General features: G+C 43.8%; 2 protein-coding genes across 5 annotated transcripts in view; both read right to left on the bottom strand.

Moving 5' to 3' along the window:
- VPS54 (VPS54 subunit of GARP complex) overlaps positions 1 to 132 on the bottom strand; it is a 48,830-nt gene extending 48,698 nt beyond the window's left edge. The window contains exon 1 of the mRNA XM_039719040.1: positions 1 to 132. This exon is cut by the window's left edge and continues 47 nt beyond it. The gene's annotated coding sequence lies outside the window, so the exon portion shown is untranslated.
- Positions 133 to 14,051: 13,919 nt separating this feature from the next.
- On the bottom strand, positions 14,052 to 57,369 carry PELI1 (pellino E3 ubiquitin protein ligase 1). Of its 4 annotated transcripts, XM_039718977.1 has the most exons (8): positions 57,083 to 57,369; positions 45,016 to 45,180; positions 22,268 to 22,409; positions 21,896 to 22,025; positions 20,206 to 20,307; positions 18,018 to 18,215; positions 17,717 to 17,905; positions 14,052 to 16,772 (listed from the first exon to the last, which is right to left on the bottom strand). In XM_039718977.1, exons 2-8 carry the CDS (start codon positions 45,068 to 45,070, stop codon positions 16,206 to 16,208), a joined length of 1,383 nt encoding a protein of 460 aa, XP_039574911.1. In that variant the 5' UTR covers positions 45,071 to 45,180; positions 57,083 to 57,369; the 3' UTR covers positions 14,052 to 16,205. The 4 variants fall into 4 exon arrangements, with proteins under 4 accessions (XP_039574911.1, XP_039574912.1, XP_039574913.1 ...); XM_039718978.1 differs by lacking the exon at positions 45,016 to 45,180; XM_039718979.1 differs by lacking the exon at positions 45,016 to 45,180 and having other exon boundaries at positions 57,224 to 57,341.
- Between the last annotated feature and the right edge of the window lie 14,720 nt (positions 57,370 to 72,089).

Here is a 72,089-nt window from a genome sequence, read left to right on the forward strand (position 1 = left end):
CTCTCCCCGTGGCATGGTCGGGAATGCTGCCGGGTATCTGCGGGACAGTGACCGCATGAGGGAGGCCCGGCCTCACGCCGACACCTCCGCTCCCTCCCCGCGCCTCCCGCCGGGCACCGCCCGCTGCCCACCGGGGGTTACCATGGAAATTCGGAACGGGGATTTGCAGGGAAGCAGGGAGAGCGGGCCGCGGGCAGCCCCCCACCGCCCACCTCCCCTCGCGTCCCTCCGCTCCGCTCCGCCGCCCGGCCCAGGCCGCCCGCGCCGCCCACACAAAGGGCACCCGGGGAAATTAAACTTTCCCGGCCGCTCCCCGGGGGAGCCCCGGCGGCGGATGGGGGCGGGAGGCGGCGGGGGCGCTGCCGCCCCCCTGCCCGCCCGCCGGCCGTGCCGGTGCTGGCCCCGCGGGGCCGGCGTTTGGAGCCCTCGTCACCGAACCGCCCCGCGGCCGGTTTGGCTCGGGTTTGTATTCGAGGCTGCAGTTCTCCGCCAGGCCACAGGAGCTGCTGAAACAGAGGGGCGCGTTAGGGCCCACTGAAGCAGTAGCAGCAGTAACAGCAGCAACAGCAGCCTGGTGCCTGATCGTGCCTTAAACAGGCTTAAATTCTCGGCCGCAGCGCTGTGCCAGTCCACAAAACACAGGGAAACTCTGATGAATTAACAGCAGCGATTCCGGCTGTATTTAATAACACTGGCATGTGGCTACGGGCTCGAGTGTGGAAATCCATGGGTTACACGGGTTCATGGCTGGGCTTGCAGCTCACTGACGCGTGTTTGTGTCTGCTGCTGGCCCCAGACAGGCTGGGCTGAAGATGTTGTTCTGCTCCTTGGTGGTCAAGGTTGGCAGGGGTTTGTTCCGTACAATTTGTTCTGCAGACTCAGCCAATAAATCCCAAATGAATATCACCAGGATCAGGGACTCCTTGATGACTTCCTTGAGATATGTGTCTGACCTGACCAGTGCTCACCCTTTAAAAAGTTGAGTTTAAAGAGCAAAAAACATGACACTGCCAGAAAGAAAGACTAGTTTAATATTACTATTACTTCATAACTGTGGGCTTCAGTGTCAGTGGCCATCCATTATACCTTTCATAAACATGCTTTAGAAAATAAAGATCTGCCTTCTCACACTTCAGAATTCCATCCTTGGCTTTCTGGAGTTAATATTAGCACAGCTCAAACAGACTTCGTTGGAAGCTAGAGCAGCAAAATCAGTCAAAAAACACAACTATGTTAAATATTAAATGCTTGTTAGGAAGCCAGTGGGGATTTCCCTCCAGCAACCTGTAAATGTCACTCACAATATTTTCACAGCATATTTTCCCCTACCCAGCAAAGAAATCTCTTTGTGCCTTACAACATCCGCTGTGCTCAGACACTCCTCATGGGCAAAACATGGTGGCTTGGGGTTTTTCTGGGTTTTTTTCCCCTTGGGGATCACATTAGTTGGAGTCTGCCTGACTCCTAATCCCTACAATATGACACAGCAGCAATAAAGTGAGCAAAGAGATCATGAACATAATGTAAAACTGATTGCTGTGTATTGATCCAGACTGCAGAAGGACTGAGTTTGCAGAATTTAGTCACATGGATAAAGGTAAGGAAATTGGAGAGGCTGTAGTAGGGAGGTGGTGTCAGCCCTGTCCTCCCTGGGGTTCTGCTTTATAGTACTTGCTGTTGAGCCATACAAAAGTCCTCGGCTGTGTGGTTTGAGGAGGACATTCCTGCCTCAGCATTGCTGCCAGCTGGCTGGGGGTGTCTCCATGGCTCCTGCAACCACTCACAACTGAGTTGGAAAGTTTGGGTTTGCCCAGAGTTCACAGTTTGCTTTCAGTAGTCTGACCTTCTGGAATTGGACCTGAGAGTATCTGTATAACCTCTTTCCACTAGCAAAGAAACAGATGGGAGGGGATGGGAAGAGAGTGGAAGGCAAAAGGAAAGGGAATCCCCAGCAGAGAAGCAGCTGCATGTGATTATTAACTACAGACACTGGTTTTGAGGGGAAAGCCCTTCCTACAGGCTTAGTGGTAAACCAATTTTCCCCTCTTTACCCCTGTGGGTCAGCCTGAGGTTGAAGGTGAGTCCTGCAGCATGGATACAATTTTCCATGCCTCTCTTGTATGAATCATGGGTTGATCCACTCACTGCTGAAATGTGTCCAGTCCTGGTCAGCAAACTGAGCCAGAGCCAAGCCCAGCTGTGCAGGACTGACCTCAGTGCTCATCTGCTGAGGTTCACAACACAGTTCTTGCAGCATGTTCACTGAGTCAGGAGCTATCCCACTGGATTCATCTCAGTGAATTGGTCAGAGCAGCTTTAAAAAGAAATTTTGCATCAGTTGCTTAGCATGAAATGACCTTTACGTAGAGCTGGCTTACCCCTCAGTTGACATTTGCCCAGGAAGCCCTGATCTAGCTGAAAAGCTCGGGTCTGTGTTTCTCGTGCACCAGAGAGGTACTTTCAAAGCCAGTAATTAATTGTGTCAGAGATGCAGGGGAAAGCCATATCCTCAAAGTGACATTTGAGCCATGTACCCTCCCATGGCTTTAATGTTTTCCAGTTGCAATGATAAGAGTCGTGTTATCTGCTCATGCAGGGAACATAACAAACTGTTTGATTTTCTACCTTATGTTTCATTGACATTATCTCTGAACTAAACGTTGTTAATGTTCTGCTGCATTTTGTATTAACAGCAAAGCCCTCTGTTCCCCTTGGGAAAAATAAGCTAGAGCTGCATCATCTTTGTGGATCAGAAGGAAAGGATGACAGCCATGAGGTTGCTTCCTGCTGCTTTCTTTTCTGACTGTCACCTTTCTGCTAAACCCCGTGGTGGCAGTGACAACACCAGTCCAGCCTGAGAAACCTCCTCTCCTCCAGACCATAGGAGACTCAGTGGGTGATTTCTGGAGACTCAGAGAAGAAAGGCTGCTTTAAAGCAGCCCAAGCTCCCCAAGGCGCGTGGCGTGGCTGGGCTTGTGAACTGTGGTGTTCGCAGCCTGAATCGCTCTGCGGGTAAGAACAGCCGTCGCTTCACCAGCAGAGCAGGTGAGGGGAGGAAATTGTGAATCAGCCAACCATAGTTCACTTGATCTGTTGTCAGTCTACCTCCTCACGTACAGCTTAAGTCCACAAAGTCTGCTTTTATGGGAGCATTTCAGTTTATCTGTGCTTCCTACTGATTGCCAAGGGCCACGTCAGCTCTGCAGGGCAGCGTGACTCAGCCCAACAAACACCCTTACCCTGGGCACACAGGACATAGTTCCACAAAGGCTCTCCCAGGGAAAAACTCCAACCCCAAGTAGCTTTAGCCAGGAAAATCTTTCTACTGCTGCTTTTTCATCTATGTGAGTTAAACTGGCATTCTTATAAAACAACAAAAATATGACAGGGTTTTTTCCTACACTCACGCCAGCTCAGGAGTCTTCGGTGGAGTCTTCCTGGAAAAGAAATGGGAAACAGTGAGTTTTGTGTTGTAGAAAATGAACAGTAAAAAGAACAAAGTAGCTCAATGTTTTCTCAGGTACAAGAGACATTAGAAAAATAAGGAAATGCTTATTACTGCTTAATGGCAGAACTAGCAGCCAACTATTGTAAAAGCTGGGTCATCTGTAGGAATACCTGACCTCCTTTCTGGAGACGTCATAATGTTTTAGAAGGTCTTTGCTTACAGGATCCTGGTACCATTAGCTTTCAGTTTTCCATAGAAAACCTTTGCTCAGCTTGCTAAAAAACTGAAGAAGGTACTGCAATCCATAGGGAATGCGAGGAAATATAGTGATTAAATGTAATTAGAGGGGCAGGTCCCCCAGGAACCCTGAGTGTAGTGGGTAATCTTGTCTCTAAAAGGGCAGCATTAAACAATGATAGGAACAACCAAACTTCGAGGAAAAGCTCTCCTTGGAGGAAGCAAGGGATATAAAAGAAATATGTAAAATAATGAACACTGCAGAGAAGGCAGATGGAGAGTTTCTGCTCTTCTTGTCTCAAGTGATGTGAAGGGATATTAAGACTGAATATTTCATGCCAGTAGCAGGGAACATATTTCCAGGCCTTGTTTAAGTGGAGCGTGGTGCTCAGTGCCACGAGAAACCTTTCAAGACATGAGCCTAGGAACATGCAGAATGGGATGCCAGTTTTATAGGGCACCTGGCTCTCAAAATTAACGCAGATGACAGTTTTGAAGATTATTTTTATCATGTTAACCAAATGCTAACTGGTGGAGCTCAGGTTCAGACCTCTGACTGGCCCACCTCAAGGGCCACCCATTCACATGGCTCTTTCTAGGACAGTTTCTTAATAGACTCCATCAAGACACTGTCATAACATAAGGACAACCCATAAAACTGGGATGCCAAGTCTCTCCTGTTGCTCCTGAATGCCCTGGCATGTATTCCTCCGTGTCTGCAAGGGTAGCAGAGCTCCTCTTGGCTCTAAGGCATTCCTCAGCACCTTAGATGTATCACAGATGTGGCTGCATTTCACACAGTTCTTTGTTCTCTCAGTCTACAGTAAAAAGGCCGTGTAAAATTAAAAGCTCTTTCTTCTGTTCTGGAGGGAGCCCATTTTATCAGATAGCAGTTTATTCTGATGGAATACATCAATACCTGAGTCATGAGGATCTCTGGCTTTCTTTATGTCAGCTTTCCAAGCTAGCTTGTTATGTGCACTGCTCCCTTTCAATCCAGCCATGGCCACTCCAACATTACAAAAGGAGGGATTCTAGCGGGATCTAGCAGGAAAGTGGCAAGGAAAACAGTCTGGTCCAAGCAGCACCTCGGGCAAGTGAAAAGCTCTTGTTGCTGAGATTAGTTATGAGTCAAAACATGCAGTTTCAAAGCAAGTGATGGTTGGAAAAAAAATAAATTAAAAAGTGCAGAAAAAATGGACCATGTTGGTACTGAGGGAGTAGGGCTGGCATCTTAGTGACTTTTAAAGAAGAATTTGATTCTAGATACCACAGGGTTCAGTACCTGCTTTATTTTAAAGATCAGAGATAAAGGCCCTGAGTTGTTGATGTTTTTAGACTTTGCTCCTGTCTAGGTGGCAAGACCTGTGGCTGGAGGGTACAGCCAAGTTCACTAGTAGCTAGTGTAGGTGTCACACACATACTGCTTAAGGTAAAACCATGCACCTTTCTGCATTTTAAAACTCTGCAAGTGAGACTGTGGAATGACAAGGGTGGCAGATTAAATTGAGGAAGCAGCACCCTCACTCACCCTCAAAGCAGCCAGCAGCTTTCTGAATAGTGCCTCAGTCCTGTCTTTGACCTGGCCTGGAAATCCCAGGGTTTAAAGCAGGTCCACAGGGAAGATTTTTTTCACTCTAAGGGCGTGCTAGGTAACAGCCATTATTAGGAGAGGGATCTGCGTGAAAAGCATTGTCAGGTCTTTAAGGGCACAGTTTGTCTTCGCTTGTTTTACTTTGCTCCTACTCTGAGTTCATCTCAGCTTCAACGCGACTGCTGGGATTTAAGTCAAATGTATTTCCAGCAACCGCTTTGCATTACAGCAGATGGCAGCCTTTCCCCAGACTTCCAGAAATGAGGAGTACCTGGATTTCAGACAGTCGTGTCTTTTCTTGTCCCCTGGTGTCTGCTAGTGGCAGCAAAAGCCTCTGTGGGAGCCAGCAACTGATTCAATGCAGCTAGAGATAGAAACAACACTGAAATCTCCTCCTTGCATTTGGAGAGCTTGGCTTCTCACCAGAGGGTGATCAGCTCTTTCACCACCTCTTTATTCATCTAGGATGATGTTTCCCCTCAAGCTGATATCAGAGTTCAACACTGAAGCAATTAAAAATCCATGCTAATTCATTTCTTCACCTTGACAACAATACATAACAGAAAACACATCATCCTTGGTGGGGAGTATGTCAAAATCAAAGTGATATTTCTCAGCACTTGACATGCTGTATTAAAAAGCACCTCTGTTAAGAGACCTACGCAGCTGGCTGAATAAACTGTGGTGTGGGTGAGGCCTCAAATTACTTCATCTGCTGGTGACTTTTCAAAAGAGACTCAGATATGCTCTGTGGATTCACCCAGCCCTGAAAAGTAAGGGGAAAAGTGATCAGCACTCTTCTGTCCTGCCCCTTTTTGTTCCAGAAGAGGAATGCTTACTGGGACAGGGGTTTTTGAGATGACCACAGCCAAGCTCTTTCTAATACCTCCTGGATCCTTGGAAGCATTTCTTATTGCCAAATAGCAGCTCCCTTGTCCAAACTGTGTTTTTATACCTACCTGACTGGGATTGGTCAGGCCTAGGGATCTGTTTCACAAGCATGAGAAAGATGCAAAGATATTTTCTTCTGGGAGGTTGCTCCTGATGGAAACACAAAAGAACACAGATTTACTTCTACATAGGCTCTGCTTTCAATTTCTACTTTTTACCCTGCTTCTGTTCTCACAAAACATGTTAATGGCATCCAGATGCTTATTAACACGCTTCATAGTAAGAACCAGAGACAGGAAATACAGGCCAGATGAGGAAGAGAAGAGCTTAAACAACAGCTAAGAGAGATGAGAGGAACCCAGACTCAGCAGGGCCAAGTAAAATTTACTCTGGAATCTTCAGGAAACAGATCAAATTGTTGTCAGTTGAATGACACTAATAAACTCCAGGGAACAGAAGAGGTCCCACAAGACAGAGAAGCTATTAGCAATAGTTAGGGGGACATCCAAATGCAGCATTAATTAATCTTAAAGACCTACATAAGCCTTAAAGCAACTGTTAGGGGCTTAAAAAAAACCAACCAGGCTGTGTCTAATCAGCTCCATTCCTCTCTTTGATAAGGCAGCTGGCCTGGCAACTGGGAAAGGGAAGTCACGGATGTGCTGCATCTCCCCTTGAATCACGCTGGGTAACGCAGCCACCAGAGGAAACGGTCCAGACAGCGCTGCTGTGAGCTGAACAGGCAGTGCAGTTGTTTATGCTCAAGGTGTAACATCCATCCCGTCCCCAGCTCTGTGTGTCACATCAGCCACTGCCATGGTGGCTGATCAGCTCCTGGAGAGCTAGGACTGGATTTCTGTGCAGATAATACCACGTGGGATGGGAGATCCAGGGAGACAGAGTTAACTTCACACAGGAAATCACCATCAGTGAGGAAATGACCCCAACTCCCCACACTGTACTCAAGGCATTGGAATTCAGGAGCATCTTTTCCTTACAGGACATGCATACTCACTCCCAGTTCCTCTTTCAATGAAAAAAACACTTAAAATACTCTTCCACCAATGTAGGCAGCCGGCAGAGCCTGCTGCAGACTGCTGCTTCCAGCTGTCCCTCACAGGAGCCCTCTCATCCTTTGAAAGCTGCCCTCTTCTTTCCCAGCTCTGTAGAGAAATCTGGCTAACGAGGAATGTCAAGGCCATTCCACTGCTGTTCTCCCATCTTCCTGGCTGCATTCATTATTAATAGTGCCTCATTAAATTTTAATAAAATGAATGTCAGAGGTTTACAGCTTCATAGGCACCTTTCCTCCTTTTATTTTTTTCCTTCCAGGTCTATTTGTTGGACAAGTTCATTTGGTGTCACACAGGGGAAGGTGCCGATCGATACGTTTTGCAGGAAGTTGCTTTTTTCCTTTATTTCCAAACTCTGTACAAGTGCTGGAGTATGAAAGCTTTTGCATTGAGTTGTTTCTTTTTCTTTAAGAAAGCAAACCCCAAACAGTAGGTAGATATTTGGTCCCAACTTGCTCTTCAGTTGACTTTAGTAGATACAAGTTTATGAGTTCTACAGTTTTAGATCTGAGCTTATGAGTGCTATAACTGAGCCATGGACCAGGCTGCCTGGAGGCATGGTGGAGTTTCCATTACTGCAGATTTTGAAAGAGTAAGCATGTTAAACACTTGGAAGAAGTATTTGGGTAGAACCACCCTGCCACAGGGCAGACGAATGAAGGAGAGGACATGGCATGGATCTGTGGGTACATGATGAACAACATATTTTTAAATCAGCTGGTGCAAATAAACTTGCATCTCAAACTTGCAAAAAACTTGCAAAAAACCTGGGCACTCTTATTGGTGGTGATGGTTTGTTTTGCTTTGTTTTTGTTTTTTTTTTCCTTTTAAATAGTAGAGGAACTACAGACACATTGACTTTTTTTTTGAGTATCAAGAGTATCAAAGTATTTTGAGTATTTTGAGTACCAAAGGTGGGTTAAATATGCCCCATCCTGGGTTCTCCTATAGCTGTTCTGCTCTTCCTTTGCTGTGCCCTGGGGAAGCCAACCTCAGATTACTACTTTTATCCTTCTATTCTGTGAATGAGCCCCTACATTACAGTCTGAAAGATTGTTTGGGGCCAGCAGATCCTAAACCTTTTGCATGATACGTGGTTTGTTTTGTGGGGGTTTTTTTGGTTTTTTTGGGTTTTTTTTTTTCTATCTTTTAAATAGTAGGGGAACTACAGACACACTGATTTTTTTTTGAGTATCAAGAGCAAAGGTGGGTTAAATATGCCCCATCCTGGGTTCTCCTATAGCTGTTCTGCTCTTCCTTTGCTGTGCCCTGGGGAAGCCAACCTCAGACTACCACTTTTATCCTTCTATTCTGTGAATGAGCCCCTACATTACAGTCTGAAAGATTGTTTGGGGCCAGCAGATCCTAAACCTTTTGCATGATACTATTCAACATATTTTTTGCTGCAGAAGCATAAATAGAGCCTGGCTTTATTAACCATTAGCCTAAGAAGTTAAAAGTGTAACAAAATGCAGCCACACATGGGCTATAAATATATTGATGTTGTTGTGAGAACAGTAATCCCAGGCCTCTACAGTATGAAAAACTCTCCACAGTATGAATAATGTGTATTTGGCAATATTGATGTAGGGCCTGAGGGGATGGGTTGTTGTTTGGGTTTTTTTGCTTTCGGGCTGGCACGGGCTCCAGGCAAACCCCACTTTTGATGTGTGGGCATTTAGCCTGCTCTGGTGACAGCTTTCCCTGGCAGTCAGCGGCCAGGAGCTGCCAAGGATTTTGCCATGAGCATGATTCACCATTGCCCAAAGGTGCCTGAACACACCTTCTGCTGCTCCTGCTCCAGAACAGGTGGAGTGAGATTTCCAAGTGATAACGAGTGACGCTGGCAAAAATCGCTGAGTAACACTGAAAGCCCCTGGAGCGATGGTGGAGCTGAGGTCATTGGCACTGCTGATCCTGCCTCCTCAGGAAAGCTGCTCTGGATCCATTTTTAATGTGAATAAGTGAAAAAGCATTAAACATCCATGCCCTGGGTGGTTAGGTGGTGTTTAAAGGCCTGCTGCTTGCTTTAGCTCCCCTTCAAAAGTGAAGCAAGCTACTTCAACAGCTTTGCTGTGCAGAGCCTGGGCCCAGCTGTGTCCTGGTGGCCACTGTGACCACAGGCTGTGGAAAAGCCCATATCCCTGTGACCCATCTCAGGCAATGGTCAAAGGTGACACCACAGCTCCATCCTGGGCTGGGATCCATGGACATGTCCCCGCTACAGAGCAACACTCCAGGGAAAGGCAAGCTGGGCAGGAGAGCTGCCTCAATCACGACCCCTCACTCCATGGCAGTTCAGAGCCTTCCAGCCCCTCTGAGGTGACATTCAGGGCATTGTCCAGGCAAGGCTAGAATGGGCACACCTGCACCACAGTCCTACGGAGACTTTGGAAACTGCCAGCTCCTGTGCCAATGTGAAGTACAGGACAGAAGGGAAAGGGGCCAATGAAGAAGCCAGGCTGCCTCTGTGTTGCTCAGGGCAAACTGAACAGATGATGGCATCGCTGGAAGCTGCATTTGCTTTTAATTGTCCTCATTCCACTGAATAACTAATTCTCTCTTCCTCCCACACAACAGAAAAAAAAAAGAAAAAAGCAAGCATGGGATTTTTGGAAAGGATGAGTTGACTCAATTCCTTTCATCAAGCACATGACAGCAAGCTGCAGTTTTTAGCTTTGCATCCAGGCAAGTTTAGAATATCGCTGCATGCATTTGTTTTGTTTCAAATCTTCTGGGATCAGCTAAAAATATTATTTTGGAAAGAAGTAGAAATGGAAGCACTGAAGGCTTCATGCTCATCCAGTTCCTAAACTGCAGCCAACCAAAGGGAATGATGGGTAGATCCCAACTGTAAGATGATATTAAAAAGTTATTTTACAAAGAACTGGGAAGTGGGAGGCACTTGGAATCTGAGCATGATTCAGGGAAAGAAGTGGATCCCTTCAGACTACGAGACAGGCTTTACACAAGACTCAACTTTTGTGAGCTGTTTCCCAAGAGCCTAGGAAAGCCATTGCTCTTCCCTCATCCTTGACCAGCTTGTTTTCCAGGACAGACTGAAGGGAAACCCAATCTAAGCTGAAAACTGGGTGACCAAAAAAACCCTCAAATTACATTTTGCAGGGCCTGGGTCCAGCCAACATGATTCAGTGTATTAAAATTCATATATTTTAATAGAATCACTTAAGGAAAGGCATGATCACAGCAAACATGATGTAGAAACTTTCAGATAAAATATTTGCAGAGAAAAGTGAATTTAATTTTTTTTCTTTGGGGGATGTTGAAGGAGAAACAAATATAAGGGTCAAGACAATTGTATAAATAAGCAGACAGTTAATCTTGGGAGCGAGCAGCAAAGAAAACAGACATAAAGAAGTTTTCCCACTGGTTTGACTGTATTTAACCACACTTAAATCTGACTGAACAACATGAACTATCATGTCCTCCTTTCTCTCTCTGTGCTGCTCATGTTCTGTGAATCCTCAGAAGTCCATGTGCCATGCCAGGGCTGGAAGAGGGGAAGCCTTTTCAGGAGACCTTTCTACTACAAAAAGGAAAAACAGACCATTCTGGCATGTGTTCAAACTCCAAAGAACTCCACTCCCAATGTTTTTCTGGAGGCAGCAGATCTCCAATGGCAATCTCAGCATAGAACTGGTACTACAGATGCAGACAAGGTAGAGGAAGGAAGTCAGAGCAGATTAATAATTTACTCCTGCCTCAGAGCTGTTTAGTGACCCTAAATCAAAATAAAAACATTACAGTATTGCAGGTATTGCCAAATTGCAGAGAAGTTGCCTTTGCAGCAGGAAAGTCCTTCTTTGAGTTGATCTTGAGGTCATTCATACTCCCATGAAATGTCTCGGCCCCCTGCACTGGAGCAATGGGCTCTCTGCAGGGCTGGCAGAAGCCAGGATTTGCTGGTGCTTCACTGCTGTCACAAACATGTCCTCACCAGCAGAGCCAGGCAAAGACCACAGCCTGCAAACAGCGATGTTGGTGCTGGTTCCCATCCCCTCCTGCCAGCCCTGCAAGAGGAGCAGTAGGACAAGGACTGGGAGCTGGACACAATAGCAGCATACCCAAGAGTGGCAGGGAGTGGGCAGGGAGCTCCTGACTGCCAGAGCTGGCACTTTGCCTCTGGTTACTCATCTTCCCTGGAGCTTAGCCTCGAGGAATGCAGCCCCAGGCAATGCATTCCTGATCCCACAAGGGTTGTGCTGGGCAAGGCAAACAGGACCTGCTTCTGTGGCACCTGCTCACTGTGACTGTGGAATGGGCTGTATTGCCAGGGCTGGGAGGCACAGGGAGGATGGGCAGCAGCACCTCAGGGGGATCCAAGGCAGGAGCATAAAGATTCAGGGCACTGGGGTTTACAGCTAATGCCATGCCCTAAGGCTGCACTGATCCCAGCCTCAGTGTGCCTGAGGCCACCGACCCTGCTGCAGCTCCCAGAGGCTGGGTTTGGCATGGCTGCTCCCACAGAGGCACCTGAGGCTTGAGGGAATAAAAGCCCATTTCTTCTGCTCTTTAAATCTGTCCCCTTTTGCTTTCAGAGATGGAACCAGACCAAGAACCAGCAGAGCTGAAGGAGCTGGCTGCTCCTGCTGCAGTAGCACCCATTGGTGTTTCCCCACTGGAATACAGGAGGAGGATACTGCCTCCCAACAGCACAGTGATGTAGAGCTGTTCTCCACGAGGAAACAGGAGCCTGAGCTCCTGCTGCTGCCCTGAAAGCAGCACCTGGGAAGGGGCAGGACTGCTGCTGCCCCTTCAGCGGCCACACTTGCCAAGGAGTGCCTGGTCCAAGTCACAGGAACCATCACAGCTCCTGCAGAGATGCCTTTCCAGATCTTCTTTACAGTAGGCACAACAGTGCGGGTACAAGTGATCTGCTACAGTCACAGAATGCCTTAGAAACTGCATTTCTAGGATGATCACAGCCCTTATGTTAAAGCCAAGTGTTACAATTAAAAATAGACAAGCTCTACCAGTGTTTTTACAGAAAGGGATGAGCCAAGACAAGAACCACAAAATCTGGTCTAATTCAACAGCAACCTGGCCTAATCCAGGCAGAAAGACAGCATGCATCAGGGCAGATTTATACTGCAAAACTGGAAATGTATTTTTAGAATTGAGCCTGGAAAGTGTCACTTCAGAAGCAGATCAAGCACGTCATGGCAGGATCATTATGGGATTTGCAGAGCACCTTCCATCACAGGAGTCTCCTGAGGTGACTTCATGTTAAACCTTCCAGAAGTCCAAGCTCATTCCTGCAGGTGAAACAAGTCCAGCACAGCTGGGATGGGAAGGCTCATCCCCAGCCTGCTCCACACTGCTCAGGGCCACACCAGGCACTCGTGGGGCTGCTCCAACCCAGTGGGCAAGTCAGCAAAGAAACCAGAGCACGCTGTTCTCCCCAGGAAAGCCACAGCAACCTCCCTGTCTATGCCCCTGCCAGCACCTTGTGCTGCCCCACTTCTGTTTTGGGGAAAAAACAAAACAAACAAACAACAAACAAAAAAACAAAAACAAAAAAAAACCACCCCCCAAAAAAACCCCCAAAAAACAAAAGGGCTTTATTAGCCAGCTGCTGCTTTCTGGCAGTGTTAAATCCATGCAATCTCCTACAGCTGAAAAGCAAATTAGTTCATTAAATCACCTGCTTTACACATTGCACTGCCCAGATCAGGGCAGCCACACACAAACCAGAACACTGGCTGCTCATTTCCAAAGGCACTTCTGCAGAGCTTCACTGAACTTTTAAGGCTAGAACAGTACCTACACTCAATGTCATTTTCCCATTCAGTCCCTTGTCAGTTCCTTATACCTGCAGTGGTATCCCAAGGAACAGTCCTGTCCCATCTGCTGCTTGCATCACCAAATGCTTCTTGCCAGTCCAGGAGATCTTTAAAAGCAGGTGAAGGCCACAGATCTCACCTGGGCTGGCCTTTGCAGCTGCAAGGGGCTGCTTTAGGCTGTCACAAGTGGAGCTGTGATTTTCTTAAAGCCAGCAAGGTGCCAACTCTTGCAGCATCAAAATTTGTTCAAAAGGATTTGCCTTAAAGTTCAGAGTGCTTCAGTAATCTGAGTACTTTTAATGTGAAATTCACTTTACCATTTACAGAGGACTATTGCAGTCGTTTATCAAAGACCAGAATTCTGGGGGAACTCAAACAGGGTACCAGAGTTAGAGATGCTGTTGTTGGTGATGGAACTTGCTCCTCAAACTACTCAACCACTGCTATGGGATTTCCCTGTGTCAAGTGTCTGAATGCCCATGTTTGACCCTTCTAAAAATGGGATTAAACAAGCCAAATCTGGGTGAAGAAAAGTACAAAAGAGGCAAAATGTGGGGCAGACTGAAGAGTGACCTTAGCCTAACACTCCCAAGAGACACAGCCAGCTCAGACACCTTGTGTTTTTGGTGAGGGTGAGGAGTGGGGTAGAGAAGTACAGTGTAAGCACAATTTATCATTTAAATTTAGGGGTAGGGCTTTAACAAGGGCTGCCTATGTTGGGCATGACCCTGTCTTCTTCCCCCCTCTGCAGTTAGGTGTGCATGTACCCAGCTGCACCCCTGGCTCTGCATCAGCCTCCAGCTGGGCCTCCACCACCACTTCCCATACTCCTCCTACCATCCCGTGCTCCATCTGTGCTCACAGTTCAGCTCTGTGTTACTCATACTGCTTTGTAGCTTTCATCATGTTCTTTTCTGGTTTTTCATGTTCCTGTAGTCAACAAGATCATGTCCAGAGACATGTCAATTAGATTTTGTGGAAGACAGAATCAAGAACTCTTGTCATTTTAAAATTTAGTTCAGTTTTTGCATTTCAGTATTCGTAACTTACTCATTTAACTGTGTCATTTAAACAGCAATCTCACCTTTAACACAGAGTTAAATATAAAACACATTGAGAGGACACATCTGAAAGGAGCCATTCCAAGCCATTACCAGGGAAAACGTCCAAAGTCTTTACAGCTGCTGCTTCTCTGTGCTCTTAATCCATATGTGCAGAACAGAGGCACTCCTGAGGTGTCCCAGAACAGAGGAGCCATCCACAGCCCTTTCCCATCTCTTGGAAACAAAGCCACAATCCCAGAATTTCTGTTTTTGAAAAGTGTTTACTCACGTAGTTTAAATAAATTAATTTGCAAATAAAAATTAAAACTACAGTATACTATAGTTTGAATAAGATGATTAGAACAACTACAATACAGGGATTTCTTGCTGCATAAGTTTCATTACTTAATGCATATAATCTGGAAAATGTCAAAATCAGTTATATTTCTATGGAAAGGGAGTAACAGCAGTTACTTGTACATGACAGCTAACTGAACTTATAGTACAGGTTTCCTGACACATGCATTTCCTGAGTGAACCAAACAATATATATAATTTCTTTTTAAAAATGGAGAAATAATTGACAGTCAAAGTAAGTAATTCATGACATCTAAGCAACACAGATCTCTTTAAACAAAGAAAATTTTAGAACAGCTTCAAAAGAAAAATGAAAGCTAAAGCTTTGCTATAAAGTACAGAAATTTTCTTACTGTCAATTATACAGTACATATTTTTTAAAAAAATGTACGAAGCTGGCCAAAAAAGCTCAAATCAATGGTAAAAAGGTCAGGTTGCCATGAAGCACAGTGGGCTGGCAGCAGAGCTGCATGTAGTACACTGGTGTTTTCTGGTGGATCCAGAGGGGAAGGAGGGGGAGGAAGAGGAGAGCAGAGACCAGAGTAAGCAGAGCCCACAGCAGCACCTCCACTGAGGGCCTGAGCCCAGCCCAGCCCCAGCTCTCCCAGCAGGCTGCCAGCTGTGCCCAGCTGCCCGAGGATGCAGGGACACGTCCCCCAGCTGCCAGGCTCCTCCTCTGTTCCACCTGCGGCCCGGATGAGCACCTGCACCTGGCAAAGGCCAGGCCTGAGGCCCCCACCAGTCAGCAGGTGGAAGGCTGAGCATCCAGCTGACAAACCCCTCTCAGGCTGGGGCTGTGGCCAAGGCACGAACTGCTCCCCACACACGTGCCCAGGCGCATCCACCTCTCCCCTTGTCCCCACCCCCAAACAGCAAGGAACAGAACAAGCCTCATCTTTCTGGTCTGTTCATGTTTAACATTGGAAAAACCCTCACAAATGTCACTAATGCTAAATAAAGAGAAGTGTTAGCGTGAAGGGAGAAAAAAATCCTTAATCTAGACTAAGTTGCATATTCGAAGAGTCTGGTAAATATTCTCCTCATAACCAGATCTTAAGTACAGTCCTACCAAACAGACAATTTAAGAAATCCTTCTCAGCTACCTTTCAACACGATTAAAGCACAACTTTATGCCATCATAATTTGCATTAGCTTTGTTTAAAAAGCATTTTAACTATTCTAAGAACTCAGTATTTTAGATTAAAAGATTTTTCTACCATTTTCATCCCACGATCTTCTCCATCCAGAACTACTCTACACATCCAATTGCTGGATGTAACACACTATGACCATGCTACTCTCTAAACATTCTAAATATTTTCAATAATAAAGATAAATAGAAAAGAGTTAATATACATGTTATATTTTACAATGTTTGCATCCAAGCTGTAAACTAATGTTCTTTGAACTATTTACCCTCCATATACAAAAAGAATGAAACACCTTTCAAACACTGTGGACATGTGATTCAAAAACCATTAAACTGAAGGCATTGAAGTTCACTCTACAACACTTCCTCCACCTCTTCAGAAGTAGTTATTAATCAAAAAAAAGCAGGAGGTCTCCCCCTTCTCCCCCCATTTCTTCTATTTCCAGACTTTTCTCAATAAAGAGGGATTTAGCTGTTGTAAAAAAAAAACCAAAGAATTCTTCATCTTAATGCAAACCAGCAAAGCCCAGAGAATACGAAAAACGGTTGGTTTAAAAATGAGAATCGCTTAGCTTATCAGTTTACTGCAGTCCTTGGGAACACCTGTGTTAGTCGAGAGGCCCTTGGAAAATGAGCCTGATGTAACCCTGCTCACCAGCCAGCTGGTGCGCACAGAAGGGACAGGCTGCGTGAAAAGTGTGAGTACCGTGAGGAAGAGGAATTTGGGACCAATATGCAGTTGTCTTTTCTGAGCACACGTGTCCACACGGGCTGAATGCATGAGTCGGAGGTCCGGCATCCACATAAAATCCCGCCTCACAGCCGAGCCACAGCGGCACGTAGGGGCCGACGGAGCGGCACATGGGGCACTCGCGGTCCTTGCCGTCCCTCTCCTCTTTGTTCCCCCAGTTGTGGTAGCCGTGCACGTGGCCGCAGTTCAGGTACACCCACGGCTGCTTTTCGTCTACAACATCTTTTCTCTTCATGCTGGGGAAGGCCAGGGTGTTGAAGCCCACGGGGCACTGGGGCCTGGCCGCGTTGATCTCCTGCCTCAGAGCCTCCAGGTGCTTGACGGTCGGCGTGCGCGCCAGCCCCTCGGCCGTGCGCCACAGCAGCGTCGCCCCGCACAGGTCGATCAGGGAGCCGTCCTGCAGCTGGTTCGTCTCGTTCTCAACCTTGACATGGACACAGACATGGAGAGCCGTCACCTAAGGGTCTCTGAAGAGTAACAACGTGCACTTCCACAATACTCATCTGCCTGGAAGATCCATCCAAGTTTCAAGCAGCTTCTGACTGTGTCCACAAGACACTCATAGAGAGCCCAGTATCAGCGTCTCTCTGCCCTCCTTTTTTTGGAAAAACCCCACCCCAACATCTTAAGAGATTAAAGTGTGCATTAAAATAGACCATGTTGAGTCAAGAAAAGCTCCTCTCCCATCTTAACAACTCTCTATTCCATCCCTACAGCATTCTGTTACTTGAAATGCCTCAAGGAGTATCACCAGACTGTTTTAGTCCTCCATCATATTTTAGACTTTTCTTAAAACTCCTCATTACACATGACTTTCCCCTCTTCCCATTAGCACTCCCAGCTAAATATGCTGCTTAAAATGTTCAGTGTAGCATTTCTTTCTGCTGAGACATCCCAAATCATATCAAACCCAAATATCTCCTGGAAAAGTCACCAGTGCTTTGGAAACAAGAGGAAGATGGCAAATGCAGAATGTGAACATGGAAATGAATATCCAATAAAATTATAACTATTCTTCATTATTCTATAAAAAAGGAAAAGTGGGAAAAGCATAAAGTCACAAGGGAGAATTGGGAAAATACTCGTAGAATGTGCAGGAGAGCTTGCAGAAATACTGAGTAGACTGGAAACTCCGTTTAGGAGAGCAGCCTAGATGTGTAATTAAGTTTGCAGATAAACTCAGTCAGTTATTCAGGTTGAGCAAGACACCTTTGTGCACACAGACAGACACACAAGAGGCAGTGTAACTAATTGTAGAGGTGACAACTACGTGGAATTCCAGCAGATTCCAGCTCTATGCCCAAACTCTACCCTTTATGGCTGCACCATTTTAAACAGGTTGCATACAACACTGGTCACTCCTCTCACCATTTTTCCCCTCTGTTGAGCTGATCTGGTTTCACGAAGGCTGAACACATTCCCACACACAGAAATCTCTCTCCACACCCCTGGCTTGGAGTCTTCTGTGAATCCATTACGAGGATGCATAACAAGAACTCCATTTGTTGTTAGTCCATCCATTTGCCCATCTGATGTCTTCCACTTTGCAGCTTTCTCCTAAAATAAATTGCATCAATGAGAACCTTTAATTTGGCTGGAGCTATGAATTAGTTTAAAAAATAAGCCTGCACCGAACTTTTAGTGGATAAAAGAAAAAGAATTCTCTTACCCCAAGAAAAATGTTTTTTGATGAGTCAAATCCTGCAGCATATATTCTTGCTGTAAAGGGAGGGTTACGTTCACATATGATTCTGCAAGCAAACCTTGATATTGTGCTCTGCACAGACTGTGTATCTGAATTACTCTGACTCCCAGGAACTGTATCTGTTACTACAAAGTCTATAGGACTCTCTGTTGACCGACCAATCTGGAAAAGCATTGAGGAAAAAAACACAAACAACTGGTCAGAAGTTTGTCTTTGGGTCTAGGACTATTCAAATTCAAAGCAATTAAAAGCAATGATAAGAAAATCATGACATTACAGTTTAATGCATTCCTGTCCACCAGTCTATCAATTTAGGTTTCTAAAGCCTCATCTGAATTGATGCATTTTTCTGTCTCCAAATGATCAAAGTTATTCTGAAAGCTGGGTACAGCCAAATGAAGGAAGGAGAAATAAAATGATGTAATTAAGTCAGTTCTGAGATGATTCCCTGTTGAAGGCCTTCTCATCAGAAAGGTTACACTCGGGTCAAGCAGACCAGCTGCAGAACACCAAAACAGCCAGGGAGGAGCAGTCAGAGGGAAGAACAGTGACATGCAGTCACTTTGTATGCCCAGAACATTCTGAACAGTGCCAGACTAAGTCAAGGTATAGATGTATCAGATTATGTGAGTTGTCTCTTCAGTTCTGGTGGGCACTGAGAAGCAGCAAACCTTTTGTGCAAGACCAGGGACCAGGTTGTTGTGGCAGAGAGGGGCTACATTTACACACTCAGAACACAAGAATGTAACATCTGTCTACCATCAGGTTTTGCTGGTAGCTGTGCCTCCTTTTCTGGCTGGAGGGAACTGTGAGTCTTGCAGTCCCACACAACTGTACTGAGTTTGATGAAACTGCATAGGTATCCCCTGCTTTTCCAGTCAACTCATCTTGTACTTTTCTTTGCAAAGAGAAAAAGTAATAACTCTTTCCCAAATATCCATATAGCTGGATTTAAAGCCCCCTTACACACTACTACTGACTCATTTCCAGAGCTCTCAGGCTCTTTGAAAATAGGTGATTACATTAAGGTGATTAACTGCTGAGCAAGAGACCCAAAAGCTTGAGGTGCTTTTTGGTGAGGACTGGAGAACTTTCATGAGACTAAAACTGCTTTGTCAGAATGTATTTTTCTACTGCTTCTTAGGCAGGATAACCCATGAGTACACAGGGACTGCCAGGGGCAATTTCAGGGCAGCACACATGCCAGAGCATGCCTGAAGAGAGAACACTCACACAAACAATAGCTTATGCTGCAGTGATTTCATTACAGTCCTTTTACTCTCTTGTATTTGCAGTTGCAAAGCAGCTTCCTCCACCACTTCCCAACACCTCCCACCTCCTTAGATCCTGAGTGGCGTCACAGCAAAATGCTGTGACAGCAAAACTCCTTGCCATAAACTAGTGGCAACAACAAGGGGGGAAAAAAAAAAAGCTATGCAAGATCACAGTGTGGGAATCAGAGAGAACAAAGCACACATTAAAAAGAACCCCAAAACAAACCCCTTCCTTTTGAGAAAAACAGGAAACAATTAAAAGATATGAGGGCACACCACAGCTGCAGATGTGTTTGTGGTCCCTTCTCATACACACAGGAACTGCAGCAAAGTTGTTTTGAACTGCCACCATCTGCACTGAAGGCTCCTCTCTTCACATCTCCCAGTGCTTTAGACATTTCTGGGTTTGCTTAAACAAGTTCAGAGTATTTTTTGTATTAGTTGTGCCAAAAGCTTTCCTGTGTTTCCATACTGTATTTCTTCTACCCTGTCTCCAACTGGCTGATCCCAAATCCATTTGTAAATGCCAGAAGCAAAGTTCTAAGTGCTTGAAGAGAAGGGTGCCCTTTATTCTTCATTTTGCAAGGAGGGACTAAGAGACAGATTATGTGACTTGCAGACCAGCAAAAGTAAAACCATAATCTTGTGCATTAGTCACAAAACCCCCCAACTTTCACCTTTGCCCAAGTCTAAAAGAGATGTACAAACACACAGCCTTGTTCACAGGATGGCCTTGGGAATGCACAGAATTACATTGCTCTGAATGGTGAGTGCAGAAACTGACACACAAACTTTTGGGTCTGAGAGAAAAAGCCTGCTGAGAGGATGCCTTGTTTGAAACTACCAAAAATGAGAACACACACATTTACTTCACGTACCTGGAACATATCTGTGTTGCTGTCATGAGTATATTCAACTACTACTGTTTGAGCCCGAGACAAAGTGTAAGATATGCTGTGTTGGTCCTTATTACTTATTGCCTGTGGAAAAATGCCAAATGTTATTGAACCAGTCCATAATAATTCTACAATATACAGCAGCAAAGCAGACAATATATATATATATATATATAACACCAGACTCTTCTGCTAATTAAGGCATTAAGGCAGATGGTTGTTAATGACACACCTGCAGTTAAACTTCACAAAACCCAGTCCTGGCCACTAAAAAAAAAGCTGCAGGATTGATTCAGCAACAGACCAAACTGGTCTCTTCACCACATGCTGCAACTAAATAAACATAACCAGGGCATATTATTAGTCATGTTTTGTGTTAAAGCAACACTGGCCTGAACACAAAAGGACAAAACAACCAAATGCAAAGGCTAAAATTGAATGTAACACCTTCATGGCCATCTCAGAGGGAACTTGGCCAACAGCAAAGTGAGGACAAAAACTTAGGAATTTCATTTGAAAAACAGGATTTGAGTTAACACCAAAATCAGTAATGACTGATTTAAGACACATAGATGGAAAAAGTGGTGGTAAATAGGGTAAAATGGAGAAACTCCACACAGGTTGCAGAAGTTGTAGCAAAGGTTTCAGTTTGTTAGTCTGGATGTTGATTCTGCAATTACATACTAGGAAAGTGACCAGCACTTCTAAAAGTACTGCTAAACAGCACTTCCCAGACCATAAAGAATTTGCAAAATTAAATGTTCTTTTCATAGATCAGCTATGAATGTAGCTCTACTACAAGAATTTTGGTAGAAAAATGCTTCTGATTTCTGAATACTTTATATACCATTCCCTGAATTTACGGTCAAGATCTTTAAGCATCAAGACATTCTGGGACTCAAACACTTAACAGTGTTTGTTTTACTGTGTTTGTGATCTTGTCACTGTCAAACACTTAACACTTAACAGTGTTTGTTTTACTGTGTTTGTGATCTTGTCACTGGCAGTTTCTAAACAACCACTAAGCATCCTCAAATTCCACTGTTTTAGTAGAAATGCTCCATTAGTTATTGAACACAATTGCACACACACTTGAATAACCACAATATTGCATGGTAATACCTTAGCTATGATGCATTAGTTTTGACATACACTGTTGAAATACAGTTCAACTGCAGGGCCTAAGCCCTTCCTTTTCTGCTTCCTAATGGGAGCTCTGATTACAAGCCCTATGAAACATACCCTGCAAACCCACCTGCCCTGATCCCTGGGGAACTCCTACCCACTGGATGGAGCACCAAGTGCACGTGGAGCTTTGGCAAGGATCATTTAAAAGTCAGCTGCACGTGAAGCAAAGTTAGTCCTAAAGCAGAGTGAGCTTTAGACTACAAAATCTAAAACAGATGACTAGCCTGTGCCCAGAACATTCATGTTTCAAAACTATTTTTTTTTCTGGCTATGGCAAGGACTACACACAGAATCTTCTTTGTTACATTGTTTCTTGCTAACCCTGACAGGTACTAGAAAACTTTGGATAAACACAAAATATTATTTTCACAGCCAGATATTTATGCTGTTTAAATAATTTCCTAGCAGCTCTTTATATGGAGAAAGGAGATTTCTCCTTTACAAGGAAAAATCAGACAGAGTTGAAGGGAGAAATGGAGCTTACCTTTGCTGCTTGAGGGGTACAGGCAATGTGCACAGTGCTGGGTTTCACCCCATTTGCCTTGGGCCTTTTAAATAAAGCAAACCTACTTTTCCTTCTCCCTCTATCTCCATTTGGGAGAGACCCATTGTACCTATCAAAAAGCACAGAAAAAGAACAAAGGCCATCATTCCTGTGTTATTTAGTCTCTCAAGAGATACGGACCCACAAGAACTTTCATTCTAAGCACCAAGGATTCTCAATTAGTATAGCGTTACTAATTACAGAGTTTCAATTAATCACATTTAAATCCAAGAATTGATTAACACAATATTGAAACATGTCTACAAAATCACAGCACAGAAAATCCTCAGACTCTTACACGCAAACACTTACCCCAATACAATCAATTCACCATATTTGACTGGTGCTTTTGATGGATGATTTTCTTGATCAGGAGAAAACATGAGCTTAGTTAATGACTTCTCAAACTTCAGGTCTCTGATCAAGAGTTGTGGCACACTTTTTTCATTATTTCCTGTAAAAATAAAACCAAAATTAAGTGTAAGAGAAAATATTCTAGTCCAATTACACAAACTTGCACACTAATCTGATACTGCAGGTACAACATTTTGTTTTTCCATGTTCTGATTTTGTCTGAAATAATTTTTTAAAACACATATATAAAACCACATAAATTAAGGTTGAATTGCCTTGAAGAAGTGCCAGATCACCAAAACAATGCATTTAGAAAATTCCACTATGGCCTTAAAACACCCACACTTGTTTTCCTCCATGCTAGTTTTTAGAGTAAATGATACATAGCTTCATTTATTATATTTCATTCAGTTGTTGAGAAATAGAGCCAGATAGGCATTAAATTTAAAGAAAAAACCAAACAAAAAAAACCAAAACAAAATAACAAAGCAAGACCAGCTAACACAATTAGCTAGGCAGGCAAAAGTTTTCATGTGAAGTGTCTAATTCAGAGCTTCCTAAGAAGTTTCTGGGTTTGCAGATGGAAGGAAGTTGTACGACAATTTGATATCAAGCCCACCATAAAAGTTTCGGGTGTGCAATGTGATGGCTCATGTTTAGCCAGAGACAGAAGTGATATAAACAGCTGTTTGAAGGAGGTTTCCTGAAAGAATTCCATGTAACTCCTAATGAAAACAGTCCTGAAGTGCATTTTTTACTCAGACTTCTACTTTGAGGAACAGTTCATGTTGTATTTTTTACAGCTTCTCATTAGTAGCATTTCCAGACACTTTTGACCTATGCAGCTCATCTCTGACCTTCCTCTAGAGAAAGCCTACCCAGCAGAGCACTTGCTTGATAAAGAATAAAGCTGATGAGAGCCTGTTTGAGGCTTTCTTTAATAGGAATAGGAACATTCCCTTGGTCCTTCCAGGTGAGTTTCCATACCAACTCAAAGAGCTGCTAATCTTTTTTAGTACTGATGGTTAACATTCTGCCTTCTGTGCAAATGCACTTTTTGACCCACACAGCATTTTCTGAATCCTGTCATCGACTTTGATCATAACTACAGTGCTGTATCTCCACTTTCTTCCACCTTGACTAGACCATGGTTATTAGTAGAAAATATCTCATCATGCAGATATTATCTATCCCCACATTATGTCGTAAGAACAGAGAAAAAGATGTGGCACTGCTTGCCAGCCTGCTCCCATTTGTTCAGGAGCTGATGCAAAGATCCCTTTACTGACTTTATCTCTCCCAGTCTTTGCTCCTTCACAGAGAAGTTTGGCCTTCAACACATTCTCAAATCTACAACTTCCTATCCAGCATGCATACACTGATTGCCAGCTGCAATCAGCTCACAGTGCTGTAAAAACTCAAGTTTGTTCCTTCACACTATTCCACATATTTGGGAGGGCTTCTCACTAACACAGGCAAAGACATCACTCTGTCTTAAAGCATTTGCTACAATGCCTGCAGAACACAACCAGGAGAGTAAACAGAAATCTTTAATTTCTCCTTTAATTTCTCATTATTTTCCAAATCTCTTTTTTTCTCCCCAGGTCTGGGTACTGTAGATTTCATAGTGCTTGAAACAAGTTAACTGCAGCCTGTCTTTGTGGCTAGCACACACAACATTATCACAACATAATGACCCACTGAGAGATGAGTGCATTGCCACAAACCTGATTTGCACAACACTGCTGTGAAGTGTCTGTGTCCCATCTCTAGAACAGTGACACCAGCACTGTCTGCTGCCTGGGAAGCAGTGAGCACTTTCACTCAGCAGCTGTCCTGGTCTGTGCCTTAGGGTACCCATCACTCAGCCGGTGCTGAAAGTGCATTTTACTGACCCAGCAGTCTCCCTCTGTCACACAGGAACAGTGGCAGTGGCACAGGAGACAGTCAAGGAATATAAGTTTGCCCAAAGCTCTTTTGGACTGCTGACCCAAATGTAGCAGTAACTCCCCTGGGATTGTGAGGCTACTCACTGTTGTAGGTTTTGCCTTTGGAATACTAAAATGAAGACCTTAAAGCAAACTTATCACAGGAAAACATGACCTTAAACGATGACAGTAGTCACAACACATTGAAGTGGAGATTGACACATTTGATAAAGAGAGCCCCACAACATTAACTGTGTTCACAATTTTCATGTCTTCCAGGGCCCTCCTTAACTCCTGGCATCTCACCAGGAGCACCACACTCAAACTATGTGCCTGTGAACACAGCTCAGGGCTGCTTTTCTGACATTAATACTGAATTATATAGATCCTAGTGTTTAAGAGTGCTCAATTCTTTAGACACATTTCCCTTCTGAAGTATTTCTACTTTTGAAATTAGTATAAATCTTCATGATCTAGCTGTACATAAAAATAAAAATATATTTTCTATGAAGAATTTTTACAATCAACTTCAGCATTTCTTGTTTTAAGACCTTCTTGCATTATACTTGCTTGTACAGGTGTCTTCTGAAAGAGCTCATCTTCTCATCTCCTCCCCATATGATTAACCTATTTTCTACTTGAATATTGATCTCCTCTCCCCTGCAATTCAGTCTTCTTCACACACAACTAATTTAATCTTGGCCAACAGCTGTCCTCTGCCTTCACATTTAACAACTCACAAGAAACAGTAGTAGTGTAGTTTCACTGCCATGAAACTACAGCAGTTACTCTAAGGAAACACCATGCCACAGTAACCAAAGATTTAAATACTATAACCCCATATTACAGTGTTAAAGAGCTAATCCTTTAACTTAGAGAAAGTGGGACGGCAAACATTTAAAATAACTTTAGCCATTAGTACAAGAACAGGTTTGGTACAGCTTCTCCTCTTCTTCTATTCATCCAAGGGAACATTTTAATGGAAAACTAAAAAAATACATGTCTCAGTCTGAGTCAACTTCAAAGCCTCACGAAAATAACACGTGAACAGTTAAAGGAGGCTCTAATGTGTTACCTGCACAAGCAACCAGAGAACTGTGCAGAAATGATAAAAGGGGTCAGCAGTTCCCAGGGACAGACTTCAGCAATACAAGGAGTCATACAGAAAATCTCAGTACAAGGAAAGATGTCCCCCCATCTATTGCTCAGTTACTCCTTAAAACATTTTTTTTGCTTTACATTTAAAGAAATCCACTCAAGTTTACTTTGCATGTGACAGAAATCCACTTCTTATTAAACTTAAGGAAGGTTTGAGCGTTAGGAATCTAGAGCCATCAGTAATAACACAGCTTGCTCATCCCCTTTCAAAAGTCTGGCTGAAATGTTTGAACTTCATTTTTTTTTCAAATACATCTTAGAACCTTTATGAGCTTCACACACCACTTTCACAACTACTACACCCCCAGATTACTTCAACTCAAGTACATACAAGATTCAGTACTCCTACAAAAATCATCAGTCCAACATACACACTACTTCTCATCCAGTGTGATTGGCCTGGTGCACTGTACCCAAAGGGAAAATATTTTTGTTCCCAGAAATAACAAAGACCAATTATATCCTTCCAGTGAGGTCCTGAAGATCAGTCCAAGGGAAATTTCATGTCTTTGAATAAAACTCAAGTGCTGCCTCACTGGAGATGAGTCTAATCTGCCATGGGATAACATCTCCACTCCTGAAATAGAGCAGGCTTATGAATCATTTAAAGCTGAGTGAAGAACTTACTTGAAGGAAAACTGTTGAGTAGAAGAAAAGTATCACCAAAAAATATATAATGGGCCTTCTCTTGTAGTACAACCTGACCAGTTTTTATTTCTAGAGTACTTACTTAAAAAGAAAAATTTGCTCTGAAGGGCCAGTACACAGCTAAGGAACCAACTGTTTGAACAAAATACAGGCAAATTACAGTTTTGCTTCTTCTTGCAGCAGCATTTCCAGACATCAGTGGAACATGCTTCATTGGAGAAAGCTCTGAACAACAGACTCTTCTAAACTCCTCCAAGAATATTCAACATTCATAAGGAGTAAGATGTCAATTACAAGATTCCATCTCATCCAATATTCTTCCAAAAAAATCATAGAACTGGCAGCAGCAAACATTTTATGTCAAGATCTCTGCTTCTGCCAAAGAGAAGAGACCAAAGCCTGAAAATGCTTACCTCTTTTCACTGTCCTGTATTATGATTTTGAAAAGATTTTGAGACTAAAGCAACTTGCATGGCTAAAGGCAAGCACAACTGTTTGCAGTTGCCCCAAACCACAATGGGTACCAGCTAAAATTCTTCAGTATCAGCAATAGGAAACTGGAACAGGAAGAACTCATGAACATTTTTATTCTCAACATCGGTTCTTCTGGGGGCAGCAGAAAGTTCAATGCTCAATACTATCACATGCAACTGTTTTGAAAGACTGGGAAGTGACAACAACTGAACTGAGAAAAGCATTTAAAATTTGTTTGAGTAATGTAAGTCTGGTTTCTGACAAGCCTTCCTGCTCTCTAGTACTCACTAAAGCCACAGAAAGCAAAGACTGCTATAGCTGAAAAAGCAAGTCACAGATTTCTGACTCCATTCCACTAGAAGGAAAAGTTGTATCATAGTCTCTCCTGTCTCATGCAAACACTGGTCCCTGCATCCAGGCTGTCCCCTGGAAGAGCTCCCAAAACCACTTCAGAGTAGGTGAGGTTAAGAGCTCACTTCCCTTGAGCACATCAGTTTCCACGGGGGACAAAGACAGATGAATTTTGGTTGGTTTGGAACTATTTCCAACCATTCAGCTGCCTTTCCTGGTCACAAGACTCACTCACAACTAGTCTTTAATTGCTTCAGCAAGTCTTCAGATCTTGTTTGCAGTAGGGCACAGCACCTTGTGAATTAAGTTTGCTATTTTGAAGACCAAGTACAGCTTCTGGAATTGCAGCAAGAATAGCAATAACTTAATGGTTAAAATGGGGTGGGGGAGGGGAGAACATAAATTCAATGAGCCCAGGCAGAGATTCATTAAACACTCGGCTGAAAGCTAAAAATACTAGAATAAAAGTCTCTTTGTAATAAATTACCGTCATTTTCTAAACACAGAGCCAGCATTATAGGCTGCTAGCAACTGTAGCTAGTGCCAGACTAGCCCTTTCTAAAATACTGCATAGAAAACCACTTACACAGTATAGAAAGAAGTCCTCTGTCAATGAATATATTAAAATAAAAATATGCTGATTCAGATAAAAAAAAAATGGGAATTTCCTCCTCCCTTTATATAACATTATATTTATATTCTATAGCTACATATTTTAAGGTTTGGATTTTTATTTTTATTTTTTTGCTTTTACAAATAAAGCACAAGACATTTTATCTATTGATGTTTTAATTTTTTTTACTGTTTGCAGTACTGCACTGACTACACTTGCAATTCTCAGATACAGCTCCTCCCTGAGAAATTCTGTGCTAAACCAGAGGGAATGGGGACAAAATGGAATCTAGTCCTTTTGACAGGGATGCAGTGGCAGAACAAGAGGCAACAAACAAGCTACAGAACAAACAGAAAATCCTGATTAACTATTATGGGAGGCAAAAACCCGCAATGCACAGAGCCTATGGGATCTCCATCCTTGGAGATCAGCTGCATGTGCCTCTGCACAGCCTGACCAAAGGCAGTCCAGTCCCATCTTGAGTCCAGAGACTGAACCAGACAACCTTCCAACCTAAATTATTCCAGGAATACAATTAATTTTAGGAAGTCCACACAATTCTATCAAGCAACTGGAATATGCACTTGAAGTGCACTTTTGACCAGCTAGACATAAACTGTAAGTAACTCCATTACCAATGAAACAAGATCTTGTCCTTATCCCTCAAGATTTACACATTAGAGTCCACAGCTTTATTTGGATTTAAAACCCCATACTGCAGACAAACAATTCACATTGAATAGAGTGACAATACCTGAGAATACACAAGTAGGACCCAAGTTTGCCAATACTCACTTACACATCTAAGCTCTTTATCACTCCAGTTTCCACTAGGCAAGTCTCCTGCGACTGCAAGATCAGAAACCAAAATCCTCTGAATACATGTACAGTATTTCAGCACTGCATATTCTCTTCTACAGTTACATCTCACCACTTCAAAGGAAAAAAATCTCGATTTCCAGATTTAAACAACCAGAATAAAGTTAAGTCGCTGAGAGACACAAACAAACTGTACAGAACACTAGTCTCTCAAGATGATGATATTTGCAAGCATGGAAAGAGAAGGCAATAAGCAATCAGAGAGAAGTTAAAAAAAAGAAACAACCAAAACCATCACCAACAAAAAAGCACCAAACCCCCAAAAAACCAAAAACCCCACCCACAGAAAAAAAAACCCCACCCAAACCCCAAACCCCACAGTAATTCCCAGCAGACTGACTGCTTGTTTGAGTGTGTGTTCCCACCAAGCCCAGCTTGCCAGGTTTCACAAACAGTATCAATAATGTTACTAATCTGCACTGGTACAAGCAACCAGGAATCAGGTCCTTGCATCACTGTGTTTCTGAAAGCTGAGACAAGGGTTGAGAAATCACTTTCTTCTATGGTGGGTGAAGTAATGTTCGCTACTGGAAAGTTATTCTCCTTTAACCGTTTTTCCTATAAATAGTTTTGCAAGCTTGTATTAAAATAGTTTTTACTGAAGTGATCACTGGGTAAAAAGAATATGTATGTTTCTGAAAGCTGAGACAAAGGTTGAGAAATCACTTTCTTCTACGTGATGGGTGAAGTAACTGTTTGCTACTGGAAAGTTATTCTCCTTTAACCGTTTTTCCTATAAATAGTTTTGCAAGCTTGTATTAAAATAGTTTTTACTGAAGTGATCACTGGGTAAAAAGAATATGTGTTTACTTACCAGTTTTAACACTTCTCCCAGTTTTCAGTTAAAAACAAGCTCACGTTTCCTTCCCACACACACCTGCAGTTTTACCATCAGGTTTTAGCCTCCACTTTTGAGATTAGCCACATTCTGTGTACAGCTTGCATCCTTCACTACAGATGCACAGGAAAGCACAGTGATGCATCTGTTAGTGCAATTTAAATGCCTATCACTTTAGATCAATAGCCATACACTATCTTTGTTAGGAAGGAAAATTAAATTTCTTATTTCTAGAAAAGGGAGTTTTTCAACAGCAAATTCCCCAAGAATAAGCCTTGGGAGTGTGGAGTATCAGTCCAGCCTTTTGCTTTAGTATGGCTTATTTCCTTAGTCTATACTGTACACCTTTTCTTTTGTAACTCAGAATAAGCTTAGTCATCCACTACAGGCACACAAGTGTTTTATGATATGAAAGCAAGACAAAAACAAGATATCAAAAACAAGACAACAAGGCCAAGCTCTGAAATGAGCAAGCAGCTGATCCTGCACAGGACATCAAGCATAAACCAATGCAACAGCTATCTACTACTATGCCTTGAGAACATCTGTAAAATCTCAATACAGGAGTTTTTCATTGTCACAAACAAAATGAAAGCATCTTTTTACCATGGACACCTGCCATTAGTGGGCTGGTCATCCTAGAAATAAGGCATGCAAGTCAGAGCACATATACACAAAAACCCATTGTCTGTGGACATTCTGAAAGAGGCATTAATTTGATAGACAAGAGAAAATCTACTGTTTTGCTCTAAGGCCACAGCTAATTTTGTCCAGTCTAAGAAACAGCAGTTTTGGTTGAACTGGCATCTAGCATTCTGCTTCAAGTTCTGTTCCAGCCTCAGAAGCAGGTCTGAGAAGCTCTCTGCAATTTCAGGAAAGACAGGAACAGCGCCTTGAGGACAAGCAACCTTGCTCAATGAACAAGGGAAGTGTTTTAGAATATGACTTTCATTAAAGGCACCTATATGAAAATCTGTACTTTATGATAGTACTCAAAAATAGCATTCTTCTTCAGAAGACTGAAAAAACCCATCTAAGCACAGGGGTCTGATTTGAGTCAGACCTCTGCTAACTTTAGTTCCCTTATTCTGAACTGCCGTTGATGACATGAGAATGTGGTTGGGTGTATTAAACCCGGAAGATTTATGTAATCAATAATGATCTACTTCAACAGACTGACAAAAATCAATTCTGAAAATATTCCCTTGGAAAAAGAAATAGTGCAGAATTTTTTTCAGTTATGAAAAGTAACAGCTGATCCTCCCCTGAGGAAACCACGATAACCTCCTACGGGTTATAAATGATGTAATTCAGACTGCGTGTGGGAAGCCAAAAACATTTGTCTTTTAGCACAAGGTGTCTATTTTAAAGCTGTCACTGCAACATTATCTGTATCCTTAATTAGCTGAGAAAGTTCTTCACCAGTGAAGCTGCTCCATTTACACGCAGCCTGAACCCCCCTGCCCCTTTTGGATGCAGCGGTGACAACGCGCGGAGCCTTGCACAGGGCTCGGACCCTCTGGCACAAGGGCCAAACACCACAGCTTGTCCCTGCTCCATCAGCTGAACTACCTGCCAGAGTTACTCACACAAGATGCTTCAGAAAATTAATTTGCAGCTTTCTCCGTGAAGTTCTGGCTGCACTTGCAATTTGCCTGTGAGTACAAACTACACTAAAAAAAATAGTTTTGATTTAATTTTCATTTCACTCAGATTGTCAAATGAAGTTTATAAATAATCTGTAACCCGTATGAAAAAGCCCTAAAATAATACTACATAGAGACATGCTTGGAGAATATCAGGTGCTCATTAGTCACAGCATACCTATTGGTATCTCCAGAGTGCCTTGCAAAAGCACAAACAGAAAAGAAAAACTTTGTACAATACTAGTACAGAAGTATAGTTCTGTTGCAGAGAACTCTACTGTTAGAAACCTTTAACATTATCCTTCTCAACTACTTCAGACTAATTACACAGTATTAAAAAAAAAAAAAAAGGCAGTCCCAACTTTCACTTAGTCAAGCCACAAGAGTAAAACTTCCTAAAAGTTTAGACCAAAGCAGAGGCATCTTATTCTTACACAAAGCAATAGAGCTTTTCAAGTCCAGGACAATCTACTGTCTGATGCACCTGTACTGGAATATATGGCTGAGGAGCCTGGGCTTGCAAAAAACCACAATGAGTTCTTGTTCTACACGCCCGTACATTACAGTTTTGCTTTTTATGAGCCTCTGACTTCCTGATAAGGCAGTTCATGTACCAAAATATCTGCTAAATAGCTGTTTGTATTACACTAAAGCCTTTTCACATAGCATTTATATCATCTTACAAAAATAGGCATTACAGTTACATTTAAAGCCTTTTTCTCAGTTTAGACAACAGAAATATTCAACAGCTCCATGAGAAATTGTCCTTGGTACGATTTTGTTAGGTAACGGTAGTTTTAAGGCACCTTGCTCTACACCCTAAAAATGAGAAGTGACTGACACTTGTTATGATCAAACAGCACTTACTATGCTGTGCACTTGGAATGTCTCTGCCTCTTTGAGGTGGAAGGGGAGCCTGCAGACACACTGCCTACTCTCAGATTTCCTTTCCACCGCATCACTGAAAACCACTGCCACTGAGGATACTTTCAGAAGAAAGACTGAAACAATACCACAGTAAAAGAGAAAAGTGACGGCATGCAGAGCACTTACCAGGATATTTGCGTCCTTGCAGTATTCCTACACAGTGGAGAAGAAAAACCCCAATCCTCCCAATGATCTTGTTAAAAATCAGCCGAAATCCACCAACTCCTTTAAACCCCCAGCAACTGCCAGACTGAGTGACTGCTCTGTGTGCTTTTACTTGAGCCGTGGGAAGCACCTCCTGCCTCAAGAGGGGCCGGCTCTGCCTTGCGTAAGCTGGGTAAACACCGCAGCACCACACAGCATTGGCTGGAGGCAGAACCAGCATCCTGCTCCTGCTCCATCAATTCATCCATCCCTGGCCCCAAAAAGGGAAAAAGGAAGCAGAGGGTGTGTTGAGAACAATACTGCAGCCCAATTGCTTGGCAGCTCTGCGGATGAGGTTCTCAGAGAAACACTGATTTATTTCCTTCTCTTACATAACTGTACCCATGCTTGCTATACCTTTTCTTTTTTTTAACCATAATTTATTAGCCCAGCTAGCTTTCCTCACCTCCCACACAAAGAGTAATTTCTTAATACACTGAGAATTATACCAGCAGAAACTCTTCAGGCATTTCTCTCTTCACTAATACTGTAGGACTGAACACATGACACATCTGCAGATGCCACCTGCATGTACTGGACTGTCATGGCCAATGATTCTAAAACAGCTCAATCCTGTAGGATGCACATTTAGAAAGGCAAATTTGCATGTGCCAGACCAGGTTATGAGCTCATTTCTCATTCCACCAACACCAAAATCACTGCATCAAGTCAGTGGGTGGGATAATTTAAATGTCTGAGCCATAAAGTGGTGATCAAGTTACCACAGCTTCCAAGTTACCTCGTGGAATTGATCATGCAAATGCTGTGAGGCTGCTGCAATCACGATATGACACAGCAGCTTAACCTTTACATCAAGTTTTACATCACAGCTGTAGTGGGTGAAGAAGGGGTAGATGGTTACCCTGGCTCAAGCAATGTAGATAGAGCCTGACATTTCACATCTCCATGTTGTACATGTGACTGTTCCTGCTCCTGTTTCTGCTGCTCCCTCCTTGGCTCGCAACCTCAATCTTTTAAAAACGCAATTTTATGGACTGATCTGTCAATGTTTTAAAGTTGGTTTATCTGCTCTGTTATTCTTTTAACAGAACTCTTCCCCAGTTCACCTTACAGGATAGCCACTGGGTAACACTCAAACCTAAGAACTGTCAAAACAGCTTTTCTGTTCATAATGCCGTAACACAACATAAGTTGCAGCTCCACAGAAGTCAACTTTTACTGCTGAGAACAAGGTGAATGCATCTGTGTTTTCTCTCTTCTCAACCTGTACTCTACAGCAAACTTTCCCCTAAGTAACAGGGGAAAGTCCCGTTACAGAATCTTGTCACCTACCCAGAAAATTTAGCTGCAGAACACCTTGCCATAGGTTATTCTGATAATAAAACTATACATGGGCTCAAAGATACTTTTTCCCCCTCCTATCATAGATTACTAAGCAGAAAGATACCACCTTGCTCCACAGAAGTGGTTGAGCCACAGCTGCTGAACACTGTAAAGTGCCTGGAGAAACACTGATGCACAGGTGCTCCTTTGTTTCCACACTTCTGGTTGACAAAAAAACCACAGGACTGAACACTGCTCTGAAATGGTATGGTCACTGTCAGATTACTAAACTGGCAAGGGGCTAAGGGAAAAACCAAAACTGCACACTAATAATTTTGCTAATCTATTTGTGTGTTTATTCTGTAATCCCATTACACCAACACAAATGAGGGGAGAGGGACCTTCTGCATCCATTTCAACAGAAACACCAGAGACTCACCAAGCCTGATCTTAAGATTTAGGTTCTCAGGGAATCCTCCTCCCTGCCAAAAATCAACAGCCTCATGTCACTGGCACACAAACACAGCTTTTTCACTAGTAATGCACAGATCCTTAAAAGGGCAATTTTTACCGGGGTGGAGGAGTCACACCACCCCACCTCCCTCATCACTCTCAAGTATTTTCTGTTTTGTCCCAGCCTATAAAAAGTTGGCAGCTTGAATGCTGTTTTAATTGGGACAAAGGGTTGCTTTTGCGATTTTGTTTTAGAAGAAAAAAAAAAAACCAAACTCATCAGGACTGCATTAGTATCACTTAACACACAGATATGGCACCAAGAGTACAAAAGGTGCTCTGTATTCAGGTATTTAACCATAGTGATTAGTTACATTTGTATGACCACTTCTAGGCTGCATTACTTTTCTCACACAAGTTGTAAAACTGGAGTTGTACTGTTTCTAAACATCCTGAAAAGCAGAACTTGAAGACTAATTTGCTTCTAGAACTCCTTTATTCCCAGACATTCTTTTACAGATGCAGCTGGTTCAGTGTTCAGGTTACTAAGTTTGTAGATTACTTTATGCTGCAGCTACCTAAGAAGCAGCTGCAGGTGGATTTGCTTTCTACCACCCCAACAAGCCTCCCCCAGATAACAATCCTTACTTGCCTTCATATTAGAGACCCTCTGGAGTGATCAGGCAACACCACACAATGTCCTTTTTATAGCTAATCTTGCCCCATCTTAATGCAGGTTTTTCTAGGGCTTATTTTGCCCCTAGGCACACTTCTATGTGGCTGCCTCTGAATCTCACCCAATAGTTTGAACCACTTTGTCTCACTGCCTGTGTTTACTCACAGCCATGCTCTACTCAGCTGTTCTTGTGTCAGCACTGCCCCTCACTTTTAGAATGAGGAGGGTTTAATGATTTTCACAGAATCACAAGAACTATACCATGCCTTGAGGACTGGAATGAAATGCCTCCAGCATGCTGTCGCTAGGCAAGCTATCTGATTTCTCCTGGAGTACAGATACCATGCCAGACTAAAACAATGCAATCTGTAGCCCAAGATATCACTGCTAATTTCATGAAGTGATGCTGAACTGCAGGGGAGGTTCTTTCTTTGAAGTTGTTAAAGAAATAAAGGGTTCTATCGTCATGTTCTTCTATCTGACTCACAAACAGATGCTGTACAGTTTGATACAATTACGTGATTTCACATGACATTCAACATGAGCTCTGAAGAGGAATGCATTTCTAGCTGTTCCAGCTAAAAAGACAGCCCTACAGAGAGGGGCAACAGGCAACACTATGGCCTCTAGTGTCCACACTGGCAAGAAGCCTGAATGGCAAACTCTTCATGCTGGAGTTAACCTTATCAGTATATTACTACTACATTTCAAGACTGACATTCTAAACAACCTGTTGATAATTTTATTCAACAAAACAGGCAAGGAGTGAACTAAAAACCCCACACAGCATAAGAGCTTGAAATTACTGCACACAGGCTATATAAAAACAGACTGAAGGAAAGGAAGCACTGAGAAAAGGGAGCAAAACACCTGGTGGAAGACCAAGGACATGTAATGATCCCACGGGAGAGGTATATTTGTACACTCAATGTTGAATGTTGAACATACACTATACACAACCTGAACTTGGTTTCCCATGAAGTCAGGGGCTAAACTCTGATCAAAGCCAATGATATCCAAACAAGAAAAATATTTCATGAAGTCTAAGGCATTAGCACTGTTAAGGGGTTCCCAGAAGCCTAATCTCAGGTGCATGAGGGAAGAAGAAAGCAGGGAAGAGATTACTGACTTACCAGCCTCATTAATCCTTTATTGTGTTACGTCACATGTAATCTCTGTGCAAGGAGTTCCCATGTCACGCTGCTAATAAAAAGTCATACTACAGTGTTTTAAAGAGATTATAGAGAGGGGGACCAGCCTGAAGCCAAGAACATGCTATTTAGAGTATACAATAGAAATGCTAATCAAATAATCTGCAGGAAGAGGAGAAGGGAAGGAAATGACCTAATCCCCTGCACTACTGTGTGGTGGCTTATGGCAAGAAGTAAGAAAGTTCTTACAAGGGCCAAGAAAACAAAGGTCCATTGTTATAGCTACAGCTTCCAGATAAGAAGCCTTTTCTGCATCTCAAGTTTCTGTGACATGAAGGGTAGATGGTACTTTATGAACTCTTCCACACTGACAATGTCTAGAAGGGGTAGGAGAGGTTAATTAGAATTGCAGGACAGCCGGGTAAAAGATCTAAATAGAATCTTGAATTCTTAAGGCACAACAAATTCTCCTTCAAACAGATTTGTCAACTCTAAAATGCCGCTCATCCAGCCATGGTGATCCTTAAGCAACTGTGGAGCAATTTGTGACTGAAGTAGCCTAGTTACAGAGTGGCAACAAGTCATCACACTGCACAGAGGCATTTCACATCACAGGAGTCACACTTTGCCATCACAGGAGTCACATTTCACATCACAGGAGTCACACTTTGCCATCAGACAAACCTAATGAGCATTTCTTATGAAGTCCTGTTCCACCCTTACATTTTTGTGAGCCTGTTCCTCAACTACACCAGGGAAGTCCTCCACAAGAGAAATGGGTCCCAATGAGCAATTCAACACAGCAACAATAAGTAACTGAAATAAACTAAAACAAAACATAGTAAGGAAAAGGGAGACACCATAAAAGGAGAAAGAAAGGAAACCCAAGAAAGTGATGCACAATTGCTCACCACTCCACTGACTGATGCCCAGATCATCCATGAGCAGCAGCCAGCCCCTCCCAGCCAACTCCCCCGGTTTATAATCCTGGGCATGATGTCCATTGTGGACTGTCCTTTGGCCAGTTTGGGTCACCTGTCTTGGCCATGCTCCCTCCCAGCTTCTTGTGCAGCTCCTGGCTGGCAGAACAAGGAACCCTGTAAAGCCCTTGATTCAGAGTAAGCACTGCTCAGCAAAACATCAGTGCATTAAAACTATTCTCATCCTAAACACAAAACACAGCACTGTACCAGCTGCTGCGAAAATTAACTCAATCCCAGCTGAAACCAGGACAGATGGTTCTTCACCTGGCTTCAAGTACCACCTGAAGATGTGCTGAATTCCTAAAAATTCAAGACTGAAAGAATGACAGACAAAGCCTCATTCTGAAGAAAGCACATTTGTTTCCTAAAGGACAAACTGATGCAATTCATCTGCCAAGTCAGAGCCATACAGATGTAGCTGCACCAGGCTTCTTTCCAAGACAACAAACTTTAATTTCCCAGGTACCTGGAAAAAGCTATTGTAAAGGATTTCTTTTTACGTTCTCTAGGATCATTTCTGGTTCAATTAATCTTGGCTATGCACAAGCACTTTAGGAATTTTTTAGATGTTGTTCAGCAAACTTTCAGCATCAGAACATAGATTCACTGAGCTTCAGGTATTATGGTTTCCCCTAAATAAAAAAAGGGAGGCCCAATTTGAATTCATTTCCAAGACACGATTTTTGTACTTGCAAAGCCTTTAAGGTTATAGCAGAACTAGCTGAACCTGCATTACCTGAAATTTTTCATTCCCACAAAGCCAGATCGTTTGAGCATGGACTTGTACAGAGAACTCTAAGACAGTTGCTAGAAAGTAGCAACACTTTCAGTTCTGAAAAGCACCTTTATCTCAGTGATGAAAAACATTTCATGTTAGACTATTCATTCAGATTAGAAAAAAAAAAAAAACAGGAAAAGTATTCAGTTACAGAAATTCAGCTATAACTGGCTGTCTCCCCACACTCACAAAATGATGTTAAAAGAGAACAAAGTTTCAAAACTATTCAGTTCAGCTTCTAATCAACATCCATGTCACACAAATACATCTCTTACAAGAAGGCAAACATATTTACCCTCAAAGAGATCATGAAGCAAAAAGTCAAATCTATCCATGCTTTATCCTAAATTCCTAACCACACTTACTAAACTCTTGACACTCCCCATTTTGACTGTAGTCCTGCTGTGATTCTGGTAAAAAAAGGGCTGGACAACTTCAAAACAGCTCCCCTCACTTCTGCACAACAGTGTCCCAAGTCCATAGTTCGTACCTGAATATTTTGCAAATCACTGCTATTAAACATAGCCATCCTACTATATTCTTCCCCCTCACTTCAAACTTTAGGCAGTCTTTACACAAGGTACAAAACTTGGTCCTTTCTAAACATATCACCTCCAGCACGGGCACATGAAAGCACATGACCCATATTCCTCTGCAGAGCAGTGGGAGGGCTGCCTCCTCTCTGCCAGCCCAGGGTCAGCTCTGCACAGTGGCCTGCTAGGAGAGGTCAGAGCTCTGTACAAACACAGGGGGTTCAGCACCTCTGCTTCCTGTACTTCTGACTGTCAAGGACATCTTTTTAGGAATAGTTTAAACGCTGTTTTATGAGCTCAGGTACAGAAGAAATGTTACTTTAGGCAGTAACCCAAGAGAACAAGAATTGATTACTTGTCACATGCAATAAGTTTCTAATAGAGGAATAATGAAATATGTCCTGATACATTAAAAGCTGCCCCTTAAAAGCTAAGGTGAACCAACTTTTATGCTAATACAACTTGCATTTATACATAAACACAAAACTTTTTGCACACTTTAGTTCTCATGTGCATCACCTCTTACAGCCAGGAATTCAAACAGTACAGCTCCAGTACCTTCTGGTGTTGGACCCCCTGCCTGTCCACAGTTTGTTACTGCTCAGTGAAAAAAATCCTATGCCAGATGATCAGATCTTTTTCTTTCCTTTCTAATCTCATAGGCAATGCATGATTTAGCATATACAGGCACAATACTTTACTTCCTACACTTCTAATCCAATTTGGCTAAGAGGTTTATTGCTTATAAAAATAAACAGGCAGTTGCACTTTACCTCTATGCAGGCACTAACACCTAACAAAAAAAAGGTCATTCCCAAATAGTAGCAGTTCAGTGCTAGAGATACCATCCCTAAATTCTACTCCATGGCTGAGACAGAAATACAGTTACTTCTTTAGAGGTACTGGGAGAACTTGACTCTTGTCACATGCAATCTTTGGTATTATTGTGCCAAATATATTCCCAGCAAAAAAAGCCCAGGACAGAATACCTCAACCATGGAGGTGGAGATGTATTATTTCTATAGGGACCCCAGGGACTTTGGTCTGACCATAGGGTCAGGTTTTAATTAAGAGCTAAGGAAATAATTATGTTTCACATTTGACTTACAGTTGCAGGTTTTCAAGGTTATCACTATTTTCAAATTTTCAATGTTCTATGTCCAAAGAAAAATGTTACTTTTACATACGGGAAGGTATCTGGCTCAATATGGGAACTTTAAGTTAGTACAGCCTTCAGTTACAACTGGAAGAATATTCCCAAGAGTGTGGGTCATAAAAGAAGCAAAGGCATTTTAGTACTAAGAGAGTGGTCTGTTTGTTTTCAAAAGAGCCAGTCATTTGGAATCTGTATTGCTTCTTGTCTACTCAGCATATGTCAGACAAAATTTAGCAGATGAAGACAAAAGTAATTTTAGATTGGTCGAGAACAGGCACAGTGACAGGCACTGTGGCAGGACACTTTTCCAGCAGCTGCCAAAGTGATGCACCCATTGTGAGGCAGTGTTAAAAAGTTCAGCTGTAGTTTCATGGACTGCCCCAGCATTTTCAGTGATGCTACGTCACATTGCAAACTCTAATGTAATTCTATTAGCAAGGCAGCACTTTGACTCCTTGTAATTCCACCAGCAAAGAAAGTGTTCCTGAAGACAAAAAATGTTCTTCCTTGATCCAAAAGAATTCTACAACAGAATTCTGTGTGAATATAAACCTTTGAAATTTGGCCTAGAAATTAAGACTCTTAAAACTGAGGTTTGAGAACACAAGTTCAGTATATTTCTCATCAGCTAATGATAGTTTATTTACTTGACATAAAATGTTCGAGCAAAACAGCTCAACAATTTCTTCTGAAAAAAAAAACCAAAAAAACCCCTGAAACACTAAATAAAACCCATGCTTAAAGCTCTATCTTGGCCAGGACTCTGGCTCTCTGTACTTACCAGCTCATATTTCAAAGCTACCTGGAGAAGCCTCCAAAGCAAAAAAAAAAAAAAGGCTGAAAAGTTAAAGATGGAGCTAGATTTGAACTAACACAAGCATGAAATAAAATCCACATTTCTTTCTCATTCAGGCATTTTTCTGACATGCAGAAGTATCTTCACACTTGCAAACTCACTTCTAGTAATGACCTCTGGTTTGCACTTTGTACCTGCATGCCTTGAGAGGCAGGCTTTGTGCAAAGAATTACTTGTTTTCTCTCAAAGAAGAATTTTTCCATTCAGGAAATAGGAAACACTGTTGGGCAAATACACTGAAGAAAGCATACAGCCACAAAAAGCAGAAGTTTTTACAGCACCACAACCAAGTGACTTTTGAACAGTACCAGACAATTCAGAACACAGCAGTACTTTAAAGAGTTTGGAAATAAATTTCACATGATTTACAGCACCACTTATTTATTAACCACATTGACTGGTTAATATAGTACAGATTTATTCCTTTCTGAACCTTGGGAAAGAGATTAAGAGAAGGCTCCACTTTAACCCATACACTGCCTGTATGTAAGGAAACCTTGGGCCCTGTTTTTCCAGCACAGCAGAGTTAACAGTAACAGTCTAGTCTGGAGGAGCCATTTCACTTGCCCCTTTTCAGTCAGCCATTCAGTGCAGACCGATTCATTCCACGAAATCTGGCTCTTCAGAAGTTATCTTTGCAAGCTTTTCGGGCTAGATTGGCCCTGTCTGGACTGATATTGTTTGTGAACATTGTTTCACAAAGCTAATAGCAACTCACAGCTCAGCGGTGCCTCGTTCACACCTATTCATAGAGGTTTGTAGAAACATTCAATTTGCTGCTTGTCATCTGTTACTCTTGTGCTTAGTGATGCCTCCTGCCATCCCTTTGTAGAGCAGAAGGCTCAGGGGTAATGAAATGTCATGGACAACCTTAACACAAGTTAATAAGACACTACCCGCATTCGTCGGAGATGTCTGATACATTCAAGCTTCTGGACCAACGCCAATTCAAAGTGAAAAAGCAAAACAAAAAAAACCCTCAAACATTTAAGGATTATCATCTATGTAATTAACAACTCAACTGAAATACTAAAATAATCTAAAGAACTTCAAATACAGCAAAGTCATTGGAGCCAGTTCAACACTAGACACCCAGCATGACTTTAGGAAGTGTCAGGTGAGTTTTGATGAAAACTCCAAGTCAGTCAGGCTGATCATCAAAGCTGCCTTTAGCTCTCACTGTGTGCTGCCTCAGTGAAACTTAGTGGCAGAACAAATTTTCAAGCATGCTCAGTCTCACTCCAACATCAACCCCAGGTGCAGAACAGATATTCTCTAAACACAAAGAAAACACTTTCTCTGGATTACCAGCCACTGTCGTACCACAACTTTTTAGAACACTGAAGTCATTCTGCACTTTTAGCATTTCACTGATAGAAGCATGTGGATTAAATGTCCCCAAAACAAACCTTGAACCACACAAATAACCAGAGCACTGTCAGAAGCTTGCTCTCCTCAATTTTATAATAGTTTTCCTTGTGTGCAAACATGACTGCTAGGACAAAAAAGATGCAAGGTCAGCCACTCTGACATGTTATCAACACTGTACAATGTTACAAAACCAACACGAGGAGTATACCAACATGAGGAGCTGCAGTAATTTTATTAGTTTCTGAGGTAAAGCATTTTTATTTTAGTAATCACTTCCAAGCTGAGGGGTTTTTTTTTCCTTTTAAGAAGGGAGGCACTTAATTTAAATTGCAGAAAAATTTTAAAAACCCAACAACAATAAAAACAGGTAAGCACAAGAAACAATTTCTATAAAAGTCTTCACTTCAAAACCAATTTGTGGCCTAAGCTTAAAATCTAACAGCTATGGCAGCTCTCTCATATCAGAAATAAGATATACTTTTTTCATTTACTCAAAAGACTGATGTAAATATTATAGGCAAAATGCAGACGTGTAGCTGTTGACACAAAGTTTCAGCCCTGAAACTTGCCCAACAAGAACAGTGAGTTAGAGCTTGGTGCCCGTGGAGCAAAGCACCACTTTTGGGAACAGCAGCACATTCCCCATTTTGTGACAGAGACCTGAATTTCACTCCTTCTGCTATTAAAAATGTGCATCCTCACATTTGCTGTACTAGGATTTGCCAAAGCCCAGCTGCAGGACTGACTACTTACAACTAAGCATCCTCACATTTGCTGTACTAGGATTTGCCAAAGCCCAGCTGCAGGACTGACTACATGTTCTACTTGTTCTAGGTCCTTTTTAAAAAGAGGACTGAACCCAACACAAAGGGGTGCAAGTTTAGGAATTACTGGAATTCTTTTCATAGCTAGTCCTGTCTCTTCCAGTCATCCTCCCTCATTCAGCAATATGAAAATCCTCACACATTACTTACTAATTATTTTATTAATACATTTAAATAAAATGTCTTTGTTTTCCAAAGACAGCATGGTGCTTATTCCTTAACTTTTAATATAGAAGCCTACCTAAACCATAAACAATTGTTTAAGAAAAAGAAAGGCTGCAATTCTCACCCCCAAAACAATACCACTATGAGCAGCAAGATTTAACATTACTGGCAAAAAAAAAAGGTCCAGAATACAAAAGTTAAGCAGATAACAGAAGGCCTAACACAAAGGAGCATTGAAATACTACAGTCAAAACTCCCAGAGAAGTTGTAGCCAACTGAAATCAAAGATCATAAGAAAAGCTTTCTTGTTAATTGAAAGCAACATGAAATCTCTGTTCAACCACAAATGCACAGAGTAATCGAAACCAGCTCCAGCATACAGAAGACCAAATCCTTTGACAGAACTTCAGCCTTTCAGGTAACTGCCTGCAAACTCAACATGCTCCAAACGTGGTTTTTACTGTCACAAACGAAGAGTCTCTAATTAAATTTTAAAAAGTAAAAATACTTGCAGCCTGTAAGTTTAGCCCAGATTAGAATTTTGCAATAAGATACTCTTCCTAAAGTGCCTTTTTAAAGCGTGCCAAAACCATTAGTTAAAAGGATAATCTAAATAAAGCCATTGTTAAAAAAATAAAACTACATCATGCCATGGCTGGAACAGCTAAGGTACTGGTCAGCAAGGAAGGATTATTGCCCCTCATAGTAACAAAGCAGCAGACTTAGTTCCCTCTCTCTCTTTTTATTACTATATTAAACCTTCCAAATATTTCACACAAAAACCCCTGAGATTTGTAGCTCATTTGATTAGCAGACAATCAATTGTACTGAGTGACTTTGTTTCTAAGCACACTGTTCCCAAAAAAAAACCAAAAGGCATGCTAAGTAAGGAAAAGAAATTAAGAAATTGAAGGCCATATTCTATTTTTCATCATCTACCCGGTCGCTTCACCAAACCTGATACTTGAGTCCAATTATGCAGCTAAGTAAGGATTCAGCAGCACTGAAGGCAACTGAATTCAGCAGCATAAGCAAGATCACTATCAGCCTACCTATGCAAGACTGTACTAGAGCAAATCTTGGCTGGACATGTAATTTAATTCACCACTCTGATTCTGGATAAGCCCCAGACTTCAAAATAATTACACTGCCATCAGAGACAATGTTCACTGTCAGGTATAGTATTTGTGTACTGCTTCTCTGAAGAGATGAACCACTTAAATGCCAGGTACCCTCCAGCTTCTGAAGCCACCAGTTTCAACACTGTTTCACAGCTCTTCCTAGAGTTTTTCCAAGTGTTTTTGGCCTATGTACAAGTACTTGAACGCAGCAAGTCCTCTCTAACCACCATGTTTCATTAGATAGAAACTTCTTCCTAATGCATTTTCCAACAAGACTCTCAAGTTTATAAAACAAAGCTGTAACAGCTATATTACTTTTAAAGGTCTAGACCATACTGCACTACCTCTTGAGCTTCCCCTTGAAACATACTGGCAGAGTTAAGGAATTCTGGACTGAGAATTCACTCATGATAGAAACTTGACAGAAAATCAAGAGGCACAGTGAAATACAGGGCTGACCAGAAACTAAAATAAAGATGCAGCATGAATTCAAGTCAGCAAACTCATGCTGAATAATGAAGTGGTATTTCCCATACCTAAAATGTTTCAGGCTGTTAACCACCAATACTGACTGCTCATAACTAGTTTCAGGACTTTGGCAGTTGAAACAGAAATAGCAGCCACTGAAGTACTGATAGCTTTGATCATGAAAAATATTATGATTAGCATCTCATGCCTATTTGCGCCAATCCCCTGAGATGTAAAATAAAACTATAAACATTTTCAAAGTTATATGCCAAAAGCCCTCTCACTGTTAATCACAGCCTTAATCACAGTACTCTCAATTTCACTAACATTAACTCCACTTGAAAACTGGTCTAAGCAAGGTAAAGTTGATGTTCTCACAACACATTACGACATTGGTTCTAGCAATACTGAGAGAAGGCAGCAGCTGTTGTCCTCAAACCAGAGGGCCAAGGAAAAAGAACAAGGCACAGATACAAAGCTACAGAAAGCAATGCAAGAATTTTAAGCCTACCACATCAGAAGGATATACAGTCAGTCTAATAACAAAACTTAAGGCACAGCTCCCTGAACCTCTAAGGAAACTCCCACAATTAATTTGTTTCTCTTGAGTTAGTGAGAAAACTCAGCTCACGAAAAAACTCTGGTCAGCAGGTCTGGAATAAAGACAGGCCAAGGACTGCATAGCTCAGATCCGGGGAGAGGGAGCTATGTGTGTGCACAGTCCAGAGAGAAGAGATGGAGAAGGCATCACCCTCATCAGGTGAGATCAGACACTAAACATTGTATCAGCGCCTCCACAAATAACCTTAGGTGGAAATCCAACATTAGGGCATGAGAAAGTAAATTTGGCACAGTTTAGAAGGCATGTCACTAACATAATTACCTGCCTTTTATAAAAGCTATGGTTGCTCTAGAGAGAGATTATCCAATGAACTGCTTAAAGCACTCTTTTCTACTTCTTTAAAAAAAAAATATAGTGATTAGAGAACAAATACCTTTACAGATAGTTACAGCAAGACAATAGAAGTAGTTTGTATTGTTCTACACTTGTACTTTTAGCAGCTTATCTCAATCAAAATCTCCCAGAGGTAAATAAAAGCTCTATTTGAAAGGAATTCTAGAAGTAGCTACCAAATTCTCTAGATGAAAAATTTGAAAAGAAGTTCATGTGCAAGTAAAAAAGTTTGTTCTTGTAGAACAACTGTGCAGATGCAAACTCACCGTGTCCAAGCCCCTCGAGATTGTACCCGCGCTTCCACTTGGATTTACGGTACATAATGAAAAGCCTCCCGCGCAGAGGGAAAGGGACCTGCTGATGGTGGTGGCTGTCAGCAATGAGCTGAGCTCAGTTAGCTGCTAGTGCAGACAGGACAACGATTTTCAACACTGCGAGAGAAAGCCAGAGTGAGACCACATGGTTAAGCCCCATCCACATCAGCAATTGAGAACTGTCAGCTGGAGAGGCACAGGTAGGAGATCCACCTGTCACTCACAGCCACTGTAAAGAAAGGTTTCCTAGAGGCTGGCTCAGTGTCTCCTGGAATAAACCTGTCTTTGAACACAGCATACACCCTTCTCTCCAGTCAGTACTCCTAGAGCAAAGCAACTCAAATGCTCAGCTCTTCAACATTATTGAGGGAATTCAGTTGCCAGTTTGTGCACTCAGAATTTACTGAAATGTAAGAATATGTTATGGAATTATACTGGATAGTTTTACATTTACAGAACACTGCCAGTTGCAGGTAAGCATTAGACAAGTGCTGTCAGCAGACACCCTGGCTGTGTGTTATTCAAAACCATGCAAAATAAAGGGATGAAAGGGCTGGCTTTAACTTCAAACTACTTAGAGTAAGGGGAGTTGGACCAGATAAACTCCAGAGTTCCCTTCCAAATTCTTCTCTTCATTGACAAACCTGGCCACTAGCACAGAGGCATGAGCTTTGCATGCAAAGGCAGAAGCCCTGCATCACAGGGCTGTTATTTATCACCTATTCCCATGACTGCAGGAATGCCTGAACTTAGTTGCTAACATATAGCAGGAGCACATTCTGCAGTTAAACAATTTTAAGGTGGCATAAAGCACTGCTGCCTGCAAAAGCAGCAGGCCTGCCTGTGGCCCAGCAGCTACATGGCACAAGGTTCTGCACAACCATGATTTCTACAAACCCACCCTCCAAACTGCTTCTCAACTGGATTTATTCTATTACGAATGTGCCTGAACAGATGACAGGAACCAAGAATTGGGACCACCTTCCATATGACTGTGTTCATTTCCAGAAAAAAAGTAAAATTGTGTATTTTTAAATGCATGGACTAATTAATAGTGAGGTAACAGGAAATAAGAATTTATTTGTGAGCAGTACTTAAAAGCTATGTTAAATCTTTAAAAACAAGGAAAATTTACTCCCTTTTATTACTAGAGCTAACTTTGTTTTCTGTATACTCCTATTCAACTTTTGTTCTTTTAACTGGCAGAAGCTAAAGTCATCAGTAAAAAACTGCTTAGTACAGCAATAATCTTATTAGCATGCATATGAAGTTAAAACTAAGCTTATATGAAGGATGTTGTAAAATTAAGCTTGAAAAAAAGTACAGTAAGCAGCAAATGAAAAAATTAAAATCCAGTCTCAGTTACAAAAACACTTGGAACAACCTATAGTTCTGTCTTCATCAAGGCTTAGTCATTTCCTGTACACTTCTTTTCTTCACAAGGCAGTATTTTGTCTGCTCACATTAATGCAAGGTACCTCCATAATCAGTTGCTACAATAAAACCTGGGATACACCAACATTAACACAGGTTATGGTCCAGTTGGAAAACTCTTCCACCAGCAATTCTTCTGAACTGGTCACTTGGTTGCACGATGAGAAAGCATCTTCTGACACTGCCAGGCAAAGACAACCTGCAGAAACTGAACAGCCCCCAACAGAGACTCCAGTACACGGAGTGGAATGAGAAGACAGGTGTAGGTCACAAAATACAGTCTTTGAAGATTGTGAGATAATATCTGAAGATTGTCAAAGCTTAAGTAACATTCCCAAAGACTAATCAGCATCTCTGAGATTAAGCAAAGTCTGAAATATAAACTATGGCTGGAGAACTAGACACCTGACTTAAAAGCATGCTTAGTACACTTCAGCATAAGAGTGAGATCTAAGAAAACTACCACCTGCCATGGTTAAGCTTACAATACAAACTAACTTGGAATTCCTACATACTTTAACTACAAGGATTATTATTAACAGGGAACGTAGAAGGCATTGTGATTTTAAGTCTCTATCAAGACAGACTCCCCACTCAGATGTAGGTCTCTGAAGCACTGAGCAGCTTTACCCTCTGCTAGAGCTGTTAAAGTTGCAGAGCAGAAACCAGACCAGACTGCCACTTAATAAAAGCAGCCTCAGCAGGAGAAGTGAAAGGGAAAACCCAGGCTTCACCAAATGCCATGCTGCTCCACATCAACACAATGGAGGGGAATCCTGTTCCACTCTGAGTGCTATGAGCCACCTGGCCAGAAGCCATGCTTATGCACAGCCCTTGGCCTTGAGGGTTGAAAATAAGAAGATGAACAGCCAAAATCTGAGGCCAGCAGGCACAGCTGTCGGGCAGGGATCAGCAGACCTAAGGACTGTAGCATTACAAATGCTCCAGCCCATACTGGTTGGCAGTTTTGCACTTGATCTTATTCCTTCCCTCAGTTATTTCCTTCCTCTCTTTGTCTACCTACCACAATTCCTACTTGTACTCTGCTTCTCTCCCCTACCTCATCCCTTTGTCTCTTTGGGGTCCAAGGTCTTTCTGTCAGGCTTCTTTCTATTGCTACAACATGGAAGTGCTGAAAAATCCAAGTTCACAATTTTTGGTATGTTCAGCTTCCTGTCTCAGGATTTTATTAAAATCAAGTTTCTTGAAAGACGGTTGACAGACTCTGCTTTTAACACTGTCCTCAGTCACAACATACCAGTCAGTACTGAAGGAAAGAGCTCACAAATAACGCAGTGTGCTGATTTAGCTTCTACAAATGGAGAGTCTGGCCACTGCAGAGATGTCTGATCTACAGCTCTCACTGACATGAACACTCCCTAGCCACACAAATAAAGACTGTCATGGTTCTGCCCCAAAATCCTGCAGGGAAAAAAATTAAGATGATAGCAGATTGGATGGAACAGCTCTAAGAAAAATCAATAACAGTAACTGTAAAATCTAAAATTAAAGTAAGTCTGGTTTTGATGCTTTCAGTACACACGGTACATTAAATTGGCATAAGCCCAATGGAACATGAAGTACTTGTGGACAATGTCTGCCAAGAGCTAGAAATACAGTACTTAGTCTTTAAAGAACAAACAGAGAGCCTCAGTTCATTTCTACTTTATGCATCTGAAAAAAAATTAAATCAAGGTGATCTTTCTGGGGGAACATTTGTATTAAATCTAATTGGCATGCTTTGTGCAATGCTGAATGGAACCCATGCCCATTGGCAAAGAATCACTATTTGTCATTCTATAATCCCTTCCACTTGTGACAAAAGGTTACAAACAGATGTTAGACCTCCCCACATTCCAAAACACTGTGCTTTCCTGCTCAGCATCAGGTTTGTGCCTCACGTAAGCTTTCTAGCTAGTCCTCAGTCATGTTGACACTTCTAAACATCTGACACAGTGAAAGCAGAAGAAAAATGGGAAGTTTCCTGAACTCAGGAAACTCAGGCTGCACTATCATTTTTTTCACTCATCTTCCCATTTGTTGGTACTTCATTAGTTTGCCTGCCTCAAAGCACAGCAAGGTTTGATTATTAGCTGAATAGTTACTTGCATTCCTGTAGCAGACTCCAAACTATAACAAATTAATAATCACCACACCTGTGAGATCCTTACCTTTCTTAAAATAAGGACAAAAAACAGGAGACCAGCCTAACATCCATCTGGGGCTTTGGAGACATCCTGCACCACCTCAGCACACAGGTTCCCCTCCCTGCCATCTCCTAAGTCCTGCTCTCTTTCCTAACTGAACAGGAGAGCAGAGCACAATTCCAGCTTTGTTATGTCTCAGCCGCAGCCCTGCCCTGGGAAACTGGAGCAGCAAGAGAAGAAGAAATAGGCAATGCTACACTTGACACCAGCCCAGTGAGGCAAGAAACTTCTCATGCCATCTCACTCTACATGTTAGCCAAGCACTATCTGAATCTTTAATGCTGTTATTTCTTGGCGATTGAGGTTATGAACTATATAAAGCAGCCATAAATCTGGCTTTTACCCTCCTCATTAACAGCTGTAAAACAATAGCAGAATGCCTACAATTGTGGACATTGTAAGACTCAAGAGACTGAAAGACACCTGACATGTGATTATTAACATGATAATGTTTACTCCTCCCTATGACTGATCTCTCTTGGCTTTAACATAAGCATTAACTCTTCCCTCACCTTTTGGATCAGGCTCCTCTGCTCCTGTTTATACATGGGCAACTTGAATGAGTCCCTCCCCAAAGTTGGGGGAGTAAGGGAAAGGCAACAAAAATTTTTGTAATGTTTCTCCTCTTGAGGCAGAGGCTCCTCTTGCTGTCTGTGCACATCTCAGAAGGGTGATACATGAATGCTTATTTCAGTGAGGAAAAAATTAAATTGCCCATATATATTGGCACAGGAATTCAAAAGTAGTTGCTGTACCTAAGTCACAAATGGTTTATAAGCCCACACTTTCTACTAGAGCACCCTGTCCTTTCTCAGCCAGCAGTGAGAGGTACAAGAACCTACCCTATTTTCACATCTGCTGCTCAGAAACCCCCTGCCAAAGTTAAAATATTGGCCACAACACTGACTGCATAAATATGCACACGTGCAAGAAAAAAAATGGATAAAAATAAAAGCTATTTGTGCATTTATTTGCCTGCATGATCAAGTTGAGTTCCTCAACTTCAGCAGGTGGCTGACAGCCTTAATACAGTAATACATCACTTCTTTCAAAATAGACAAGAGAAAAAACCTCACCAAGCTGTTTCTCTCACCATGGTATACTCCAGCCCTCAGGAAAAACCTTGAGCAGTTTACAGAAACCTCACCCAACAAGCAACAGCTCATGCTGCACCAAAAGGGAAAGCTCAATTGGAATGATATTTCACATCCACCAAATGCAGCACCTAATAAATACTAAAACAATTGATGTGGGCTACCAGCAGCATATCAATTACCTTATTAATAAAGCAAAAAAAAAAAAAACCAAACAACCAACCAACAAGATCCAGTATGATGGATCCACCCACCACAGGAATCAAGAGATGATGAGTTGGCCATGAAAGGGGTGATCACCTGTCCTCAGACTAATATGCATTACAATGTAATTTGTCTAAGGCTTGGTCTGCTAATCCCAGGGTATGAAGTGCAGCTATAAATATATATGATATGTATACATATCTATATATATGTATGTACATTAAAACACAATCTTTTAACTTTAAGAGACACAAGGACAGCAGATTGGAGCGGGAAGCAGTGTTTATCTGAAGCATCAGCACTACCATCACAAATCTGTCTCAACAGTATCACCTGAGAAAAAGAACAAATGAAACATCAAAAGTGTCTGCTCTTGGGCCTGCTGGTTCTCTGCACTGCCTACTGAAGAACTGTCACACCTCTGCCCTGTTAAAAAGCAGTTCTTAACTGACTGCCTCTAAATTTCAGGCCATTCAAGCTGGTTGTCTCCCAGCTCTTTATTGAAAGTACAATAAATACATGCCACAACAATCAGTGGGTGCTGAAATTAGGTGCTACCACAATGACTTGTTTTACAGCTGGACTATTATCTTCTCCCCTTGTAAGTATTCAATTCAGTGCTCATGCCACTTGTGGGCATGATACAGTTTTTTGTGGACTTCTGAAAGCAGATCCTAAATCTGAAACCAAATTACCATGAAAGCTTGATCATGACAATGAAAATAGCAGTATTGACTGCACTGACATAACTCTGGCTTCACAAATATTAAGTAAACTACTCCGGTTTCCGACACAAGGAGAAACTCTCCCAGTTTCTATCAGAAGATTTTGTAGCATATTCCTAAATTCTAAAGATGGCAGTTGCCCAGCAAAAAGGAGTCAGATCCAAATTCAAGAGGGTGCACACACACCACCTCCAATACCAGTAAGGGCTGAAGCCACATTACTCTCTTGCACGGCAGCACAGAAGTTTAAAGTCATCTTCTGCTAACCTTTAAGTACAGCAGCAATCTAAACACAGCAACTCAAATATCTACCTGCATTTATTTTCTTCCACATTGAGCTCCTCAGAGTATTTGAAGTGGCTCAGGAAAAAAGTAAACCAAACCAAACAAAGAAAAAAATAGTGGGAAATGACAGAACTGACATTTTTAGAATAGAGCATTTATCCCAAGAGGTGCATTAAAAAAGCAAAATGAGCAACAAGTTCTTTAAAAGTAAGTAAATTACTTACAGTAAGCCTCCATATATGATGAATTGTGCATTTTTACCCCTAACCTCATACCAAATAAACAGTTCAGCTCCATGATCTGACATAAGGATCATTGCTTATTTTCCCTGTTGAAACTCGTGTTAAATCATTATTAAGACAATAATTATTCTTGCAAAAATATTGCATGGAACTACAATTGCTTCAGATAAGTAGAAAGGATATCAAGGTAGCATGAGACAAAAATCTCAGTATTATTTATTAACACTTAAAGAGAAGAGGAGCCTTGAGATTTCTTAGCAGAAATTCTTCAGGGACCACTTATCATTTAACATGAACCATTTGTCTTAGGACAAAGAAAACACAGATGCAGTACCCAAGCTTGTATGATTTTAAAAATCAAGTCCTTACTTGATTTTAATTATTTTAAATTTTTATTTTAAATTTAAATATTTTAATTATTAAACTTACTGTTTAATACTGCTAGACTGTTAAAAGCAGAAGGATCTGGGAACAGAGAAAGTGGGCATTTTGGAAAGGCATGATCTTGACACAAGGAAAGGAGCTACAAACATATGGAAGCCCAAGCCTAACTCTGTGACTAGTTAAACCTTGTCTTACAGTGTCCCAAGGACGTGATGTTTAAGGGGGCCCCACGTGCAGGCTGCACAGGCACACGAGCTGCCTTTCCTAAAGCCCACAGTTCCACCCAGTGCCTTGCAAGCTGCCCCAGACACCACTGATGAGTTCCTGGGCAGAGATGACCAGCTGGGTGCGATGGTTCAAGCTAGACCTAACCCAGAGATGCCAGTTTGATGCCCTGAGCCAAAGAACAACGGCCACATTAAAGGTTTTGTGACCATCCATGGGGACAAACTGGCGGGGACAAACTAACCCAACAGCTGCAACTTTCCAGTTGCTCACTGCATGGTTCAGATAATTAAGTAGAAACACTGAAGAGACAAGAAGGACAGTGTGAGATGTACAAATCACATCACCAAGTTTCTTCTCACTGTGCCTTCACAAATTCTTGCAGGCCTTGAGCTCCACCAGTGTCAAATCTCAAGAGTCTTCTCAACAAAAACCAAATCAGTGCCCTCAAATTCAATCTCTATTCCCTACCTTGTCCATAAAATAAGGAAAATAGGTACCCCAGCTCAGAAAAGAGTATTTTTAAGCACCTGTAATGAAACCCAAAAGGTACAGAAACATTACAAACAGGAAATACAAGCAGCTAAGCACATCCAGAGAGATGAATCAATTGGCAATGGAAGGAAAAAACCCCATCAATGGTGGTCTACTTTAAAGAAAATTCTGGCTAGGCAGGGATTTGAGCTTTATTATTTTTATGAGTTTTGATTGCTTTGGGGTATTTTTCTTAGTTTTGTATCTTCAAGTCCTAGCTCCAACAAACTATCCTCCAGAGAATTGTACTTGACTAACTTACTCCAAACCCATAACCTGCAAGTACCTACACATTTATATATCCCAGTCACACAAAACCTCAATAAATCCACAAAATATTATCTAGTAGCTATTCATATTATCAACCACCTTTAATAATAACTAAAAAATATTCCAGAGATCATTTCTGGTTTGGGCCTTTTTAACCATAGCCCTTCAACTACTCTCCTTGCTGTTCACACACATGCACACACCCTGATGTAGCCAGACCAGCATCTCCCTGCCCCAAATACCTTTCTGTACTATTAAAAAAAAAAAAAACAAAAAAACTTCTCACAAGGAATACTTTTCTCCCTTCCTGCCCCAAATACCTCTCTGTACTATTAAAAAAAAAAAATCAAAAAAACCAAAAAAACTTCTCACAAGGAATACTTTTCTCCCTTCTAAAAACACATTTATGCAATTAACTTCTACAAACAGAAACACATCTGGTTGGCATGGCTGTCTAGCCAACATCAAGGTAGAACAAGAGCATTTTGAGTCAACATTGACACATATCCCAAGTCTTCTACAACATATTCAGGTGAACAAGGAAAGTGAGTGTGAATTGAACAAATCCTCTTCCTGACAGGAATATAATTACTGGACCAGAGTAAGAGGTTTTGACCACTTCTAATCTAAAAACTGCAATATAGCTTTAATTAGAACAGTAAAATTATAGGACACTCCCAATCCTGAAACCACAGCCAGAAATTCACTGCAAGATTTAGTCCACTCTGCTCTCGAGGATGAGATTCAAGCCCAAAATTCAGCATTTACATAAGTACCATGGGTGGCATTCAAGTCACTGTGATTAAATCCAGCAGCATGGACTAAAACCAAGGTCAGCAGATTAACTTTTATTACCTGTTCCTGAACTGAGCTGTGCTCCTGCATGGCAGGCTCCAGAGGATACCATCAATCCTTAGCCAAACACTCCCACCCAGGCACTGCACTCAGCCTCAACCAAACAAGCTGCTGACTCGTTCTCACTCGAGCCCACGTCCCCAAATGCCACCTCACACGCCAGCCAGGAGACACTGCTGGAGCAGGACTGGTACTGATGAGCCCCCACCTCCAGCACAGGGTGCCAGCAGAGGACAACAGCTTTTTCCTGCAAAGCCTGTAGTTTTCAGTCAACTATTTCACAATCACTCACCACTACAGGGCTATTCCAGAAAGGTCACTTTGAGCAGCTAGGAACATTTGGTGCTCCAAATCATGTTACATGGGTCAGCAAAAGAAGGCTCACCTAGGTAGCCCAAAAGCTGTGCACTCATTCGTGCAAATCACTCAAGAACCTCTGCCTACCCGAAGAAAAAGGTTCTTTTCAAACCAATATAAATACAGGATACGTGTAAAAGAACATACTCATAGTGTGCAAGACTGTCATTTTTCTGTAAATCAAGTTATTGTGAAAGAGTTTTAATTACTTTTAGCAGACAACAGAAGCAAGTAGAGCTTGTTTGTTTTTTTTTAATTTCAGGATTTCTAGCAGGAAAAAGAACTTCCATCTTTTTTAACTTGAAAGGCAGGCTTTTGAATACATACATTCAAAGATTTTAAAGAAGAAGCACAATCACTTGTAACTACTAAGTGCCATTACAAAACGTTAAGGCCACAAAAAAAGTGCCATGATGCTACCCTATTGCCCCAGCCCACCCCCAAGCAAGCACTGGAGAGCCCACAGCAGCACAGGGACAGGGAAATGCATCCCACGACCTGCCCACCACCTCCTGAGAGGCACAGAGCCACTGAAGTTTTGCCTGACACAATTTTTCATAACTAAATTGCTATTTGACCTTCTTCCCCAGGAATCTTTTCACCCAGGCAGACTAACTGGGCCTGCTGGAGATGCAATATTACTTCCAGTAGGACTGGGGAGCTGCAGTAGCAGTGAGACACTTCCTGGTGCATCCTGCTAACCCGTAGTTTGAAAGGAAACAGAAACAAGATCAGATGGAAACATGCTCACTTTTTTTCCACTGAAACTCAGCGGCGCTCGACCTACTTCCCATCCCATGCCTTTGCTGTCACTTCCTTTGACAGTTTGTCAGCACGCTCGTGAATCTGGAGATTAAGGAATGAATGTCTAGGAGGCAAAGGAGCTGGACTTTTTCATCCTGATGTTCAGTCAAAACTTTTACAATCCAACCAGCAAGGCGTGCAGTGACCAGCCAGCAACAAGCACCTCCAATTCCTGGCACCCAGCAGGAATTGCTAATCAGCTGTGTAATTTCACTTACAAGTATGCACTTAAAGGTGACTGATTTCTTATGAAACACCCTCATTCTCCCTTTTTTAGCTCAGGGCATGGATTAGCATCTACAAACAGCTTTGGGTTTGCCACTTTCCTGTATTCCAGAGCTCCTGTCTGAAAAGACATTTTATCTCAAAAAATACTTGTAATTAGCTCCTTACAAATGAATAAGAGTTTTAAATACCAGTGGCTCCAAGCACATGATCCTCTATTTTGTAACTACAAACTCAGCCACTAGCTATAAATCCTGAAGTGAAAGGATCCTGTTTTCCAAGCCTGGTTTCTTAATAGAAACCAAGATTGCCTCCAAAATACAAAATGGTTGTAGCAAAGGCAGTATATTAAATTCTTCTTTAACTGAAATTACACTAGTAGTTACTCAAAATGTTAATTTCTAGGATGAACACTAGCACAGTGACCTGCTGTGTTGAGAAATACATTCCAGTGTTTAGCAAGAATGGAAACATTCACGAGGCACACGTTACACGACTTTACTCAGCGTAGCAGTAGGTGCTCCTACATGTTTAATTCATTTGAAATAGGAGATGTCGAAGCTTAAGGCACCCAGTAGCAACCTACATACAACCAATATGCATTCCTAAAGCTTCCTGCCAGGCCATTCACACGACTTCAAAGGGTTAGGACACTTCTCTTGCACAGCACCAAGAGAGCCCAATTTTCCAACTACCAGTGCTCAATTTTCCACAAACCATGCTTTTTCATGGGGGAAAGGACTGGAGTGGAGAGGAAAGGGAGAAGGGTCCCGGGCAGACATCTGAACTTTGGCTCCACGTTACTCACTCCAAAATTATCGGCCTAAAACATTACAAAGCCACACAGACCACGCAACAACACATGCAAAGGAAGATCTGGGCAGCCTGTCCATCTCGTAAGTAACCTACAGGCGCCTTCTGGAACAAAAAGGAACTGAAGATGTATCATCAACAGGTCATCTGGCTGCTTCTTTGTGGGAAAAAAAATTCGAAACGCTGCTGAACAGAAACCGGAAACAGCCTTTTTTTTTCCCCGGGTCTCCCCCCGCCTCCCAGACGCTTTCAAAATGAAAAAATAAATAAACCTATCGTCCTTCAGATGTAGAAGCGCCAGCTTCTAGCTGTCTGGGAGGCTTTGTAATTTTCCTTACCCAGTAGTGTTTTTTCAAGGCAGAGGAGCCCCAGAAAAAAATACCGAAAAGGGTGGCCTGTAAGGCCAGAAACAGCAGCATTACAGCCAGACTGCTTTTTGCTCCCATGTATTCCAGAAGCTGCATTGTGCAGAGGTGAAATAGCTGCAGTTTTCGAGGTGGCAGTTGAAACAAAAACAAGGGAGGTGGGGGCAAGAAAAATGATTCCGGTATAAAAATCTAAGTGCTTTAAAATATACCCTTTATTAGAGGAAAATTATTCAGCTAAAAACACAATTGCTCCTTCTCTCCCCTGCCTTTTGAATACCTTCTCTACAGCTGTTGCAGGCAGAAATGTCCCCCTCGTTTCAGGAATAGATCGTCCTGAAAACGTATTATTTAACGAGGTGAAAACAAGAGCGGAAAGAAAAACCGGACACGAGTTGCGCTGGACGGCGGGCTGCTCACAAAAGAGCCAGAGCTAAGGAGATGGGAGAGAAACCCTGCAATTCCCCCATGAATCTTAACATTAAAGACACAACTTACCCACCGCCCAGCTAGATTTTTCCAGAGTAAAACATCATCAAATTTGGAAGAGCTAGGGATTAAAAAAAAAATGAATAGTGAGCGACTTTTTTTTTTTTTTCCTATTTTTTTTAAGCGATGTTTTTCCCCAGGGCAGACGGCTCGGCAGCCGCTCCATGACAAAGAGCTTCCCCAGCACATTCAGCCCCAGAGCGGGGCCAACTCCGGGTGGGTAGGAAGCGGAAAAAAAAAAAAAAATTAAACAAAAAAATACAAACAAAAAAGGACAAAATAAAATAAAAGAAGACAAAAAACTTCCCAAACCCCGGTGGAGGGAAAAAAAAACCCGGAGAATTATTTGAGGAACAACCACACCGAGGGAGCCCTGCGTACGAGGCGCGCAGGGCGGCGGGAGCGGAGCAAGGAGCCCGAGAAGGCAGGGAAGGGGCAGGCCCCGGGCAGCCCCCCACCCCTCCGACAGCGCGGACGGGGCTGTGCCGCGACAGGCGCGATACTCACCGCGGGGAGCAAGGCAACGGAGGAAGGCACCCACGCCGGCAGGCCGGGAGCGGGGCAAGGGGCAGCCTCAGCCTCCTCACGGCCGCGCGGAGGGCGATAGTCCCGACTGGGCGACAAGGCAAGAAGCCCCAGAGCGCTCACCTCCGACCGGCAGGGCTGCGGCGGGCCGGCGCTGCGAGGCGCAGGCAGGGAAGCAGCGGGAGCAGCTGCCGAGAAGCAGCCGGGGAGCCGAAGCCGATGCTGATGGACGCCGCCGGCTCCGCCGCCCTCACACCGACTGCCGCGCCGCCCCCCGCCCCGCCTCGCCGCGCGCCACACCGGCGGGGCCGGGCCGGGCCGGGCCGCGCCCCCTGCCCGCCCCGGGGCATGGCGGGAGTTGTAGTCCCGGCCCCCCGCTTCGCCTTGACCTCAGCCCGTGTGCTCGCTCACCTGTGTGCAGGTGTGTGCCGGGGTACAGGTGTGTGTGTCCCTGTGCAGGTGTGTGTCTGTGCCCACTCACCTGTGCCTTGTGTGCTGCACAGCGCTGAAAGCCCACAGAGTCCCTGGCTGCCTCAAAAGGAGCGTGGCCAGCAGGTTTCCCCCCACCATTCTGCTCTTGTGGGACCCCACCTGGAATACTGCCTGTGGTTCTGGTGTTCCCAGTACAAGAAGGACACGGAACTGTTGGAGCAAGTCCAGAGAAGGGCTTTGAAGCTGATAAGAGGACTGGAGTGCCTCCGATACGAAGACAGAAAGTCAGAGCTGCTCAGCCCAGAGAAGATCGTGTAGAGAACACATAGCAACCTTCCAGTACCTGAAGGGGAGCCTTCAGCGGAGCCAGAGAAGCTGTAGCAGTAGGACGAAGAGTAATGAGTACAAGCTGAAAGAGAGGAAATTTAGGTTGGATATTAGGAAGAATTTTTTTAGTGTGAGCATGGTGAGACACTGGAGCAGGCTGCCCAGGGAGGTCATGGATGCCCCAGCCCTGACAGCATTCAAAGCCGGGTTGGACAAGACCTTGATCTACCTGATCTAATGGGAGGTGTCCCTGCCCAGGGCAGGGTGTTGGAACTAGAGGATCTTTCAGGTTCTTTCCAAATCCTTAACATTCTTCAATTCTACAATTCCATGTGTGTGCGTGTGTGTATGCATACATACATATGGATGTACATAAAAATGTATGTATGTGTACATGCCTGTATATGTATGTGTGTGTATATATATATATATTTCAACTGAAAGACCTTTCTAGCCACATAAAGAAATACTATACTAATTGATTTTGCTCTACGTTTTCCATAGCTCATGAGAAATCACAGCCTTGATGTGATCTTCAATTGTTTTCTTATACATGGTAAGAAACAGATTTTTAAAGGAAATGGGAGTTTTTACCACCACACCATTCAGAAAACAACACGGTCCTGCCCCAGCACAACACACAAAGTCAATGGAGATGCTTTCATAGTCATCACATGATGAGCTGCTGAAGAATTTTCCAGAGTCAGAAATATTAGTGGTGCCAGGGTGTGTAAACTCTACCAGTCATTAACCTGAGTTTCTAAAAAGAGATTAAGAGATACAACTTGAAGCTCCCAAATTACAAGAACAAAAGGCGCCTGGACGATAATTCCTCATGATCTCTGGTGTAACCCTGCACATCCCAAAAATAGCTTTTTCCTCAAAGGCAGTACTCTTTTAAAACACCTGAGATAAAAATAGCCCTGATGGTAAATTCACCACACCCCAGCTTTTGGTGGCTGCTGTAAACAAAGCCCGGTTTTAAAACTCAGCTCTCCTCAGAGCATTTATTGGTTTGCCTTTCCATTTGCTGTAACTTTGTGCTCCATGCTCAGCAGCTTATTATTCCCTGCCATATTCCCAACGCAGGTATTTCCAGCCCTCTGATCAGGGCACACTTTGGTCCCTCTTTGCTGAGTTCCTGGATCCCAGCATCGCTGTGGTGCGAGTCAGACCCTCAGCCCTGAGCAGGAGCGTATCCCGCATCTCCCCGTAGCTGCTGGAGGTTCCCATGGGCTGGAGGTTCCCATGGGACTCAGGCAGGAGGGAGGACAGGACACACGTGCAGGCACGCGGCAGATGGGTGACAAGTGACAGCAGTGTGGAGGCACGGGTGGAGAAGCTCCAGGCTCCAGCTCAGACATGGAAAACCTGCTGAGTCCCGCCTGCCAGGAAGTCATGTGTCAGGCCAGGGAGCAGGCACTCCCTTTCCAGAGATGGTGGGCAAAATCTGAAGGAAATGGGATGGGGAAGAAGGCAAGGGACAGGTGGAGAAGGGCTGCAGTCGTGGGCAGGCATCCTGCTGGAATGAGCGGCTGCCGCCTGACCCCTGCGTGCCGCCCGCCGCGCTCGGAGCTTTGCCTGTAATGAATCACCCGCCACACGTGTGATGTAACACGGCAGAGGCAACAGATCTCATTATTATCCAATTTACATGGGGAAACTGGGGTGTGGAGAGGTGAATATTGTGCCTGGGGCGTACTGAGACCAGATTACAGAGGGCCTCACGCTGCCATCCCATGCTCACTTTACTAAGCTATATAGGAATTAGGTGCAGCTGGCAGAAGCAGACATGGAGCATGCTGTGGAAAGTTTGGGGGGAGAGGATGAGCTTGGCATTCACAGTACAGAGCCTTGCCCCCAGCATCTGTGTCCTGCCACAACAAATAGTCCCTCTTGCTGTGTTGAATGGGGTCCCCTTCAGCTCCCAAGAGCTGCTCCAGGTTGCTGCCCCACGCTGTGCTCTTCTGTAGCATCTGTTTATCACTTTGGCCCTTGGGAGGCTCTTTCCTGATTTTCCCCGGCCATACCACCCTTCTGCAGAAGATGAAATGACAATGAGAGATTCCCAACATCCCAGCACCCCTGCTGCAGCCTTGTCCCAGCTGCCTCAAGGATGAGTCCCGGGTGCCGGCAATGCAAGCACTGACCTGGCCCTGTACTGGGAGAGCACCTGCAGCCAGACCAGGCTTGTGTCCCATTGTCCTCTTTTATTTAACTCCAAATTAGCACCTCCATGATGGATTTCTGTTTCATGAATTGGCCCAATCCCTTCTTATATCCATGCAAGCATTTATCCTTTGCACAACCCCCTGGCTCAGCACTGCTCTCAGTTCCCTTTTCATCTCGATCCTGCCTCAGGGTTCATTTCTTTCTCAAAGACGTTTCAGAGGGAGCTTAAGAGAAAAATCAGCATTACAAAGCATTCCTCTTGTAGGAGAAAAAAATTTCAGAAAGCTTTTCTCTCCTTACTATTAAAAAAAAAAAAAAAAAAACAAACATTTCAGAAAGCTTTTCTGTCCTTACTATTAAAAAAAGAAAAACAAACCAAAAAGGAAACAGCTGAGTTTGGTGACTCTTTTCGGTATTTCCTTATATTTAACACATGTTCCTTGCTGTGGAAAAAGGGCAATCACCACTGACGGCTTAAAGTCCTCCAGAGGTCTGGAGAAGCTGGTGCTAAAAACTGGGCTTCAGAACTCAGCTCCTTGCTGGCAGGAAGCCTGGGGGCTGCTTTTCCCTCTGATCTTGCCATGTACCCATGTACCATAAGCTTGTACCACTACATGGAGAGACAGCAGGAAGTTAAAATATAAAATACTCAACGTTTTGGGGAAGTCAAGCTGGACTGAGGTGACCCAGTACCATGGATAATTCACTGGAGAAAGAGTAGAAAGTAGGTAGAGCATCACCTTTGCTGTCCCATCTCATTTCACACCGGTTTTCCCCCCTCAGTACTAAAACTTGGAGCTGCAACTCAGACAATTGGAGGTCTGAAATAATCTTTGATATTTAAACTGCTATTTTCTGTTTTCTGACAGCCACACACTGTTCCAGTGTTCGTGTGAACAGGCTCTCTGAGTCAGATGCAAAATAAAGTGACACATGGTCCCCTCTAATGTTCCCATCAGAGCACATATCGTCCTGTGATCTCACTGCAGCAAGGAGGAAACAGGGAAGGCTCTTGCCCAGGTTTCTGTGCTGCTCTTAACTGCATATGGCCCCAACAGCAACAGTTCATTCACACCTCACTGCCCCTGTCTGTATTATTAAATAAAATGATCCCCAGCCAGAGAGGCTTGGCTGGGCTCAGGACCATGCTGCTAAACGCTGTATCCATGAACTAAAGCACCATGACCAGACCAAAACTCTTCAGTGCATCTCCTGGCCATGCCCAGATCATTTTCCAGACTCAGGCTGCCAAGTTCAACCGGCCAGGATATTCACCAAGCAGTCTCCAAAACCTTGGAGAGGCCCCTCACTCCTGGGGGAGAACCTGTGTCTCCAAGGGGTGTCCTCGTGCATCTCTAAACCAGCTGCCTCCCTGGGTTACAAAACTGAAGCTCACATTGCCTTTCTCACCCAGCCCATAGGACTGCAATGATTCCAAGGGATTCCAGCCCAAGCAAATTTCACTGGGGACTGATGCTGCTGGGGCTGAGCATGATGACAGGGTGCTGGGCAGGTGCTGGTGCCACAACATGCTGCAATTCCTGCCTGCGTGGGTAATCAGCGTGGCTCAGTGCCACGAGCTGTGATTAAGTCATTAGTCAGTTGCGTGAAAATATTTGAGATTACAAGTCGATGCTGAATTCCTCCTTGGAAGGGTTGAGGAAATTAATATTTAGCTCTGGTGGACACGAGGTCAGAGCTTGTCAAACACAAGACATGATGCTGTCACCCCGAGCGCAGGTGTCGGCCTCATCATCAGGTGTTGGGCTTTTCCAAAGGATCATGCTAATTCCTTGTCACAAACTCAGCCTTGGCTTCATCAAGGGCTAATCATCAAATCATCGTGGAAAAATTGAAGCACCCTGAGCCTGGCAGGTGATTCTTTCTTTCCCATGGCCAGTGGTGGGCACTGGCACCTGCACTGCGCTCAGGCAGAGTAAAGGGGGGGCTGTGCAATCATCCACAATCAATCAGGCCGGGCGTGTACACCGATTAAATTACGTTCTTCCACCAGTTCTTAGAAATGTAATTTGCTTTAAGTTAATAAGCAAACATCTACCCTCTCAAAGTGTATTTACAGAGCTGTAAAATCAAGGGGCACTTCATAACGGCAGCGAGGAGGGAGGGAGGGAGCTGTGGTACCAGCACAGTGTTTAGTCAGGATGCTGCTGGAGTGTCACAGGTGTCAGACACCTGGATGGACATGTGTCAATCCCCCTGACACAAATGAATGAATTAATTATGTGGAACAAAAATCATAGTCATTTCAGAGGACCTCCCTTTGAACTGCAAAAGAGGAGGTTTAAGCAGAACAAGAAGCCTCCTGCTGTCCCTTCACTGAGGACAGGATTGCACCCCATGGGCTCTGGGATATATTTTATGGCTTGTCTTAGAATGTGAGGATCTAGAGGGAAAGTTTGTTCAGCATGGGCAGTGATTTCTCCACCAACTGTGCCCTACTTGGTGCAGTAAGCAAGACCTCCACCAGCAGCTCCCAGGTGCTCTGGGGCTGCTCAGGTGGGAGAAGGTGCTTGGCTGCTGCTCAGCATCACAGCTGTCCTCCCATGGACCATGTGAACACACATCCCAGCTTTCCCAGACACCCAGTCTCAGAATCAAAGTCTTTCCTCCCCTGCCTTCATTTTCTTTTGTTCTTCTCTAAAACACGATCTCCCAAGATGTTGTGTGGAAGGACACACACATTTTCCCAGGGAGGGGGACATGGCAGCATCTCCCCCTCACCCAACCCACAGCACAACCCAAAAAATGGAGGAGGCAGGTGTTACTTGAGCAAGGCACATTTAAATGCCTTTAATGAGGCGAAATGAAAACACCACGTCGCCTGCTACAGCTGCTGCATCAGTCTGGGGCGTGAAGTAGTAAGAAAATCAGTACATAATCAGCATGTGAGTGCCCCCAGCACCCACAGGATGTGTCCAGTTTATAGGACGGTTGAAGAAACAAAACAGATTTTGGGTCCTTAAGAGCACAAAAAAACACAGATGTATATATGTTTTTGCTTGCATTCAGTACACACAGCCACTGCTTTTTTTTCCTTTTTTTCTTTTTTTTTCTTTTTTTTTTACTTTTTTTTCTTTTTTCTTTTTTTTTGTCTTTTTTTTTCTCCCCCTCTGCATGTCATGGGAAAAATCCTCTGCTTTCTGCCTGAGAACTCCTCTGCCAGAAGGCCTGCTTGTTGTAGCTATGATTTAAGCCACATGAGCTGGCTGCGTGGTAACAGAGTAATACTCCTTCTTCAGCTTTCTCACTCAAACAATCTGATTAACACAGTGTTTTCTGGATGGCCTAAGTCTGTCAATCCAAGGAAGAAGTTAAAGGGAAGGAGGCCACCATGGGCTCTGTCAAAACAAGGCTTGTTTAATGATTGCTCCGGGGAGATTTGCAGCCAGGACCTGATTGAAAGTCCCCCTGAGGCCAGGCTGGCACAGCCACCTTCAACCCTTCATTTTGAGGGTGGTGAGATGCCCACAGCAAGTCCCCCAGTGGCCTGGCTGTGGCTGGGCTCACCAGGTCTTTCCTGGGCAGCTCCAGCAGCACCCAAAGGGAGGCTTGGACACCACTGGTGACATGGGTGACATTTTTGGGGGAGGAACTGAAAGGCTCCTACCAACTACACAGGTGTCGGGCAATGAGCTTCCAGTGTTGTATTCTGAGCATTTCAAATCTCTCATTTTTCCCATTTAACTGGGGGTTCTATGGGACAGGGCTACAAGCAGCTCTTGATATTTGTTCTCTAGACCAGTCAGTGCCCACTGTGTTTGCTCCTCCTCTAGGGCATGCGTCTGGATCCTACCAAATGATTTGGGGTTTCTCTTTGCTTTCAAGGGTACTGCTGGATTTTGGAGTCCGTTTTTGGCCATTCATAGTCATGTTTCATTCCTGGACTAATATGACTTTGATTTGATATCAAATCCCCTTGCTCTCAGCTGAAGGATCAAAATATTTCTTGGCAATGCTCTTTAATTTGTATTTACAGTCACTGAACTTCATTTGGCATGATCTTGTCCTTTCAGCTGGGAAACCTTCCCTTCTTCAGCCCCTCAGTTTTCCTTGGGCTCTCCTGAAGGAAATCACTGGGGTGTTGTAGAGGAAAAAGTCCTGTTCTGAAGATGCCTGCAGGCTTGGGGTATGGCAGCCTGCTGCCACCCAGAATGAATCAGAGCTGTGAAAGCACAGGCTTGCAAGCAGGAGCCAGCATCCCACCTTCCTAGCAAGTGCTCAGCTCTGCCTGCCCACCAGCCACGACTCTGGGGGCTCCACTGTGTCCAGCATCATCCTGAGGAAGATGCAACACCATCCAACCCACTCCTGGTGCTCTTTGCCAGAACCCCACCACCACCAAATGGCCTCTAATGGCTTGGGGATGAATGGCCCCTAATACACACTGGCTGTGTCTGTGACAATGAAACAACCCATTCCAGAGCCTCAGCACCTCTTTGAGCAGGCTGGTGAACTCAAGCACTGACCAGGCATGGGTAGGAAGTGGTGTGAGCTGGACACTACTCAGAGGGGGCACTTTGGATGGGGTTACCTCGTCTGGGGCTGCAGCAGGCTTTGACAGCAGTAGGACATTGCCAACTGGACTCAGGACTGAAAAGCCACCCACAACACACTTTATTTATTACTATTATTACTTACAATATGTTTTGTCTTTGGGGCTTGATGATGGCCCAAAAGCCACTGGTGTAACCCGAGCTCACGCTCTTCCTCAGTGCTGACAACGCTGATGCTGCTCAGGAGGAGTGACCAATGTGATGTCCACCAAGCCAAGGTTCACAGCCATCAGAAACAAGCCTTTCCCAGCAGGGAAATTAGAAAGTGGGGGGGCAAACATGTTGTTTTTTAAAACCTCATCCCCTAGTTGAGCAAAAGGGGAAGAGAAATGGAACGGCCATGGAATGCCTCGTGAGTCACTGAGACATACTGAGGTGTGGTATCACAGAGCTCAGCAGATCCACCCTTGCCTCGCTGCCTCCACGGCTGGAGCCAGGCAGTTTCTCAGGGCTGGGTGTTGACACTGTTCCTGGTACAGCAGCCCAGCCATGCCAGGACCAGCTGCTGTCCACCCTGGCCTTGGCACATCCCATCCCTTGTGTTGCTCTGGGATGGGGCACCCAGAGTAACCCGCTGGTGTTGACTTGTACTGTCCCACAAACCAAAGGAAATGACAAAAACTGCAGAAGCAACATGAGCAAAGCATCTGAGAGGAGAAAAGGATGATTTTTTTTGATGCAGACTCATAGCAAAGCTGGGCTTTGACCCCTGTGAGGCCAGGAAATGTAGGTGCGGTGTCCACGCCTGGTTCTGGTGGCAGCAATTTTCACTACATAGCAACAGTTGTTATGTAGCAATAATACTTGGCAAATTTCAGGGCACTTGAGAAATATTAATTAATCTGCACATCAGCCTTGTCAGGTAGGCAGCTAAATATTTTCACCTGTGCTTTATAACTAGGGAAGTGAGACCACAAGAAAACAAAAACATCAGCATTTTGTCCATAGTCACAGCACAAGCAGCTGCCAACATGAGGGTAGTGCTCAAAAACTGCCTCAGAACAGGAGGGCTGATGCAAAGGAAAACTAAAGGAAAACCAGACAGTGCATCAGGGGATTCAAAGGAAGCACCAAGTTTTCAATCCAGTGAAGCAAACCTCAGAGGGACTTCTCTGTTGCTGGCACTGGCATTTCACAGCTCTGTTTAATTATACTAATCACTTTGATGATGACTCCTGACATTCACCTTCATTAGCCACTGGCGGCCACGCTCAGCTGCTGCGACTTCAGAGCTATCAATGTCTGCTCTAAATAACCCATGAGTAAAATCAGCTGGGAGCCAGTGTGTCTGGGCTCTCCTCTGGCATAGCCTGCATGGAGGTGGCTGGGAATGCAAGACTGAAGCCAAAACTGCAGTTTAACTCTGGCTGAGCATAGGCACGATCTTTCTCTGCATGTCTTGGGGTGGGGAGCTCTTTCCTCTTTGGCACTGAGAGTAATGGCAGAGGGGAAGTGGAGAGTGGGGGTGATGTGCAAGGAAGGACTACGTGAAGTCAAGAAGTCCAGACCCTGGCACCATCTTCCCAGTTGCCTCGGGAATGGTGTCAGTGCTACACCTTCCGTGGCATAAACAAATAGCTCATGCCATAGCCAGGCTTCAGCCCAAGGGTTTTTTTGCCCCAGTGCCCGTTGTCCCCAAACAAACAGCAATTCAGGTCACGCTGAGGGTAGTCATATCCTAAAGGCAGGGGACAGGACAGCTGGAAGGGCACAGCAAAAGGCAGGAGGACACGTGGGGCCACAGCCATCCTTCAGAGCACAGGGCTGCCCAGCCAGAGAGCAGCTGGACCCTGTCCCACAGCTCTGAGGCCCTGCTGTGGCCACGCTGACCTTGCTGGCAGTGTGCTTTGCCTGCCTTAAACCAGGATGAAATGTAGGAAAATCACAGGCAGATCGCAAAGGCAATTAGGTGTTGTGATGCAGCTGCTTCGGTTTTCCTTCCTTATGATTTGTTGTGCTGCTTCCAGCTTGTGATTCTCATTTTACTAGGAATGTAAATGGAACACGGACAGAACTTTCAGTGATCCCATTTGTCAAAACACAGGAATTTGAGCTTTGCAAAATAAAAACAGAGAGAGAGGTGAGATGTTATTTCTTTGTAGTTAAAGACACTGCAGCAATGCTAAATGCCATTAGTCACTTTTATCTGAGAGATCTTAATTATCAGCCCCAAAAAGCTTAACAGGATGATTATTTCAACCTGCTAGCAAGCAATTTCCCCAATACTGACCCTGCAATGTTTCTTTATGAAGGTATTATTTTGCAAACTAGTGCCCACAATAAATCCACTTGTGCAGATTTTATTAGCAGGGACCTGTCACTCATTAACTGCTGCGGCGTGCAACGTGTTCAAAACACAGGAAGGCACCTGTTTATAATTCAGAAAAAATAAAATGCATAAAACTTTTATGTTGTAAAAGCAGCATCGTTTTAGCATGAGTGGAGCTGTTTGAGATATGAGACAGGAGTAATGCTCTCTGTGCCTGCATCCCTCTGAAACCATCGCTGGGTTTATGAATGATGCACTGGGCATGGCACTCCTGCCGTGGGGTAGTTGAACACTTAAATGCCATTATAGCTTTGGTGCTTTGTCATGAGAGGACTGATGCTTTTTAAAAAAGAAAATAAGGGAGATGTGAGGCACTTCAAGGGATTTTAAGTGTTCCTTCATTCAGCATTTATAACTGGCATTTTCCTGAGTGTGAAAGTGCATTGAAAAAAAGGGTAATATTAAGACCCTCTTCTTTGGAAGGAGATTGCCCATGGCATGTCCTGAGTGCTTCTCTTTTTCCCTGAAAGTCCTTGCTATGCATCAAGCTACATTTCTCAGTGCTGGCTCTGTCGTGCTGTATCTGCTGTATATTTTGGCTGGTTTCTCTGCTGCACATCTTGGCTTTTCCTGTGACACGCATCTCTTAGGAACACAATGGACTTTTGCACTCTTTGGTCAGAAGGATGTTGTCACTGCAGGCCCTTCCCATGCAGCCACAGGAGTGTTTCTGAATGCTCCTCTTGAGGAGCACACACCCTCCTTTCCAGAAAGGCCTTTTTCCCACTGCCAAACCACATGAGCAAAGCTCCCTCTGCTTCAAAGGCAGCCTTGGGCTGCCAGAGCAGATGCTGCTGAGCAAAAGCCACCCTAGCACTGGGCACGGGTGCCTGGGCCAGTGGAAGGAGGCACTTCTGTCCCAGCAGGGTCCTGCTCTGCAGAGCATCCAGCAGGGCATCCAGCTTCCCGAGCTGGCTTTAATGCAGTTCAAAGGCAGCAGTAAACTTCCCCAGCCCTAAACCCGCAGAGCTCACGCCCATCCCGCGGCAGGGGCGGGCAGGATGGCACCCTCTCTGCAGCCTGTCCCGCCGCAGGAGGGCAGGGGCCGCGGTGCTTGCCGTGCTCCCGGGGCTCTCCCGGGGGAGCAGCAGCCCTGCGGGTCCCGGCCAGCCGGAGCTCGGAGCTCCCCAGCCCCGCTCGATGGGGCTGCTTGTGTCGCGGTGGGCAGGGGACACGGCATCCTGCCGGCCTGGCACTGCCCGGGAAGGGCTGCGGCGGGATTGCCAGCGCTGGGCACACCCCGCCCCACATTCTGCCGCCCGCCTTCAGAAAAGGGGGAGGAAACTCGGGGAAAATTGGAAAAAAAAAAACAAAAAACAGTGGAGGCTCACAAACTCCTGGTTTCTGTATGTCTTCCCGAATATGTATACAGATTTTGATCCAAGAGACACACTATTTTTAGTGTCCTTTGGGGTATGTTTGGGAGCAAGCCCTTAACTGTTGCTGTGCTGCTATAGAAACCGTATCCATGTACACTGACATGTTTACAATTGTTTCAAACGCCATAAACTTTCAAGGGCAAAAATCAAGCGGCTTATTTCCATTAAAGTAACTGCCCTGGTGTGGGTTCCTTCTACTTTTACATTTATTAATTTAGGACCCTTCTCAGCTTCACCCAGCCCCACGGAGCTTTTGTTTTGAGAGCGGTTTGCCAGCTCTTGCTGCCATGGTGCTTGGCAAACCTGGAGCAGAGCACTTGCAAATCTGGATTGAGGAAGAGAAATTTTTTTTTGCTGGCTCTGCTCGACCTCAGCCATAGGAGGGGTGTTTGGCAGATACCAGGGTGTCCGTGTAAGGCAGAGCCTCCTGCCTGCCCAAGCTCCATCCTGGTGCTGAGGAGTTGCTGTGGGAGGTTGTTCAGCCCTTGTGGCCAGCTCACATCTATCTGGGACAGAGAAGCTGCTTAACTTAAAACAAAACAAAACAAAACAAAAAAACAACAAAACCAAAAAACCACCCCACTCACCTCCCCCCACCAAAAGAAAAAAAAAAAAAAAAAAAAAACCACCAGCAAAGCATTTCGGTTTAGGCTCTGGGAAGAGAAAACACTTAAAAAATTATTTTAAAGGTTAGGCTTCCCCATCCCTTTTTTTTTGGAAGTTACATTTTTTCTCCTATGACAACTATTAGAAAAGGGCAGAGAAAAAGGGTGGAGTTTTATCCAGCACTCCAGGTGGGCAGCAGATGTGTGAGCAAGAATTCCCCCCCGAATGTGAGATGAATGTATCATTTGAGCTGGATGAGGAGCACAGAGCCCATCCCATCCTCCCAGTGCCAACCTCCATCTGCAAGGTGGGTTCAAGTGCACCTTCCCTTGAAGTACCAGTCCCAAAACAACCATGCCAGGGCAAGGCAGCTCCATCCATGGATGGAAGGACACCTCAGAGTGGCCATCACCCACATTCCCCGTGCCTCCTGCTGCCTGTGTGATCCCCATCACTTGGCTGTGTTCAGCTGGGCACTCTGGCAGAGCCATTCACAGACCCAACCACACCAAACTGGTTTTCCCTGTCCAGGAGCAAAGTCCAAAGAAGGATTTGGCCTCCAGGGTCCATGTCTGCAATGAGCACTCCATGGTTCTGGAGGTGTGAGCTTTGAGATTTGTCCTGTAAAGATCTGTGCATGCTTTGCTAAGGTTAAGCTGGGTTTCCCTGAGTTACCTGAGATCAGTGAAAATCAGGTCCACTTGGAAATAAAGGAAATAAGTGGAGATTTCTGCTGAGTTTGTTCCTAAACTGATTTAATGCCTCCAACCTCGGCACCACCTACTAAAAAAAAAAAAAAAAAAAAAAAAAAAACACCAGCAAAGCATTTCGGTTTAGGCTCTGGGAAGAGAAAACACTTAAAAAATTATTTTAAAGGTTAGGCTTCCCCATCCCTTTTTTTTTGGAAGTTACATTTTTTCTCCTATGACAACTATTAGAAAAGGGCAGAGAAAAAGGGTGGAGTTTTATCCAGCACTCCAGGTGGGCAGCAGATGTGTGAGCAAGAATTCCCCCCCGAATGTGAGATGAATGTATCATTTGAGCTGGATGAGGAGCACAGAGCCCATCCCATCCTCCCAGTGCCAACCTCCATCTGCAAGGTGGGTTCAAGTGCACCTTCCCTTGAAGTACCAGTCCCAAAACAACCATGCCAGGGCAAGGCAGCTCCATCCATGGATGGAAGGACACCTCAGAGTGGCCATCACCCACATTCCCCGTGCCTCCTGCTGCCTGTGTGATCCCCATCACTTGGCTGTGTTCAGCTGGGCACTCTGGCAGAGCCATTCACAGACCCAACCACACCAAACTGGTTTTCCCTGTCCAGGAGCAAAGTCCAAAGAAGGATTTGGCCTCCAGGGTCCATGTCTGCAATGAGCACTCCATGGTTCTGGAGGTGTGAGCTTTGAGATTTGTCCTGTAAAGATCTGTGCATGCTTTGCTAAGGTTAAGCTGGGTTTCCCTGAGTTACCTGAGATCAGTGAAAATCAGGTCCACTTGGAAATAAAGGAAATAAGTGGAGATTTCTGCTGAGTTTGTTCCTAAACTGATTTAATGCCTCCAACCTCGGCACCACCTACTTTGTCTCTTTCTTGTGCAAATATGCCTGTGCTTACCTGATTATTATTTCTCATTCAACCCTGCAACGGTCAATTATTTGTGTTTGCTGGGTCATGCAATGCAGAACAAAAAGGCAACCAAATAAGTAGCATCTGCAGTAACACCCAAGCAGCTGAATAGAGGCAATGGCTGGCTGTGGGTGGCCATTTGCCTGAGCCAGCAGTTTCACCCTCTGTGTGCCTGCAGAGAAGGAGAAAGTGGCCATCTGACCCAACCCTACCTTGGTGGAGGATGCTGTGCTGTGTTGTGCTGTGCAGAAAGCCCTAGGTGGAATACCACCCACCATAAGATGCTTGTGCAGCAGAGGCAGTCGCAGTCATGATGCTCTGGCCCCTGTGAGGTGGAAACCACAGTATCTAAACTCAGATCTTAGCCCAGTGGCCAGTTTCTGAGTGGCTGGGTGGTGACAGGTTACCTTTTACTTTATTGATGTGCTCACTGCAATTAAAAGTCAGCAGCCAAAAAACTCCACAGTTTTTGTCTAAAGAACATATTATTTGCCTGCAGCTGAAGTTCCTCCTCCCCCAGAAGTCCAGGCAGAGGAGGCTGGCAAAGCCTTTCAGACCACAGAATGTGCTACAAAACTCATCCTGGGAGCTGCTTAGAGAGGTAAAAAAAGCACATGGAAGGGGATGCTCCCAAAGGTCCTGTCCCCAGATGTGGTGCTGTGGGAGTCCCTTTACACACATCAGGCAATGATCTCAGCATCACCATCAGGACAAAACCTGCCCCTGCCTCCCTCTCTCTCTTCCCAGCTCCCTCCCCTGGCCCATGTCCTACGTGACCCTGCTGCTGTGTGATCAGGAACTCAGCAGCACTGCAGGTAAAACAGCCTCAACCTGGGGAGTTCTGGCTCCATTTCTGTTACTACCAGTGAGCACAACCTTCTCATCACCCTTTTCTGAGCTGCTTGGGTGTTCAGGCATGAACCGGTTGGGTGACAATGCATAAATGGACTTGGTGCTGCTCCAAGGATTAATTGGGTGTCCATGTGTGAGCAAGCCAGGCGCTGCTGAGTGACTCATTTGGGTGCCCATGCATGGACAGAAGGGCTTCCCAGGTGGGAATTGGTCAGGCAGTCATGGGGCATGGATGTGCTGCCATGGATGATCTGGGCAGGCATTGTCTGGGGACTGATGCATGAATTAACAGGGTGCTCATGCAGGCTCTCATCAGCTGCTCATGCACGGGCCTGTTGGGAGCTCCTGGGTGAGCTCACTGGAGCCCATGGGTGAGTGCAGTAACCCTGCAGTTCATGCCCAGCTCGCTCCTCTCCTTGAAGACCATCCTTAAAATCCATTATCAACTTTCAACCCCATCACAATCCTAACACCAAGCTCCTCTCTTGCTTTCAGCACAGCAGACAGAGGGGTCAATACTGAAACAATGTGTGCATATGCACTAGAATTTCACTCCTTGCCCCTGGGGACCAGAGAGCCTGGGAGTTATCAGCATTACAACCCAAATTTTTTGTATGTTATGAACTCCACCCCTTACACCATGGACTAGAATACCAGGGTCAACATTATCAAAGGCCAAATATATGTACTTGT

Source organism: Passer montanus, unplaced genomic scaffold, assembly GCF_014805655.1.
Source record: "Passer montanus isolate IOZ18808 unplaced genomic scaffold, ASM1480565v1 scaffold40, whole genome shotgun sequence".
Taxonomy (NCBI): Eukaryota; Metazoa; Chordata; class Aves; order Passeriformes; family Passeridae; genus Passer; species Passer montanus.

Excerpts from the sequence above, each read along its gene's own strand:
- PELI1 (XM_039718977.1), bottom strand. The coding sequence starts at position 45,070 with ATGTACCGTAAATCCAAGTGGAAGCGCGGGTACAATCTCGAGGGGCTT. Across the intron at positions 18,216-20,205 it reads GCAACACAGATATGTTCCAG|ATTGGTCGGTCAACAGAGAG; the intron begins GTACGTGAAGTA and ends ATGCTTTTCCAG. Across the intron at positions 17,906-18,017 it reads CAAAAAACATTTTTCTTGGG|GAGAAAGCTGCAAAGTGGAA; the intron begins GTAAGAGAATTC and ends AATTTATTTTAG.